This window comes from Phacochoerus africanus, chromosome 14 (assembly GCF_016906955.1).
Source record: "Phacochoerus africanus isolate WHEZ1 chromosome 14, ROS_Pafr_v1, whole genome shotgun sequence".
NCBI lineage: Eukaryota > Metazoa > Chordata > Mammalia > Artiodactyla > Suidae > Phacochoerus > Phacochoerus africanus.
In genome coordinates, this window is record NC_062557.1 from 25220576 (window position 1) to 25290145 (window position 69570).

General features: G+C 45.9%; 2 protein-coding genes and 1 non-coding gene across 4 annotated transcripts; all 3 read left to right on the plus strand.

The window, feature by feature from the left end:
• Window positions 1-3423: 3423 nt before the first annotated feature.
• CALCOCO2 (calcium binding and coiled-coil domain 2) lies at window positions 3424-33078 on the plus strand. The gene is made up of 13 exons (XM_047757357.1): window positions 3424-3494; window positions 12075-12265; window positions 17817-17919; window positions 18275-18408; window positions 19720-19845; window positions 20768-20856; window positions 22046-22115; window positions 23608-23730; window positions 24026-24112; window positions 28309-28404; window positions 30083-30218; window positions 31502-31530; window positions 32016-33078. Exons 2-13 carry the CDS (start codon window positions 12086-12088, stop codon window positions 32187-32189), a joined length of 1347 nt encoding a protein of 448 aa, XP_047613313.1. The 5' UTR covers window positions 3424-3494; window positions 12075-12085; the 3' UTR covers window positions 32190-33078.
• A 30667-nt stretch (window positions 33079-63745) lies between these two features.
• LOC125115357 (small nucleolar RNA U89) lies at window positions 63746-63980 on the plus strand. Its single transcript, XR_007132068.1, has one exon. It is a non-coding gene; the product is annotated as a small nucleolar RNA U89 (small nucleolar RNA).
• A 2449-nt stretch (window positions 63981-66429) lies between these two features.
• On the plus strand, window positions 66430-69141 carry ATP5MC1 (ATP synthase membrane subunit c locus 1). Of its 2 annotated transcripts, none has more exons than XM_047758443.1 (5): window positions 66430-66563; window positions 67066-67113; window positions 68030-68107; window positions 68452-68630; window positions 68923-69141. In XM_047758443.1, exons 2-5 carry the CDS (start codon window positions 67075-67077, stop codon window positions 69035-69037), a joined length of 411 nt encoding a protein of 136 aa, XP_047614399.1. In that variant the 5' UTR covers window positions 66430-66563; window positions 67066-67074; the 3' UTR covers window positions 69038-69141. The 2 variants fall into 2 exon arrangements, with proteins under 2 accessions (XP_047614399.1, XP_047614400.1); XM_047758444.1 differs by having other exon boundaries at window positions 66431-66493.
• Window positions 69142-69570: the final 429 nt, after the last annotated feature.

Sequence of the window (69570 nt, forward strand, 5' to 3'; positions counted from 1 at the left end):
GCGCAGCAGAAATGAAACCAACTAGGAACCATGAGGTTGAGGGTTCTATCCCTGGCCTCTCTTAGTGGGTTAAGGATTCAGCGTTGTCATGAGCTGTGGTGTAGATCGTAGACGCGGCTTGGATCTGGTATTGCTGTGGCTCTGGTGCAGGCTGACAGCAACAGCTCCCATTAGACCCCTAGCCTGGGAAGTTCCATATGCCGTGGGTGGGGCCCTCAAAAAGACAAAAAGACAAAATATTAAAAGATAAAAGTAAAAATAAAAATCCAATTCCCAATTGTAATGGGCACATTTCAAGGGTTCAGGTGTCAAGTGTGGTTAGTGGCTACTGCGTCAGGCAGTTCAGATAGTGAACGTTTCGTTTCTGACTTTCTAGAGCATTCTGCAAGACCGCACTGCGGTAGAGGACCACATCCTCCCTCCCTCTCAAATTTCTCTCCCATTCCTTTTTCTGCTCGCCATGCTTATTATTCAGCTATATCAAGGGTCTAACAAAGACTCTCTCTATGACCAAACTCTACTTAGGCTCCTCTGATCTCTTTTCTTAACTAGGCCTCAACCTTGGCCTTCTGGATCCATCCTTGCCAAGTCCAGTTTTAACAAAAATCTGAAGTCAGTTTAGAGAGACTCCCACAGCCTTGCTATCTGAGCCATCCCTAGCCTGCTCACAGCAAGAATTCTATTAAATCAATTTAGCAAGAATTCCCCCTACCCTTGATGTCTCTTCTTAGTAATTTTCCATCTACTGACCCCCGCACTCTGTTTAATGGCTATAAATTCCTACTTGTCCTTAATGGTGTTTGGAATTGAACACACCTCTCTCCCCTGTTGTAATGTTCCTGTTGCAATCGTCCTAAATAAAGGCTTACTGTCTTAACAGACTTCAGACTAATGTGAGGTTTTTTTTGTCTTTTTGCCATTGCTTGGGCTGCTTCCGCAGCATATGGAGGTTCCCAGGCTAGGGGTCTAATCGGAGCTGTAGCCACAGCAACGTGGCATCCGAGCCTTGTCTGCAACCTACACCACAGCTCACAGCAATGCCGGATCCTTAACCCACTGAGCAAGGCCAGGGATTGAACCCGCCTCCTCATGGATACTAGTGGAGTTCATTAACTGCTGAGCCATGATGGGAACTCCAGAATAATGTATTCTTTAACACCTCTTCTTCTTGCCCCTAGGAAAAATTCATTTTGTTCTGTCTTAACACCATGTCAGAGTTCCCTTGTGGCTCCACTGGTTAAGGATCTGGTGTTGTCACTGCTGTGGATCTTTGTCACTGCTTCCTCGTCCCATGGGCACAGCCAAAAACAAAAACAAAAACAAAAAAAACCCCACAAACAAACAAAAAACAACAAAACAACACCATATCAATTCCTCTTCTAAAGCCAATGTCATGTGCTATCGCATTCATTTATGTGTTTGTCTTCCCTTATGGATTACTGAACTCTCATGGAAAGTATCATGAGTATAGTGCTCAAAAGGCACTTTTACATCAGAATACTGGGTTCAGAGCCTTCTAATGGCACTTGCTAGCTGTGTGAGCTTGGACAAGTGACATTATGTCTCCAAGCCTTAATTTTCTCATCTATAAAACTGAGAAAATAAAAATGCTTCTCTTGTAAAGATTCAATGAGAAAACTCACTGTGTTAGGCAAAAAGTAACTAGCCCATCTTCCAGTCTTTGCCTCCGTACCTAGAAGTTAAAGCTAGAAATGGAAGATTTTCTTTGTAGATCTGAATAGAAATTCCCATTTCTTCAATATTGTTATATAGTGTTGTACTTGTAGCATTTCCTTGACACTTCTATTGGAAATAAGTCAGACTAATCTTTTTTTTTTTTATTTCATGCTGTCAAATTTAGCTCTCCAAACTATCAACAAAACACCCTGCTAATAAGACAAAATTGAGTTTATTCTTAGTGCAGTAAGGAAGAATACTACCTTGGCAGGGGACCAAGAGGTAGTAGGATAAAGTAGTGGTATATTTATTGAAAATATGAAGATTAATTGGGGGCATGGGGATCTTTCAATGAGGGGGTTAGAACTGGGCAAGGGTCATGATATTTAGGATCGGAGATCATAGCAAAGCAAGGATTCGGAGACCAGGCATTGTAAGAATCTTGGAGTGTACGGAAATGTCAAGTGATGGTTTCTATTGAAGCGCTGATGGTTCTTTTAGGAAGTTCTTAAAATGAACAATGGATTTATTAGCATTTTTAACTTCCAGGCAAGTGTGTTAATAGCTGTCGTTCATGTAGACAGTAAGGTGTGTGTGGAGGAGGTGTCAGTTCTCGGTGCTTTTAAAAAAGCTGATGAGTAAAATGAATGGAAACATATTCAGGATTCTGAAGTTACTTATCCCTGCAGACAGAGTTTAAAAATGGAAGAGTACTATTTTGGTAGCTTAGAGGATGACTTGAACTTTCAACAGAAACCCCACTCCCACCCAGGTTTACTCCCGAATTCCCAGCATCCTTTCAGTTGGGTGTCACCAGTCTTGTGAGAAGGCAGAATTAGGAATGCTCCTCCTCCTGCCTGGAACCTCAAGTGGCTTTAGGGCATAAGTTCGCTGGTTAGATGGCATGGAAGCGTTTCCTTCCTGATTAACAGTTGCTGCTCCTTGGAGAAAGGGGCACTTCTGAATTTAACTTTCCATAGACAGCATGTGCAGTGTTAAAAAATAATTATTCTGACAATAATACAGTAAGAGACTTTATTCAGGATTACTGCAATAGGGACATTACAGTAGGGGAGAGAGACTGCACTCAACTCCAAATACAATAAGGATAAGTGGATGGAAAATCACTAAGAAGCGACATCAAGGATGGCGGATTGTTGCTAAACTGACTTACAGAATTACAGTGCTGAAGGCAGGCCAGGGTTTGATGAGCTATCAAGAGTGGGGAATTTTCTCTAAACTGACTTAGCAGGATTCTTGCTGAGTTTCTTCTTACTCCAATGAGGAAGAGTGAACACTAAAGAATAACTTCTTTTTACATGTATAATGATGAAACACGAACCTGGGCACCCAGGGGAACTATTGGGTCTCCTTGGGGGCAAGTGGGAGGCATGATTAAATGCCAAAGGGATTCTCATCTGTAAGATTCTTGATGAAGTTTTACGTGAAAACAGGAGAAAAATGAAGATGACCTCCCAAAGGTCCTTCAAACGTTTGGAGCTTTCTTGTTCAGGACTGAAAGAAATAAAAGTTAAAAAAAAAAAAAAAGAGGTAAGTAAACAGCTCGTTCTAGGGGCAGAAAGAGGCTCCCTGCGATGCGATCGCTGCTCTGGACTGGGGAAAACGTTAAGAACAGTGGAGCAGCCCGGGGGCCCAGCCAACGGAGCACTACAAGTCCCCAAAGGCACCGCGGTGGGGGCGGAGCTTCCTGGCCGTTATGACGTAGTGGGCGTGGACAGCTCCTCGCGGTTTTTAGCCCCGCCCCTGTCCCCTTCCCCGCCCTGTTGCTGTTGCGCCGCCGCTGGTTGCTTCCCCCGGTGAGTCCCTGGAGTGAAGGAGGGCAATCAGGGACGGTTGGGGCCTCGCGTTCTCCGACTTTACACTTCCAGCCCTGAGAAAAAGGCCCTGGGCGGGTAGAGGTGCTGCCGGTTTCGGTTTTCACCTCCTTCCATCTTTCTAGGGTGACTGTAAGTGGGAGTGGCGTCATGGAGTCCTTGGAGCCCCTCCGTCGCCTTGGAGGGTTGAAGGCAGTTTATCTCCCAAGGAGGGCAAGGTTTCAGGGTCCGGGGCGGGGTGGGCGGCTCATGAGACCGAAGGAACCTTCGGACCGGAGCGACGGTCTTGACGTCATGATCTCTCTCGCTAGCCGAGGTCGTGCTGGTTCCTTAACCGCATGCTTGACGTCATCGCCTTCTGCTTCGTCGCCGAGGCGGGATCCTGCCCGGTCACTCGAGGCAATTTACTTTCTCTTGGGACCTCATTTTCGCTGTCCTGATCCCTGAAGTCCCCCTTTCCTTCAGTTGAGGCCATCTGTAATTGGAGGAGACGTTCTAGACAGCCGAGAAGAAAGAGCAGCTGGCGTGCGACGACCTGCTTCTTTACCATGGAGTTCCTTTCCCATACTTCCTCCCCGCCGCCACCGTCCCCCCCAGTTTAATTTGGGGGCTCATTATGATTTCATATTAAATTCAGGGCATATTAACTTTTTTCCATCACTTTGATTCTTTGCTCCTGATGTAAGCCAACAAGTGGCCATGGTTGGAGCTGAGTAGAATAGTACAAATGCTACATATTATAACATCCCCACTATTGCAAAAACTGCTAAAAACAAAAGACTTAATACAGTAGGTCTTTGTAGATTATGTAGAACACATGATTAAGGAGTATCCAATGAAACACTTTCACAGGTAGTTTCAGAGGGCCTCTACCTGAAACTACCTCTTTGCAGACATGATGGCTGTGGAGCACAAAGGACCCTGAGAGGTAGTCAGTGGGGGTTATGTAGCACTAACAAGTGGTCTTGTCTTTGGAGTCAAATAGTACCAATAGTTAAAATTTTCTACTGTGCTTTTTATAAATGTGCTACCATGCTTCCCCATTTTCTTAGATGAAAAGACAAGCTCTTTCACTTCCTTGGGATCATCATTATATGTAGCTGGAAAGCTTCTTAGAGCTTTTCTAGCCTGATCCATGCATTTTGCTGATGAGGCCTAAAAGGAGGTAGTGTGACTTGGCCAGGATCTCAGAGCTAGTTAGTGGCAGAACTAAGACAGGAACCCAGGTCCCCTGGCTCCTAGCTTAATCCCCTTTCCACTACACTTCAAGCACTGTCACTACCCATGTCACTTCAAGGATTAGCATACTCACTCTTCTCACAGAAAAAAATCTAATAAAATCTCAGTAAAGTGGAATAAAATGGAGATTTAGTACACAGCTTTGAGATCTTCACAGTTACTTCTGGTTACCCAGCACTATTTTTTCATTCTTCCCTAGACCTCTTGGCACAGTGGTGTTGTGATTTGTGGTATGAAAGCTGCTTAGAAGAAGCTGGGCAACTAATCCAAACAGTTGTCAATGAATTAGATACTAAAAATCTCCTGGGGCTATAAAATTTATGTAAGGCCCTCAGAAAGATTTTAGGTAAGGAACTAGAATGAACTTTGAAGATTTGGAGTAGAGCCAGTGGCTCTAATGATTTGAGGACCAGTGTGACTGTGTGTCTTTGCTTTTGCTCCCCATCTCATGGGTGTATATCGACATATCCATACTATCTATTGTCAGTGTTGGAGTTCCCATCATAGCTCAGCAGTTAACGAATCTGACTAGCATCCATGAGGGTGCAGGTTCGATCCCTGGCCTTGCTCGGTGTGTTAAAGATCTGGCGTTGCTGTGGCTGTGGTGTAGGCCGACAGCTACAGCTCTGATTCAGCCCCTTGCCTGGGAACCTCCATATGCCATGGGTTCGGCCCTAAAAAAAAAAAAATTGTCAGTGTTCTCTGAAGGGTAGTTCTGTGGAAGCATCTCTTCCAGGGCCAAGGGGAGCAGGATTCAAATCAGTTCACCCATTTTGCTAACTGCTAATAGTTTTAGAAAGTTAAGTAAGCAAAGATGAAGGAATTGGGTTGCATGTGGATTTTGTTTTTACTTATATTTGTTTTTACTGTTCCCAGATGAAGAATTGATTTGCACTTCTCTTTTGGCTTTGGAAGCATTTAATTTCCTTCTGCGAACTAATCCAAAGAGCCATATAATCCAGACGATCTATAGTCTTTATTTCTCTTGGAACATACCCACTGGTATAAAACACTAATGTTAAGATGTTGGGCATTCTTTATGGTAAAATTTTATGGTTTTTACTAAGTTTATTTCTTCTTTGTGGTTCAGCAGACATGAGGAAAAATCTTTAGGAAAATTGGTGAATTGATTTGGTCGAGTCTTTGCATTGTTAAGACTCTGAGCCAGGAAGCTTAACATTTTTTCAGTTTCTCTGCTAAAAAGCACATCAGTGTGGTTTACAGATTGATTCAAAAAGAGCAGGAATAGAATCGGCTTTTTGTTCCTTTTCTTCGGGAGAACATGAGAGAATCTATGCCCTCGTGGAACAGGCCTGGGAGTTGTATATTAGACTTGAAAAGCTCATTAGATGAAAATGTGTCGTTTTTCCTAGAAGCCAGGAGCCAGTTCAATGGGCTTATTTTAAAATACGTTGCTTATTATTGCCTGCCTCCTCACTGAGGATCCTAATCATTTTGGAGACTGAGCTGAAAAAAAGTTAACAACTATGTCAGAGTCTAAGTAAAGCACCTCTAAGGGTTTGTGAACTCTTTGCATTAGTTTCCCACACTTAATAGTTTGTCTTTAAAAATCCTTCCTTGTGGAGTTCCCATCGTGGCTCAGTGGTTAACGAATCCTACTAGGAACCATGAGGTTGTGGGTTCGTTCCCTGATCTTGCTCAGTGGGTTAAGGATCTGGCGTTGCCATGAGCTCTGGTGTAGGTCACAGACGTGGCTTGGATCCCGTGTTGCTGTGGCTCTGGCGTAGGCTGCCAGCTGCAGCTCCAATGAGACCCCTAGCCTGGGAACCTCCATATGCCACAGGAGCAGCCCTAGAAGATGCAAAAAGACATAAATAAATAAATAAATAAATAAATAAATAAATAAAAATTAAAAAATAAAAATCTTTACTTGTTTTCCCTGGTCACTCTCTATGTGACCAGTCTTTGATTTGAGGGTAGGACTGAGGAATTAGGTGGACTGCCATCCCATGATTTCTAGGGAGCCTAATTCATTCCACTGCTTTTTCATGACCCGGTGACTGTCTAGGTCTCTAAATGTAACTTTTGCTCTTTTTGTATTTCCTCTCTCTTTCTTGCCTCTATGGTTATTGCCAGAATTAGAAGTGAAGGGTAAAGTTCCAGTTGTGAGGATATGGGTTTGATCCTTGGCCTCGCTCATTGGGTTAGGGATCTGGCATTGCTGCAAGCTGCCACATAGGATGCAGATGCGGCTGGGATCTGGCATTGCCGGAGCTGTGGCATAGGCCAGCAGCTAGCCCAGGAATTTCCATATGCTGTAGGTACAGCCTTAAAAAAAAAGAAGAATTGAATGGTAGACAGGATCTTTAGTGGGAAGAGTGGTTAGAGGGGGAAGCTGATCTTCAATCATTCTAATTTTCCTTCCCCATCCTTCCCACTCCCCCTCCACAGTCATTTCTGGACTGCTTTATCAGACAGATAATTTCCCAAGGCTTTGGTGGAGCCTGTTTCTCCCAGGGAATTTTATTATCCCTGGGAGGGAGGACAAGGACCTTAAACATTAAGAGATACCTTCCTTCAAGGAAAAACTAAATGAGGTGTCTCTTCACTGACCTGGTTCAGATTACCATGGTTATGCCGTAGGCTTACCCATGGCTTTTTCTGTCCTCGACTTTACTCAGAAGCAGAGAAGAGAAACCACTGCTGTTCTCCACTCTGACTGCCTCCTCAAACTCTTCCCCAGTTTTGGCAGAGGAGGAGTTATTTCAAGAATGACTGAGTTTTGAATACCCAGAGTGCCACTGGGTGCCCCCTAAGTCCTTCCGGCAAGGGGACGAGATGTCTGAATGGGAAACTTTACGGAGTCTTACATTTTTTTTTTTTAACTTTTTTCTTTTTTATCTTTTTAGGGCCACACCCACAACATATGGAAGTTCCCAGGCCAGCGGTCTAATCAGAGCTACATCTGCCAGCCTACACCACAGCCACAGCCATAGCAATGTGGGATCGAGCTGCATCTGCGACCTACACCACAGCTCACAGCAACACCGGATCCTTAACCCACTGAGCAAGGCCAGGGATCGAACCCGCCTTCCCATGGATGCTAGTCGGGTACGCTAACTGCTGAGCCGTGACAGGAACTCCTCTTACATTTTTTATTTTATTAAAGTATAGTTGATTTGTCTCTTACATGTTTGATAAGCAAGGAACCAAGACTTGATTTTTCCAGATGATTAAGTTTTCAGATTAATGAATTGAGATAGATTCCATTGGCTGTACACCCAAGCCTCTGAGCGTAAGCTCCTTTGTGCCATTTTTGTATGTATATGCCGTCCTTTCTTCAGTGTCCTGTTCAGGAGCTAACTTATGGACTGATTGTTTTTCTGATAAAGAAAGAGGGGCTAAGAGTTCCCACTGTAGCTCAGTGGTTAACAAACCCAACTAGCATCCATGAGGATGCGAGTTCGATCCCTGGCCTCGCCAGTGGGTTAAGGATCCAGCATTGCTGTGTGCTGTGGTGTAGGTCACAGACACAGCTCAGATCTGGCGTTGCTGTGGCTGTGGTGTAGGCCGGCGGCTTCAGTTCCTATTGGACCCCTAGCCTGGGAACCTTCATATGCCGCAGGTGCGGCCCTAAAAAGACAAAAGACAAAAAAAAAGAAAGAAAGAAAGAGGGGCTACACCAAGCTCCCCTACCCTTGGCTGGTCTTGCCTTTCAGAGTAGCATACATCTGCAAAATAGTTTGCCGGAGTTTGAGTGTGTGGAAGGTGGGTAATGGAGTGTGAATTGTATGGGTCCTTAAGGAAATCAGATCTGTGCCTTTTGTTTTTTGGCACCATGCCACTGGAACCAGCTATGCCAGCTGAGCCAGCCATACCAAAAATTGACCTAGCACTTGGAGCTTATCATCTCCTTACTCTATTTTAGAAAAAAGAAAGCTGAGAAACCGCAGCTTCTCAAAAGTATCCACCACGTAACGAATGGGGCCAAAAATAAGAATTAGCCCTACTGTCCTTCACGCCATGGGTTTACCTACAAAGCCTCTTCATTTCACTTTTTGATGAAGGACACGCTGCATATCGTATTCAGTTACTCAGTGAATACTTAATTAGTGATTATTCTAGGCTGAGCATATTGTGTTTATAGGGGTACTATGAAGGAAAAGAACAGGGAGCAGAGTACTTCGGTTAATTGAGAGGCAGGCCCTGAGTCACTCTGAGTGTTATCACCATCCATAGTCAAAGGACAGATGAGGTCAGTTTACACACTCAGATGAATGGTGCTCCAGGCTTAGGACAGAGGGGCTGTGCTGGCCTCAGTGTGACTGCAGACCGTGAGGAAAGATGGGTCTGCAAACTGAGAAACCTCCCTGCCCATCCTCCCACGGCATCCAGCAGATCGGCTGGCAACAGCGTATCCTGAGGAACAAGTCCTGGCCTAGACCGGAATATGATCCCTTCCTTTCTTAGAAAAAGTGATCTGAGGTTTGAGGTTGAGGATGTGGCCAAACTGTGTCACAAACCAGAAAGCCAATCCATTTCTTAGTTCCGTCGCTCAATCCCAAGAACACATATTTCAGTGCCTCAAAGTTCCCTGTGAAAACACTGACCTCTGGGGAGCTGGAAGAAGAGGGCTGGTTGCTCAGAGTTCAAAATAAAGCCAGGAAATAAGATGGGTGGGGCAGAGCTAGAAGAGCTACTGTGTTCTTTGGTTATTGAACTTTTGATTTTTTTAAGGTGTGTGTGTGTGTGTGTGTGTTTACAATCTCAAAGCATGTTCCAGCAGCTGAATTTGCAAGGTACCAGGTAGTGTTTGCATAGGTGCAGTTCTTCATCCGTTGCGTGGAACTGCAATATTGTTTACATTTCCCAGTAAAAACTCTGGGTTGAGAAAGATGGACTTACTAAATGTTAGGGGGTGAAGTGGGGGTGGAGCATGTAGAAGAGAGGGCATGTCACGCTTGAGGGGCAGGAAGTATCAAGTCCCAACAATTCAAAAGATTTTGTTTTTTGTATGTACTATTTTTACCTCCCAGGTATCTTGATCACATTTTATCTGTACTGTGACCTAGAAAGCTGATATAGAGCTTACTATCCCCGTTTCAGAGATAAGGGTCCAAACATGCTTGCTGGGGAGTTCCCTTTGTGGCTCAGCAGTTAACAATCTCAACTAGGATCCATGAGGATTCGGGTTCGATCCCTGGCCTTGCTCAGTGGGTTGAGGATCCGGCGTTGAGCTGTGGTGTAGGTCGCAGAAGCAGCTCAGATTCTGCATTGCTGTGGCTGTGGTGTTAGTCCAGCAGCTGTAGCTCCGATTTGACCCCTAGCCTGGAAACCTCCCTATGCCAAGGGTGTAGCCCTAAAAAAAGGGAAAAAAGCCAACTTGCTTGCTGTCCTCCAAACATGGGCTACGTTTTCCTGTTTCTATGCTGTTATGCATGCTGTTTAATTCATCTGGAATTTCCTCACCCCCAAACCCATATGTCAAAATCCTAATCTTCCTTGAGGGTTTATCAAGGATCTTACTCACTCCTGGAAGCTTTCCATTTTCCTAATCAGTTGCATCTCTCCCTCTCTTGAACCCAAGAGCATTTAGCACTCATTCTATCCATTTGACAGTCAGATTCTCATCTAACCTCCATATTGGATCCTTTTTGAGAGCAAAGATTGTGCCACAAAAGGAAAAAAAATTAATAATCGGTAACATCTGTTAAACTCTTTCTTTATGCAGACTTTGTGCAAGTAGTTTATTTAGGTTCTCAGCAAGCCTTTGGCAGGTCGGGATTTAAGGACCTGAGGATGTACATTGCAGGCATACCTCAATGTGCTTCCAGACCTTGCATTTTTTACCAGTTGAAAGTTTGTAGCAACCTTACCTTGAGCAAGTCAATTGGAGCCATTTTTCTAACTACCTTTGCTCACTTCATGTCTCTGTATCACATTTTGGAATTCTAACAAAATTTCAGACTTTTTAAATTTTTTTTGTCTTTTTGTCTTTTCATCCTTTTAGGGCCAAACCCGCAGCATATGGAGATTCCCAAGCTAGGGGTCTAATCAGAGCTGTAGCCGCCGGCCTACACCACAGCCACAGCAAGACCAGATCCGAGCCTCGTCTGCGACCTACACCACGGCTCACACCACCGCCGGATCCTTAACCCACTGAATGAGGCCAGGGATCGAACCCACAACCTCATGGTTCCTAGTTGGGTTCGTTAACCTCTGAGCCACAACGGGAATGCCTGTTTTTATATTTTTTTATGGTGATCTGTGATCAGTGATCTTTGATGTTACTGTTGTCATTTTTGACACTTTTAGCAATACATTTTTTTAGACATAATTCTATTATACACTTAATGTAAATATAACTGTTATATACACTGGGAAATCGTGTGACTCGCCTTATTGAGGTATGCACTTTATGGAGGTGGTCTGGAACCAAACCCGCAATATCTCTGAGTTATGCTTAAATTTCAGTTAATGCTCACAAAAAAATGAATGAGGTAGTTGTTACTAGCCCCACTTTACAGATGAGAAAACATGCACAGAGCCCAGTTAAGTAAATCACCCAAGGACGTATGATTAATTGGTGGTGAAGCTGGAACGTGAACTCCAACCTTATGATTTCAAAACCTATGCTTATCACCACTGCATGTCAGATAATCTCCTCTTGCCCTGTCTTTCATTCTTTTTTTTTTTTTTGCTTTTTAGGGTCGCACCACAGCATATGGAGGTTCCCAGGCTAGGGGTCCAATCGGAGCTACAGCTGCCAGCCACAGCCACAGCCACAGCCTTGCTGATCTGAGCCATGTCTGCAACCTACAACCACAGCTCACGGCAACGATGGATCCTTAATCCACTGAGCAAGGCCAGGGATGGAACCTGCCTCCTCTTGGATGCTACTCAGATTCATTTTCGCTGAGCCACGTCTTTTCACTGTATTGCGCCTTGATATATGGAAGGACCGGATAATTATAAGATAAAAGGAATAGAGCAGAGAAGCTGAAATCTAGAGAAACTAAGTCACAGGGCTTGTTGGGATAAAAGAAATCTAGAATCTAGGTCTTCAGTTCTCAGCTGAGGAGCACACTAGCTATTAGGAGAGAAAAAGGTGGGGCTGGGGGGATGGCGGTGCCTGTGGCGAGGAGGTCAAAGAGTCTCAGAAAATCCTCTTAGCAGAGGAAGTTATGAATGCAGAGTGGCTCAAAGTGAAACAGAAAGCAAGTTGTGTGATTGCAGTACTTGTCAGGCTTTGCTCTTCCTGACTTGCCCCGAACGGAATGTTCCCTGGGTGAGAGCCCAGAAATTCCCAGCATTTCAGACAACCCGCATGGAGCCTCATTCTATCTCGTGTCTCATCCTCAGGACCCCCCACCATGGAAGAGACAATAGGAGAGCCTCCCACCTCAGCTGTCTTGCTGGACCACTGTCACTTCTCTCAGGTCATCTTTAACAGTGTGGAGAAGTTCTACGTCCCTGGAGGGGACGTCACATGCTATTACACCCTCACGCAGCATTTCATTCCGCGTCGAAAGGACTGGATTGGCATCTTTAGAGTAAGTGGTTAACTTAGTACCAAGTGACTGGGAACTAGAGGTGAATCTTCATCATCTGAGTATGTGACCGTCTCTGTCTGTATGATAAGCATTTTGCATATATGCCTAGCCCATATTAAAATCCTCAGCTGGAGTTCCCATCATGACACAGTGGGAAACAAATTCGACCAGGAACCAGGAGGTTGTGGGGTTCGATCCCCGGCCTCACTTAGTGGGTTAAGGATCTGGTGTTGCTGTGGCTGTGGTGTAGGGCAGCAGCTGTAGCTCTGATTGGACCCCTAGCCTGGGAACCTCCATATGCTGCGGGTGCAGCCCTAAAAAGCAAATAAATAAATAAATAAATAAAATCCTAAACTAAGCTCCCTAGCTCCTCCCCCTACAGACACATATGCCGTGGGGCTCAAATTTTATTTTCAGTCTTATCTTAATCTATAAGATAGCAAATCATACCATCCCCAAGTTTTATTACACTTTCAAAGACCAAATGTAAATGTTTTTCAAATTATCCTATTTTGAAATACTCATCTATGACTTGACTGGGGTGGGTGGCCCCTTACATAATTTCCGTGAATTTTAATGTTACTTTCTTAGGAGAGTGTTTTTATTTAAAAATGAGTGTTACCAATCAGGAAAGGAGGTTGAAAAGTTGCCTTATTCAATGTCCTGCATCCAAAGAAATTTGTTCCCGAGTAAGCGTGTCTTGCTTCTCTGTGAAGATTTCTAAGAACAGAAAGTTTATGAGCTCCCTCAGTGGCCTCTTCCAGTGTCTGATCACTCTGCCAGTTCAAGTACAGAAGTGTACTTTTTGAAAAAATTATAGTCAACACTCTCTACCTTCCCTGCTTTCCCCATCTGTGTCCCTCTCTGTCACTGACATCGTGAGCACGCGCACACACACACACACACACACACACACACACACACACACCCCCCATAATGACAAATCTTCCTATTTCCAGAGACAGGAGATAAAGGTCAAATTTAAGTAATTTACACTGCTGAGTCCCAGCATCAGTGACCTTTGTTCTGACACCTCAGTATGTCAAGTGCTTGTTTGCCAACACCACTTGTCCTGAAATCAGACATTCTTCTTGCCTGCACTGTGATGGCACTGGTGCTAATTCACATCCTTCACTGAATTCCTTTTCCTGATTGTTTGCAATGGCAAGCTAAGTGATAGAGGATGGAAGCTGGAGGCGACAAGGCTGGTGTGTAGAGATGGTGGACAACCAGAGGGACCCTGACAGGTATCATGACAGCTCCTGAGACTGCAGGACTGAACCGTTAGACTGAAGGTGTTCTAACACAAAACACTGACACGCCAGAAGTGTTTTCCATTTTGGAAAGAAGATAGTGATTTTTTTTTTCTTCCCCATATGTAGCAAGGCTGTCCAGTAGAACTTTCTATGAACAACACTGTCCAGTAGAACTTTCTGTGATGGAGCTATCCTTTCACTGTCCAGCGTAGTAGCCTCTAGCCACATGTGACTAATGGCACTTAAAATGTAGTTGGTGTGTTGTGGCTTAAGGGTTCCAGGGAGTAACATCCCCACGGGCCTTGTTTACTATAGGGATTGCACCTACACCCAGATGGACATTAATCCCTAGCCTCCTGTGACTCCGTTTACGGGAAGAAAAGGACAAAGAAACGGTGAGACTTACGGGACATTTCCACTCCTAAGACCCTATTGGACAAGGACTGATAGAGGTAATTGAACAAGGCCAGTGAGAGAAAAACCACATCTTTCTGGACCCCACATTGGTGCCCCTCCCCATCTTTAAGGAATAAAAACCACTATAGGACAATAGAGAAGGGGGACTCTTCTCCCCCCTCCCAACAACCCTGGGAGCTATCTGCTTTCCTTTTTTTTTTTAATTTAATTTAATTTTTTGTCTTTTTGTCTTCTTAAGGCCACACCCACAGCATATGGAGGTTCTCAGGCTAGGGGTCTAATTGGAGCTGTTGCCGCTGGCCTATGCCACAGCCATAGCAACTCCAGATCCAAGCCACGTCTGCGACCTACACCACAGCTCATGGCAACGCCAGATCATTAACCCATTGAGCAAGGCCAGGGATCGAACCCACAACTCATGGTTCCTAGTCGGATTAGTTTCTGCTGCGCCATGACGGGAACTCCTCTGCTTTCCTTTCCTTGATAAAGACATTGCTTGCTTGCAAAACAAACAAACAAACAAACAAAAATGTAGTTAGTATGACTGAATAACTGGATTTTAAATTTAATTTATTATTATTTTTTTTATTGTCTTACCCTTGGCATATGGACGTTCCCGGGCTGGAGTTGAATCAGAGCTGCAGCTGCCAGCCTGCACCACAGCCACAGCAACATGGGATCTGAGCCACATCTGCAACCTATACCACAGCTCCCGGCAACGCTGGATCCTTAACCCATTGAGCAAGGCCAGGCATCCTCATGGATGCTAGTTGGATTTGTCTCTGCTGCACCACAATGGGAACTCCCATAAATTTTATTTAATTTTAATTTAGGGAGCCTTTTGTGGCTAGTGGCTAGCATACTGGTCAATGCAGGTATAAATAGTAAAAAAAAAAAAAAAAGAATGATTCAAAATTACTCATAGGTTTGGAAATATAATCTGTAACTTTTTTTGGCAACACAATTATATTTCCATTTTGCTCAGACTCTAATCCTCAAGCATTTAGCAACTTCCAGTGAGGACTTCATTCTAAACTAAATGAAAATCTTATGCTTTTTAAAAACAAATTGTTTTGGAGTTCCCTGGTGGTGCAGCAAGTTAAGGATCCGACATTGTCACTGCTGTGGCTCTGGCTACTGCTGTGGTGGGGGTTCCATCCTTTACCCAGGAACTTCCATGTGCTTCTGAATAAATAATGAAAACAAATCTTTAAAAGCATTTTAAAAATACATCTATATTTTTATACTTCATGCATTTCAGAGGTATTGCCATACCACAATAAGGAAATTGTGGTTAATCCAAAGAATGGCCTCTGATGTTCATTGTCCAGAAAGCTATTGATTTGAACACCTACCCCAAAGCCTGAAAGAAAATTTGAAGATTGATAGAAACACAGACCTTTTGAGAACAGAACGATGTGTTAGGTCTTTGTGTGTGTGTTTATGATTTAATCCTCACCGCACAGTAGCCCCCTGAGGTAGTAGTATTAGGGCTTGTTCTCTGATTAACAAAATGAATATACTCAAGATAGTGACTTACTCAAGATCTCCCAGCGGTGAAGCAAGTTTGTTTGATCTCAAATCTCTGCTTTTCTTCCCCTATCCTATGGAATTCCTCTGATGAACAAAAGGTGGTAAACTAGAGGATTAAGGACCAACTGTAAAATTTTGTCCTTCTGGAGTTCCTGTCGTGGCTCAGCGGTTAATGAACCCAACTAGTATCCATGATGACGCAGGTTCGATCCCTGGCCTCGCTCAGTGGGTTCAGGATCCCTCATTGCCGTGAGCTGTGGTGTAGGTCACGGATGCGGTTCAAATCTCCCATTGCTGCAGCCGCAGCTCCGATTGGACCCCTAGCCTGGGAACCTCCATATGCCGTGGGTGTGGCCCTAAAAAGACAAAAAAAAAAAAAAGAATTAAAAAATAAAAACAACCCTTTGTCCTTCTGACCTCACTTCTGAAGCGCTCCCAGTGTTCTCTCAGTGTAGCCTTACTCATACGCCTCCACTCCTCATCTGCCCTGACGCCACTGGTTCCTGGCACCAAGTAGGCACTACGAGATGTTTCTCAGGCACAGTCTTCTCCACATAGTGAAAGCTGCTACCGGGATGACAAAGCCTCAAGTGATCGGGAGTCAGCTTTTCTTCCTTCAGTGTGTAGTCCTGTGCTCCATACTCCCCCAGGCACTTCCGCCGTATTTCAAGGTTCCAGGGAGGGGAAATGTCACACCACGAGAGGCAGGCTGGGCCTGGGACTCCTCAGATGGAGGAGCCAAGGACAGAGGTTGCGGGTGGTCAGAAGTTGCTCCCTTGTTCCCGGCAGCAGCACTTCTCAGGCCTTCCCAGATATTTTGGTCACAGTGCATTAAGAAACTCCAGGATGTGAATGAAGACTTCATAAAATGCCTGCTTCCTGAACCTCCACAGGCTGCTGTGGCTCCGAGATGCTGACAGCAATGGGGTGTGTATTAATGAGACACTAAAACATGCCCTAGAATGTTCTGAGGCGCCTTCAGCATAGCCTTTTCAACCCTGCTCTGATTCCTTGCTCTCTAAAACTGGCATTTATTTTTAGTTCTTTCCTTTCCCACTGGGCTCAGGCAAGGGTCAAAATCTGGCAATAAATGTAATTTTGCTTCTTAGTTGCTGAGTATTCTCTCCTTGAAGACACAGTTGGCTCCCTGTCTATTCTCCAGTGTGCTCTTTTCGTCCAGATACGGTTTGAGCCATCCTTGACCCCCGCCTCACATTTAACGAGACTGTTTTCCGCTCAGCCAGCTCTCTGCTTTGAGGCGTATTTACAGTATCCTTACATCTTCGGACTGACTGCATTCCATGCCTAGAAGAGGCCTTTCTGACTACCAGACTCTGGTGGTTTTCTTTATCACCGCCAAGCCCTCATGAAACATGCGCTAAGAAAAACGCTGAAGGAAGAAAAACGCTATCGGCTGGACTCACTCACCTGGGGCCTCATAATCTAAGCGCGTTCTTACCCATCCAACCCAGACACACACGTTATTGTACAAACGCATTTTTTAAATGCAGTGGTATAACCAGTTCGGTGACAGGACAGAATCGGACACAGGAGAGGACAAAGCAACAGAGAGGGCAGATCAGTGGTGCTTTCTGATTAAGTTCCCAAAGAAAAGAAAAGAAAAGAAAGGAGTTCCCATCAGCTCAGTGGTAATGAACCTGACTAGTATCCATGAGGACGCAGGTTTGATCCCCGGCCTCACTCTGTGGGTTAAGGATCTGGCATTACCGTGAGCTGTGATGTAGGCCGACAGCTGTGGCTCTGATTTGACTCCTAGCCTGGGAACTTCCGTATGTCACAGGTTCGGCCCTAAAAAGCCAAACAAAACAAAACAAAACAAAAAAAACCCAAGAACATCATCATAAGAAGATATCGAGATCAAGGTTCACAGTCCCACAACTTTTTTCCCAGGCACTCTCAGTTCTGTGTCTGACTTAGAGATGACATTTTTGGAATTCTTGAGCTGGGCATTGAGTGGCCAGTTTTTGTTTCCTTCTAAGACAAGTAATTTGGACTCTGTGTGTACATACCAATTTTCAGTTGTATACATAGTTATCGTAAGTCGGAAAACAAGATTTGGGAGTTCCCTGGTGGCCTAGTGGATTAAGGACCTGGCATGGTCACTGCTGTGGCGAGGGTTCAGTCCCTGGCCCAGGAACTTCTACATGTCGTGGGTGGGAAAAACAAATCAAAACAGATTTGATCCATGGTTGGTAGATCTTATAATGAACTTCTTGCACTTGCAACCTAACAAATAAAAAATGTAATTTAAGAAGACAGAGCCCAAATAAGGATGGTCCCCAGAGCACTTTCAGATGCTGAACAAGAGCCTCTTGTCATTGCAGGTGGGATGGAAGACAACCCGTGAGTATTACACCTTCATGTGGGTTACATTGCCCACTGACCTGAACAGTGAAGCAGCCAAACAGCAGGAAGTCCAGTTCAAAGGTGAGAAAAATACTGGATCAAAAGTCTTGAAGGCGTTCCCGTTGTGACTCAGTGGAAATGAATCTGACTAGCATCCATGAGGATGCAGGTTCAATCCCTGCCCTCGTTCAGTGGCATTGCCATGAGCTGTGTCGTAGGGCAGTAGCTACAGCTCCGATTTGACCCCTAGCCTGGAAACTTCCATATGCTGCAGGTGCAGCCCTAAAAAGCCAAAAAAAAAAAAAAAGTCTGGAAGACAGCAGCCAAGATAACTTAATTCCCTTGAGCTTTCTGAGGTAGATAAGAGACTTTCAGATTTTTATTTTTTTCTAAATAGACTTTTTTTTTTTTTTTAAACACTGTGTTCTGTTTTCAGCTTATTACCTGCCCAAGGATGATGAGTATTACCAGTTCTGCTATGTGGATCAGGATGGTGTGGTCCGGGGAGCAAGTATCCCTTTCCAGTTCCGTCCAGAAAATGAGGAGGACATCCTGGTTGTCACCACTCAGGTCTGTAAACATCTCATCTCAATTGCAGTTCCAGGAGAGGGTGGAATTTTAGTCAGTAAGCCTTTATTGAATGTCTAATAGATACCATTGGGAAATTTTTATACAGTACCCATTCAAACCCACCATTCCTAAGGGAATGCCTTAAGAAAGTTAGCAAGAATTATAACGATAAGTGATTTCTCCTTTTCCTAAAGCTTCTGTAACTCAGTTGGCACTCAGTTATCCCCTTAACTTTTCCGGTTACTTAATTTTTGTCATCTGCACATCTTATCACCTCAGTAAATTTTATAAGCTCCTTTGAGGAGAGACACACCAAAAATTCTTTGTATGTCTTGCAGTTCTGCCCCTAAGCCTGTCATTTGAAAAGTAGATTCAGGAGTTCCCGTTGTGGTGCAGTGGAAATGAATCCAACTAGGAACCATGAGGTTGCGGGTTCAATCCCTGGCCTCGCTCAGTGGGTTAAGGATCCAGTGTTGCCGTGAGCTGTGGTGTAGGTTGCAGATGCGGGCTCGGATCTGGCGTTGCTGTGGCTCTGGCGTAGGCTGGTGGCTACACCTCCGATTAGATCCCTAGCCTGGGAACCTCCACATGCCGCAGGAGCAGCCCTGGAAAAGACAGAAAGACAAAAAAAAAAGACAGAAAGAAAAGTAGATTCATTCACTTACAAGGTTATTTAATTGGACACCTGCTTCCGTCCAGCATTGTGGTAGGCACTCAGGATAAGGTACAGAATCAATTAAAACCCTGTCCTGTCCCAAGTCCAAGCATTTGCAAGCAAAAACTGGAGTTCCTTTCATAGCTCAGCAGAAACAAATCTGACTGGTATCCATGAGGACACAGGTTTGATCCCTGGCCATGATCAGTGGGTTAAGGATATGGCATTGCCATGAGCTGTGGTATAGGTTGCAGACGCAGCTCAGATCTGGTATTGCTCTGGCTGTGGTGTAGGCTGGCAGCTGTAGCTCCGACTGAATCCCTAGCCTGGGAACCTCCATATTGCCGCAGGGGCAACCCTAAAACAAACAAAACAAAACCCCTGCATTCTTCTGTCATTTCTCCCTTTTAACTTTTTGTGGCCTTCACTTTGTTTATCTTTCTTTCTTGGTGATGGCAGGCTCAGTGCTGCAGATGCACAGACATACCTCTTACCCCCTTCCCTGCATACTGAGGGCTGCTTCCCCTTGGGGTACTGAGTGGGACCCAGCTAGAACCTCACCATCCCAGCCCTTGGGACCTTTCTGCTAGAGGGACTTGAATATCCATCAAGCTATAAAGGGCCAAATACGAGTTTATGGAAACACTCCTTTGTAGGGTGAGGTGGAAGAGATTGAGCAGCACAACAAGGAGCTGCGCAAAGAGAACAAGGAGCTGAAGGACAGCTGTGTCAGCCTCCAGAAGCAGAACTCAGACCTGCAGGCCGAGCTCCAAAAGAAGCAGGTACGGCTGCCAGTTAAAGGTGAACTTGGAGAACGGAGATCGGAATTGATGGTGCCTCCTATCCAGCACCGTTGTCTGTTTTTCTTGTGATCTCACTCCTTTATGCTACTATCCAGCACAGGTTTTAGTATTTTAGATACTTCCTTTTTATTGTTTACATATTGAAATGATATTTTAGATATATTAGATTAAATACGTATACTATTAGTAAAATTAATTTCATCTGCTGCTTTTTACTTTTTCTAATGTGACTACTAAAATTTTTTAATTTTTGTGGCTTAGTTTTAAATTTTGCGGCTCTCATGAATTTATTGGACAGCACTTTTCTAGGAGAAAAGCAACTTTATTTTGTCCCCTGCTGTGTCTGCAGTACCATAATGGAATCTGGTGTGAGATAGACACTCATTAAATATTTGTTAAATGAATTAATGGACAAATATAAGCTCCAGTAGAAGGGAAATTAAGGTAGATGTGCTTTTAATGGGGAAAGAGCATGTTAAGAACATTTAGGAGTTCCTCTCGTGGCTAAGTGGTTAACAAATCCGACTAGGAACCATGAAGTTGCAGGTTCGATCCCTGACCTCGCTCAGTGGGTTAAGGATCCCGCATTGCCGTGAGCTGTGGTGAGGTCACAGATGCAGCTCTGATCCGGAGTTGCTGTGGTGTAGGCCGGCAGCTATATAGCTCCTATTCGACCCCTAGTCTGGGAACCTCCATATGCCTCGGGTGTGACCCTAGAAAAGACAAAGAGACCCAAAAAAAAGAACATTTAAATATGGAAATCCTTTTACTTGGCTATTTTGTTCACTGCTGTGTCCTGCTATCCTGACATACAATAAGTGCTCAACAAATATTTGTTGGCTTCCTGAGATGCTAAACACTATCTTAGAAATGTCCATCCCTTTGACGTTTCAACCAACAGGAGGAGCTAGAAACCCTAAAGAGCATCAGTAAGAAGTTGGAAGAGACAATGAAAGAGCAGAAGGACTCTTGGAAGACAGAGCTACTTCAGTAAGTATGATTCTCAGATGGGAAGAACTGCTGTGTTATAAACACCCTTAGGTAGGGTCAGATTTGACTTCTAGGATTTGTTAGAAAACAGTCTTCCTGGAGTTCCTGTCCTGGCTCAGTGGTTAACGAACCTGACTGTATCCACGAGGCTGTGGGTTTGATCCCTGGCCTCACTCATTGGGTTAACGATCTGGCATTGCCATGAGCTGTGGTGTAGGTTGCAGACGAGGCTCAGATCGGGCGTTGCTGCGGCTGTGATGTAGGCCAGCAGCTACAGCTCCGATTCAACCTAGCCTTGGAACCTCCATATGCTGTGGGTGTGCCCCCCCCAAAAAAGAAAAAGAAAACAGTCTTCCCATTATGACAATGATAGGTATGATTCTCCCTCTTTGAATCATGAGCTCTTTGCTTCTAGGGTTAGAGAATTAGTATCAGCATGGTAAGGACCAATGACCTGAATTCAAGTATTAACGTTAAGGTTTTGGTGGCTTTTTTTTTTGGCTTTTTAGGGCCACACCTGCGGCATATGGAGGTTCCCAGGCTAGGGGTCCAATCGGAGCTACAGCTGCTGGCCTATACCACAGCCACAGCAACATCAGATCCAAGCCGTGTCTGCGACCTACACCACAGCTCACAACAATGCCAGACCCTTAACCCACTGAGCAAGGCCAGGGATTGAACCTGGAACCTCGTGGTTCCTAGTTGGATTCGTTTCTGCTGTGCCATGAGGGAAACTCTATTGAACACTTGCAGTTTAAGGTCAGGAAGCCAAAAGAGGATTGAAGAAGAGACTAATGGATTTTAAAATAACGCTCTAGGCTTAGGACCAGGACAGCATTAAATTGTTTAAGGTCTGGAGTTCCTGTCGTGGCTCAAGGGTTAAGGAATCCGACTAGGAACCATGAGGTTGCAGGTTCGATCCCTGGCCTTGCTCAGTGGGTTAAGGTTAAGGATCTGGCGTTGCCATGAGCTGTGGTGTATGTACCAGACGAGGCTCAGATCCTGCATTGCTGTGGCTGTGGTGTAGGCCGGCGGCAACAGCTCCAATTCGACCCCTAGCCTGGCAACCTCCATATGCCGCAGGAACAGCCCAAAAAATGGCGAAAAGAAAAAAAAAATTGTTTAAGGTCTGGGGGAGCTGATTTGATGTTAGCATATTTTTCACTTAGTCATCTGTATACCTCCACAGACTGAAAGAACAAAGCCAGAAGATGTCCTCAGAGAATGAGAGGATGGGAGTCAGAGTGGATCAGCTTCAGGTAAGTAATGCCAAGCCTTTGCCAAGGTATATTTTCTTAGCCTTGCCACCACTCCACTCTGGTGGCCCAGGGAGACTCAGTTCATTGTAGTAAGTGCCTCTCATAGTGGCCCATTCAGAGCATCAGACTATGGTATCAAAGAGTGTTTTCCATTCTTGGCCCCCCACACCCTTTTGCACTTCTCTCTCTCTCTCTCTCTCTTTTTTTTTTTGGCTGTGCTCAAGGCATGTGGGAGTTCCCAGGCCGGGGATCAAACCCGCACCATAGCTGTGACCTGAGTCACAGTAGTGGCAGCACTAAATTTTTAACCCACTGAGCCAAGGGAGAACTCCACTTACCTCTTTCAACTACAAAATCTTTTCAAGCAAAAAGCCTGGAATGGGGAGCTCCCATGGTGGTTCAGTGGATCAAGAATCCAGCTAGTATCCCTGAGGATGATCCTGGCCTTGATCAGTGGGTAGAGGATCTGGCATTGCTGTGAGCTGAGGCATAAGCCACAGAGGTGGCTCAAATTTGGTGTTGCTGTAGCTGTGGCATAGGCTGGCAGCTGCAGCTCCAGTTGGACCCCTAGCCCAGGAACTTCCATATGTTGCAGCTGCAGCCCTAAAAAGAAATTAATTAATTAATTAATTAAAATTAAAACTCTGGAACATAAAGCAGGTAGCAACAGAATTGCTCTCATATTTCGAAGCCATGCCATAAAGAAGGGCTTTAAAGGGTGGTTTATCAAATTTTATTCAGTTGAGTCTTAGGTTGGTTGTTTGTTTTGTTTGCTTTTTAGGGCCACACCTGCTGCATATGGAGGTTGTCAGGCTGTGGGTCCAATGGGAGCTACAGCTGCTGGCCTACACCACAGCCACAGCCACGAGGGATCCAAGCCGCATCTGTGACCTACACCACAGCTCACGGCAACACCAGGTCCTTAACCCACTGAGTGAGGCCAGGGATCGAACCTGAAACCTTATGGTTACTAGTCAGATTCATTTCCAGTGCGCCACAATGGGAACTCCTGAGATTCTCAGGGTATAGGTAGAGCTGAAGAGTGCAGAAGTTCTGAGAGATATTTGCCAGTTGGGAGTTGCTGGGGAACACACCCTTCTCTGTTCTTGTACATTTATTTTTATTTTTATTTTTTATTTTTTATTTTTATTTTATTTTTTGTCTTTTTGCCATTTCTTGAGCCGCTCCCACGGCATATGGAGATTCCCAGGCTAGGGGTCGAATAGGAGCTGTAGCCGCCAGCCTACACCAGAGCCACAGCAATGCGGGATCTGAGACGCATCTGCGACCTACCCCACAGCTCACAGCAACGCCAGATCCTTAGCCCACTGAGCAAGGCCAGGGATCGAACCCACAACCTCATGGTTCCTAGTCGGATTCGTTAACCACTGAGCCACGATGGGAACTCCCTGTTCCTGTACATTTAAAAGCATGGTTCCTATTTAGTTTTCTTTATTTTATGTCTTGGTTATATTCACTGTTTTTGCTTTAGGCCCAGCTATCAACTCAGGAGAAAGAAATGGAGAAGCTTGTTCAGAGAGTTCAAGAGAAGACGGAGCAGGTGGAACAGCTGAAAAAAGAAAATGGGCAGCTCTTTCTCAATTTAACTGAACAGGTAGAGTCATGGAAGAAAATAATATTTTTAGGCATTCATAAAAAATATGTATATGTAGCCATTCTATATTGCACATCTGGATATCGCTGGCTCTGGGAAGGGTCTCAGAGGAAGCTATCTGAAGTGAGGTATTTCATGGTTTTTCCCTAATAAGAGAAGACTTGCTTCTCTCTCTGCATTCCACTTGCTCATTAGCTTACCAGGCCCTTCCCCAGTGCACGTGCACATGTGTGTGTGTGCACGTGTGCATGTGTATGTTTTCCCAGCAGTGGTACTGAAATCTGTTTTCACACAGAGGGCGCACCAGAAGACACTCGAGCAGACAGTGGAGGAGATGAAGCAGCAGAGAGCTACTGCAGCGAAGAAACAACAGGAGTTAACGGCATGTCTGTCTTTGGATGGCTATGTGGGAGGGAGCCTAAAGAAAGGGAGGGATGAGGGATCCTGTCATGGCGCAGCGGAAATGAATCTGACTAGGAACCATGAGGTTGCAGGTTCGATCCCTGGCGTCGACTCAGTGGGTTAAGGATCTGGTGTTGCCATGAGCTGCAGCGTAGGTCACAGACACAACTCAGATCTGATGTGGCTGTGGCTGTGGCATAGGCCAGCAGCTGTAGCTTGGATTGGACCCGTAGCCTGGGAACCTCCATATGCCACAAGTGCAGCCCTAAAAAAAAAAAGGCAAGGAAGGAAGGGATAGGGTCTCTTTCAGGTGACTGAAAGGTTAAATAACACCCATTAGAATAGCACTTACCGCTGGACTTTTTCGTCTCTACTCAAAGGGACAGGGCATCTGCCATTTACAAACTGTGTAGGAGAGATGGGCATTTCTAATGTGTGATGAAAGATACAGGCATATTGGAAGGTAAACTCCATAACAGGTTGTAGGAAATAGAAGGCTTGGGCTAGGAATCACACAGAACAGTTGCTGCCCCCTTCTTAAAGGATTATCGTGGGGGAATTCTCATTGTGACTCAGTGGGTTAAGAACCTGACATATTCTCTGTGAGGATGCAGGTTTGAAACCCTGGCCTCCCTCGGTGGGTTAAGGATCCCATGTTGCCATAGCTGCAGCATAGGTCACAGATGCAACTTGGATCCAGTGCTGCTATGCCTGTGGTTATAGGCCAGCAGCTACAGCTCCGATCAACCCCTGGCCTGGGAACTTCCACGTGCTGGCCGTAAAAAGAGATAAAAAGGATTATTGTGGGTCGGCCAAATTAATTATTATAAAATGAGCTCTGCAATTATAAAACATTACAGTAGTGAAAATAAATTTTGTTATAATTAATATAATGTTAGCAATTATCATCATTTTAAATTATTCTGAGCTATGTAATATAGAAATGAAAGCCTAATTGACTAATAACTTCCTGTAATATGTTGTTGGAAAAGAGGCCTCCTGGTGATGACAGGTGCCTAGAAACCCCATTTTCTGAACTCTTGTAAGGACATGAGCAATCCCAAGGTGTGAAGAATATTTAGCTATTGGGAATGTAACTCATGTCATATATGCATCATTCATTCATTCAATCATTATTCAACCAAGTACTGAGTACGTACTATATTACATAAAATACTGTGTATTTTAGCATGATAGAATAAAGAATAGATCCAACAGTATTTGAAAATCAGCAACTCACAGGTTAAGAATAGCCCACAGAAATGTTTTATTTGGCCTAGATGGTGTTTTTTTTAAACTTGAATTGTTACCAGCACTTAAACATGGAAATATTTCCCACTTAAAAAAAAATTGTAGGGAGTTCCCGTCGTGGCTCAGCAGTTAACAAACCCAGCAATCATCTATGAGGACGAAGTTTCAATCCCTGACTTTGCTCAGTGGATTAAGGATCCAGCGTTGCTGTGAGCTGTGCTGTAGGTCACAGATTTGGCTCAGATCCCACGTTGCTGGGAACCCCTAGCCTGGGAACCTCCATATGCTGGCGGGTGCAGCCCTAAAAAGACAAACAAACAAAAATTGTAGGGAGAGTTCCCGTCCTGGCTCAGGGGTAATGAACCTCACTAGGATTCATGAGGACTCGGGTTCGATCCCTGGCCTCACTCAGTGGGTTCAGGATCCAGTGTTGCGGTGAGCTGTGGTGTTGGTCAAAGATGTGGCTCATATCCTGCATTGCTGTGGCTGTGGCGTAGGCTGGCAGCTACAGCTCCAATTCAACTCCTAGCCTGGGAACTTCCATGTGCCACAGGGATGGCCCTAAAAAAGCAAAAAATGAAATGAAATAAAATAAAATAAGATAAAATAAAAATTGTAGGGAGTTCCCTGGTGGTCTAGTGGTTAGGACTCTGCACTTTCACTGCTGCAGCCCAGGTTCAATCCTGGTCTGGGAAGTGAGATCCCACATCAAGCCACTGTACACTGCGGCCAAAAAAAAAAAAAAAAAAATGTATTTCCAGCTTCTCTAAAAATCAGAGGCTCTGGTAGCATTTGCGCCAACACTCCCACCAGGTAGCAGTATCTAGAGCTCCCTGTGGCTGCTGCACCCTTTAGATGGGCCACGCGTTCTCCATGTGGCTGCTGTTCTCACTGTTTCTTTGCATTCCTCTCGTTCATTCCATTACTCGCCAGGCCCCTGTTGACACTTTTGAGTTTGTGACCTCTGGTGCAGCAAAGAAATTACTGTTTTAAATAATCTACAGCCATGCAAAGGTTTGAACCTCCTTGTGGCAAGTATGGGTTTCCTTGGTTTTCATGGGATACTTTTCAAGACCCAGGGGCTCCTCCAGCTGTCTGATAGTACTCCTTTATTCCTCACGCATCCCAAAGGCCCCTAACTCTGAAGACTATGTATCTTATGCTTCAGGAGCCTAAGAACAAGAAAATCGCAGTGGAGGAGCAGTTAGTACAAGAGGTGGAACGCCTAAAGGCAAAGGTAGAGGCCGGGAAAGCCTGTTTCTTAGAGAAGTACAAAGAGTGTCAACGGCTCCACAAACAGATCAGGCAACTCAGGGCTGCCGCACGGGTAGGTGACAGAGATGCAGGGCCCAGAAGCAAGGGGTGTGAAGGTTTGTGGTTCCTAGATCAAACCCAGAGGATTGTACGCCCTTGTTAAGGGGATTTATCTTTCTGCTATATAGAGGAGGGATGGGAGTTCCCATCGTGTCGAAGTGAAGACCAATCCAACTAGGAACCATGAGGCTGCAGGTTCAAGCCCTGGCCTCAATCAGTGGGTTAAGGACCCAGCATTGCCGTGAGTTGTGGTGTAGGTCGCAGACGCAGCTCGGATTCCAAGTTGCTGTGGCTGTGGCGTAGGCCAGCGGCTATAGCTCCAATTTGACCCCTAACCTGGGAACCTCCATATGCCGAGGGTTTGGTCCTAAAAAGCAAAAAAAAAAAAAAAAAAAAAAAGAGGAGGTATGGAGTATGAGGCCAGGAACCAGCCTGGGGACCCCCAGCTCAGCCATGGGTCTCAGGGAAGGTTTTTGTAAGCCTTGAGCTGGTTTCTGTGCAGACTCAGAGTCCTTTCTTATTTCTGCCTTTTGAGGAAGTGAAGCAGGACCAGAAGAGCCAGCAGGAGCCACTGGGGATGGGGAGCCAGGAGCCTGCAGTCAGCACTGTCATCGGGTAGCCCCCCCCTCGCATTACTACCTCAGGGTCGGCTAGAAGCGCACAGCAGTTTGGGCACCAGCTTCAAATAAAAGACAACCCACAACTAGTAGGATTAGCTTAAGTGTTTTTGTGAGCTATGCGCTTGTGTATGTACGTAGGTAGGAGACGGGGAATTCCTGAAGCATATGCCCATGAGTTTGGGGTCCATGAAACTGCCGGGTGAACCCATCACACCAGAAAAGCCCAGGACCCCCCGGTCCGGGGGCCTCGTAGCCTTGCATAAACGCTTTCCAGAGTGTCTTCTTCCTCAGTGTAACTTGAGTCCAGATGCCTGTCCTCACACCAGCCTACCTCAGTGCTTCACGCTGCACTGAGTGAGATGTTTATTCAAAACAAAGATGAGGGAGTTCCCGTCGTGGCGCAGTGGTTGACGAATCCGACTATGAACCCAGAGGTTGCGGGTTCGATCCCTGGCCTCGTTCAGTGGGTTAAGGACCCAGCATTGCCGTGAGCTGTGGCATAGGTCGCAGACGCCACTCGGATCCCTCGTAGGCTGGCGGCTACAGCTCTGATTAGACCCCTAGCCTGGGAACCTCTATGTGCTGTCGGGACGGCCCTAGAAAAGAAAAAACAAAAAACAAAAGATGATTGTTTCCATGGTCGGGTGGGGTTAAACAAAGCTCCATTTATCCCTAATTCTGCTAGGTCAGTCTTGAGGTTCCCCCCAAGCTAACTTTTTCTCTCTTTGGGCCCTTACTCCCCGCCAAGCCCCAGAGAAACGGCATCCTGATGCCAGCCCAAGCCTTCAGGCATTTCATTTAGTGCCATCTGTGTAAGGCAGCCTCCCCTCCGTGGTACCATTCCTCCCCAGCCCTGTTCCCTCTCCCCTCCCCAACCCACCCCGCCACTCTGGAAAGCCAGGTCCTCTACCATCTCCTTGTTTGAGCCCCCCTGGGATCCAGGCTACAGTGTGTGATCCTAATCCTATTTTTTTTTTCCTTTTTTGGACAGGACCAGAACTTTGACCTGTCGAAAAAACTGAATGAGAACAAGATTATATATAGTACTCTACAGAAAGAGAAAGAGAGAATGGAAAAAGAAAACGATGTAAGTGTGTAGAAGGGGAGAAAACCCCAGGGTTTTCAGGGGAAGGAGCAGAGACGCAGTAATAAGACAAAAAGTTAAAGAAGGGAGCCCTTTCTGGGACGTTGGAGACAGTTGCTTCCTAAACAAAGAGTCCATTTAATCTGGTTTCCTCATCTACCGCAAAACCCACGCTTCGTTCTATAACTGAAGCTTGTTTGGCCTGGCAGTAGGCAGCTTCTAAGGAACAGCCTTTATGCAGGTCTAACTTATTGTTTTTGCTTTTGACTTCACAGCTATTATAAGCGTTGTCTGCTCCTACATCATTTTTATGCTAGCTCAGGGACCTCTTTCCTTCAGCACAACTCTTTTCTTTTTCTCTACTGCCAAACCCGGAGCAGAAGTGGTGGTCTGTACCAGTGCTGGACCCATGGTAGGCCCCAAACGAATACTCTGCCTTCATTCATTCGTCAGTTCATTCATTCATCCACCCAGTAGTTTTCTTCTGCTGAGTGTGAAACACAAGTTATTATTGATCGAGCGAGGATGACGGCAGCAAATAAAAAGGTTGACCTCCGAGTCGTTCTCAGGCCCTTGCTAGCATCAAGGAGTCCGTGTCCATGCATTCCGGCTACTCCTCTGATCTGCATCTCCAGCCGTTGTCCATCTCTGTCCTCTCCATCACCCTTCTGGACTATGCCTCCAAGTGATCATTTCTACTTTGGACTGTATCACGTATGCCAGTGTGTTTCAGTTCTGCAGAGGGACTTCGAGATCTTTTTCTGGCCCTGTCATTCTCATGCTCTTGATTTAGTTAAGTGGACCTTGACCTTGAAATAGTCTGATGACGTGGCAGAGTTGGGGAGGGGCAGAAGAGGGAGAGGAAGAGTACGCACGACTTGCAACAGCCACCAAAAAATCTGCTATTTGGAAGCTTAAGAATTATAATAAAGCCATCTTAAGATGTTAAGAGGAGGGAGTTCCCTGGTGGTCTAGTGATTAGGAGTCAGTGCTTTCACCATTGCAGCCTGGTTTCAGTCCCTGGTCTGGGAACTGAGATCCTACATCAAGTTGCTGCACACCATGACAAACAAAAAGAAAAAGAAAGAAGATGTTAAGGGGAAGTTTACTGATTTCTCTTTCTTCTCAGAACTTTAAATGTTGTCTCTCCCCTCTGTAGCTTGTGCTCTTTCATTCTCTCTCAAATTTCCTCCCTCCCTTGCTTCCTCTCTCTCACTCTCTGTTGGCATATCCATTTGATGGGATACAACATGAAGAAGGGGAATGTTATCAGATGAATATTCACATTGTGTAGGAAATTGTTCTAGGAAGGACACGAATATTCTGCTGTCAATAATGTACAACAGTTTCGATCTTCATATAACTCCTGCCACTCTCACATGTCCACACAACCTTTGTAACCCCCTTCACTTGCTGTGCATTTAAGGATGTTAAGTTCCTTTTTGCATTAATTCTAAACAAAATTCAATGTATATTTAAATTCAGATATTAAGAACGCAGACCTCTGGACTATTGGGGCTGCTGCTTCTCCTTTTGAAGAATTGTGGTTTACCGCTTCTTGGGCTTCTCCAGTGCCACGTTGTGAATTGGGAACTGTCCGTAATGGGCATCCCTGGTCAGTCCTGGTGGCCATTCTTTGTTGTTATCTTTCAACATGTCTCTGTAAATACTCCATCCCTAGCTTTTGAAGAGGGAGAACAGCAGATTGCTGAGTTACATGGGTCTGGATCATGACTCTCTGCCGTATCAAGCACCTACTTCAAATCCAAGAGGTGCAAGACAAAGCCCAGGACTCGTCTATGGAAACCCATATTCTGGTAAGACGACTTTGCCTTTTGAGCTGGACGGCCCCTGCCTGCATCCCTTTCCCCCACTACATTTTTTTTTATCTGAGATGCTAATTAAGACCAGCCTCATTGTTAAGACTTGCTGGGCAGAAGCTGAGTATCCAACAGAAAGATTGCCAGGCAAGAAGTGTTAATTGAGAAATAAATCTGAATCTAGAAGACGCAAATCAGATCATTCGCCTAGAGGCAGCAGACACAAATTGAGTCCCGTGGCTATATTCCAAATATATAAATCAGAGAAATGTCTCTGTGTAGAAGATATACACATCTAAAGCCGAGAAAGCTAATTAAGATTTTGAAATGGAAGCACGAGAGGCAGGCTCTGCTGCCCAGGCTGGGCTGGAAGGCAGCCACCCTGATGGCCTGTGCTCCACAGAGACCTCTGGGTGGTTTGGAGGACAGGAAATGGGGGGTGACAACCAGCATTGTCATTCAAAGACCCAGGGTCAAATGTCCCTGCCAAACAGGGAACTCCCCTCCTTTTTTGTCTCCCAGAGCGGTATGAAACATCATTTGTTTTGGGGGGACGGTTTAAAGCAATCATGTTCTCTTAACAGTCACAATCAGATCTTTGCAACAGGCAGGGGTACAAGTTTATTTTTCCTTAAAAATATTTTTAAAGCCTTTCATTTGAAAAATAACGGTTTGCCTGGATTTGGTCTTAAAAGCTATTCTCAGACTATTTCCTTGTTAAATTGTTACTGTTTTCATTAAAATCTCATTTTCTCCACACTGAAAATAGGTTTATTGTTTTTTTCTGATTACATAAGGGCCACTGAAAATGCCACCTCATTATTTTTTCCTCTTTTCTTTCTATTACTGACCTAGATCCCCTCTATGGAAACAAATGGCATATACGAGAGATTAAAGAATCAGAAGGGGGCATTTCCCTTTGTGGCTCAGTGATTAACAAACCTGACTAGGATCCATGGGGGTGTGGGTTCAATTCCTGGCCTCTTTCAGTGGGTTAAGGATCTGGCGTTGCTGTCATCGGTGGTGTAGGTCAAAGACGCAGCTTGGATCCCACGTCACTGTGGCTGTGGTGTGGGCCAGCAGCTGTAGCTCCAATTCCATCCTTAGCCTGGGAATTTCCATATGCCTCAGGCATGGACCTAAAAAGCAAAAAGAGAAAAAGAAAAAAATCAGAAGGGGAACAATAATTAGGGTCACAGAAAATAGCTGCTAGAACACAATTAGAGAATGCATTCTGTGGATGGTATTTTTTTCATCGAAATCTTTTCTGTTACCCCCAGGTATCCAAGAAAGTTCTGCCCCCAGCCTGGTAAGTATTTGATTCAGGAGATTATTGCCCACGTCAGATCTTTGAGAAAATTGCCCTTCCTGCTCCATCCTGTTCCATCCATTGTGAGAACTCCAGAAGTCAGCTGCATCAGTTGGGTCGGTGCTGAGAGCTGAGTGAGCCTGTGGGGGTGGGGAGAAGAAAGCACAGTCCATCCATCAGCTTTCTGCTCAAGATCTCCACCTGAGAGTTGAGTTTGGTAGCAGGACTGGGGAGGAGATATGAACCAGGAAGGTAGCCAAACAAGGTATGCGCCTTGCAGGCAATACGCTGTCCTTTCAGGCCTGGAGATAGAGGAAGCTCCAGTGAGTATCTCCAAGTATAAATTTGTTGCTTCATCCTCTATTTCTTGATCACCTACCTTCTCCAAGCATTATGCTAGGTGCTGGGGATACAGTAGAAAATCAGACACGGTCTCTGCCGCATGTAGCGTACATTTGGACTGACCTCTCTGCTTTTCCTCCCAGCTCTCCATCAAGAAATGCCCCAACTGCAAATCAGACTTTGGTGATGACATTTTTAATCACACCTTGGAGCAGGATGTGCAGAGCCTTTCTTTGAGTTGTCCATTTTGTGACAAGATCTTCCCAGCAAAAGCGAAGCAGATCTTTGAAGACCACGTGTTCTGCCACACTCTATAAGTGTCCCAGCCTTTAGGATCTATACTGTCCATGGATTGTATAGAGTAGAACCTTTAGCTTCTACTATGAGTTATGACCCAAGATTCTGCCTAACCTGAATTATTAAGGATTTACTTAGTCCTGCTGCCCTGTAGGTGGAATCATGTTGATTAGCTGAAGCATAGTGTTAAGGGCTCTAACCTCCATCCTTGTGGGTTACTACCTTTGAAACCACGAAGCTCACTACCTTTTAAATCACAAAGCTCTGGCTATGTCAGCCTCGCGCCTAAAGTGCCCATTCTCCCGAGGGTCTCCAGGATAAGAGCCCTGGCGTGGAGCTGACTCGGCTCTTCACCCCAGACCTAGCTTGAGTACTAAGTGAGTAGTTTCCCAAGTTGTCCCACTGCCACCCAAGATCAGGCTCTGAGTGTGTTTGGACTCAGTCCTCAGTCCCAATCCTGGGACTGAGGTTGAGAATTTCTTCTCCTCAGGCCTCTTCCTCCAATTGATTGCATTAGACTAACCAAAAATAGCATGGCGGGGAACTCAGATAGCCGGTGTGGGTACCAGAGGTTTCTCATCTTGATTTCACAGCTCTCAGCAGAAGCGTCTTATTTCTGAACCATGGACATGAAATATTATTTCAGTCACAGAAAGTCTTCTTTCTCTCTGGATACCTCTGCTTGGCATTTTCTACTCAAGTATTTCCTGTACACATAACTTTTATTGTAAATCCTTTCTTAATGGTTAGTAGGACTTGTTAGAAACGGTATGGGTTTGTAATTTTCTGAGCAGGTGAGTTTGAATATGGGTAAGTCAGAATAATGGAACTATTAATTGCTTTAATATTAAAAATAAACTAGTCCTTTACTTCAGGGATTTTGGTAATTTAAAATAAACCTTGAGTTTATGGGTTTGTTTGTTTTTTTAATTTTTAAGCTTCTGGGGAAAGTATAGTCGAAAGGATTGTGGGAATGAGAGACCCTACCAGTGATTTCTCTTCCCCTGTCTTAACTAGTCAGCAAGAATGTCCTGGTCGTTATCTTGGGGTGGAAAGAGGGGTGACGATGATGACGAAGAAGTTCCTGGGGCCACAGATCAAACCCACGCCACGGCAGTAACAACTGCTGAGTCCTTAACTGCTAGGCCACCAGGAAACCCCACTTTCTATACATTTCGAAAGGGCACCTTTTGTGAACTAAATTCAGTTCAGTTCCTTCCATCTCATTTCCTAATTGAACTGTAAGAAAGCCATTCCATTTTCTCCACCCCAGTGACTGAACCAATGAAAATGACTCCCAGGTAGTCCAACCAGCTATAAAGTCACAATGAGAGGCTTTTTTTTTTTTTTTTTTTAATCGGAGCTGTAGCCTCCACCCTACGCCAGAGCCACAGCAACGTGGGATCCTAGCTGCACCTGCAACCTGCACCACAGCTCACGGCAATGCCGGATCGTTAACCCACTGAGCAAGGGCAGGGACCGAACCCGCAACCTCATGGTTCCTAGTCGGATTCGTTAACCACTGTGCCACGACGGGAAGTCCCCGCAATGAGAGACTTTTAAAGAAACTTTTGACTGATGAGAAACACGATATCGTGAATATGGTCGAGTCAACTCCAGCTCTCTATTCCTTCTGGGGTTTTCCCTGACGTGACTGGAGTTACGCCCGAGCCCGGCTGTGTTGTCCTATCCCAGCGCCTCACCTTAATTTCCCCTTGGATAAGATGAAGATGAAACTCTCCTCCTCCTCCATTTCACTGAGATGTCTCTTGGACCCAAAAGCCTTTGGCCCTGAAGAATCAGATGTGACATGAAGACAAGCTCTAGACTAGAGATACGATGGGGAGACAGCAAGGCAGTTTTTCTGGCAGATGCCCATCCTCCCTGCAGCATCTCCGTGCTCCCCAGATAGTTCCAGCGAAGAACTGCAGTTTCATTTATTTTGTACTAGTCAGCTCTTAATTAAGCACATGAATGGAAAGGAGCAGTGGTGCACATAATCCGAATCAGTGAATACCATTTTCTGGTGAATTACCCACCCCTTTGCCCCTGCTGCCCCGAGGGTTGCTGCGATTATCAGCAGCAGCAGGAGCCCTTCCACAGGCTTGGTGAAAAAACAGTTGAGGTGTTAATGATCCTTTTTGCTGGATGTAAAACAAAGCATCTTTAACCACTGTTCATTATCCCCAGCTGCTCTTACCAAGGCTTTGAAGGGGAAATTATGCTGCAGGCAGCTACTAGTGGTAAAGGAAACAGTCATTCTTATATAATCTAGTCGTCGCCCCAGCCTTTCCCCTTCGTGCCCGTTGGCACCCACAGATTTTAAAGCCGTAAAATGCCTACCAAAAATATGTTGTGGGAGCCAAAAGTTACCTATATCTGAACTGGATGTTAGAATCTTTGTACTTAGTATGGCAACAAGTTTTCCTTCCTAAGTCATTTCTTCTTTTCTAATATTAAAATGTTTTTGCACTACCTCAGCACCCTTACTCGCTAAGGAGTAGGAAAAAAGTCACCCTGGCACACATGAGGATGAAAGAGTGGTAAAGGAAAGCTGACCCGAAATCAAAGAAGGGGGAGTTGGCAAGATATTGGGTAAACCTCAGGCCCGAAGAACACCTGTAGCTTCAGCCCTTTCCCCCCTCAGCTTGCTGGAAATTGGGGTGAAATGGAACTGCCTAGATGTTTAAATATCCTTCTTCTCCCGTAATTCAAGTGATTTTCTACAATGGCTGCGGATTGCACTGAGCTAAGCATTCTCTAACCTGGTCTCCTAGCAACAAATGTTAATGAGATGATAGGCTGTGGCTAAACGATGCAGTCCATTACCTAGGGAGAAAAGCAAAATGGACTCAACATAGAGATCAAAACGGAAGAGATACGAACATAATTCCCCTGAGTTAACCAACAGTGGGCCACAAGCTCAGGGAAGTTACACTGACCCCAGTGCTCTCCTATAAATATTAAAATAATGTCTTTACATGTATATAGGGCTTTATAGTCTAGAATGTATTTCATATATTCCATGTGTCCTTTCAGTAATCCTTTGAAATGGACAGCTGTTAACTCCCATTTTTATAGATGAATAAGTTGAAATGTAGAAAAATAATTTGCTACAAGTGGAAACGATCCAAATGGCCATCAGCTGGTGAATGGCTAAATACAGTATAGCCACACGATGGGATATTATTTGGCAATAAAAAGGAATGAAGTACTGATAATAAGTCATAACACGGAGGAACATTGAAAACATAGTGAGGAGTTCCTGTTGTGTCTCAGCAGAAACGAGTCTGACTAGCATCCATGAGAAACGTAGGTTCGATCCCTGGACTTGCTTAGTGGGTTAAGGATCCAGCGTTGCCATGAGCTGTGGTGTAGGTCACAGACGCGGCTCAGATCTGGCGTTGCTGTGGCTGTGGTGTAGGCCAGCGGCTTCAGCTCCGATTCCACGCCTAGCCTGGGAACCTCCACATGCCACGGGAGAGGCCCAAGAAATGGCAAAGAGACCAAAAAAAAAAAAAAAAAAGCGTGCTTTGGAAAAGGCTGAGAGAAGTGACAGAACAAAATGGGGAAGGTATCCTGAGGGTCTCTAGAAAGAGGGGTGGAGAGGCAGCTCCAGAATGCAAAGAACTTTTAAGCCAAAGTACGAGCCTTTAAGAAGAAGGCAGTTTCTGTCCTGAAAGACGCGACAATCTAGTGGAATCACATCTAACAAGCGCATGTGAGCTTTGAAGGGAGGGACGGTGGTGGTCCTAAGGATATAGGGGCATGTCAGAGCTCCGGGCTTCAAGACCCCCAGCCCTCCGGGCTGGAGGGAGAGGTGGTGACACAGAGCGGCATCCCCTGCTATCTCCTACCCTGCTCCTCTGCCTCTGCGTCTAAGCTGCTTTTTCACGACAGGCTGACTCCCTGCCTCCCAGCCCACATGATATAATCTGGTTGCTGCCAATAGCTCTGAGGTTTTTGTTTTGTTTTGTTTTGTCTTTTTAGGACCACACTCTGCGGCATATGGAGGTTCCCAGGCTAGAGGTCGAATTGGAGCTGTAGCCACTGGCCTACACCGCAGCTCATGGCAACACCAGATCCTTAACCTACTGAGCGAGGCCAGGAATCAAACTTATGTTCTCTTGGATCCTAGTCAGATTTGTTTCTGCTGAGCCACAACAGGAACTCCAGCTCTGAGTTTTCAAGCTACTCTACTCCAAAAAAAAAAAAAAAAAGGGCATCCTTTTTTTTTTTCCCTGTCTTTTTTTAGGGCCGCACCTGCAGCATATAGAGGTTGCCAAGCTAGGGGTCCAATCGGAGCTGTAGCCACTGGCCACAGCCAGAACCACACCAGATCTGAGTCATATTTGTGACCTACACCACAGCTCACAGCAACACTGATCCGTAACCCACTGAGTGAGGCCAGGGATCAAACCTGCGTCCTCATGGATGATAGTCAGATTCCTTAACCACTTAACCACGATGGGAACTCCAGCTTTGAGTTTTTAAGCTACTCTACTTAAAAAAAAAAAAATTGGTTTTTGAAAGGATGGGAATCTCAGTCCAACCCTAGATTCTCTGAGGGAGGCACTCGCTGGCCCTGCTAGAGTGAAGCAGTGCCCACCCCTGTTCAATGTAGCCAGAGGGCATGGTTACGCTGCACCAACAAGGCTACTGTAAGTCACTTTGAGGATGGGGAGCACTGACTGTGGGAAGAAGAAGATTCCAGAGAGGACAGTGTAAGCTGAGTGTATAACAGAAAATTGCAATAATATATAACAACTGCTGCAAGTGGATTCGAATCCGATGTTAAAAGATGAGTGGCTCTTAGGTGGAGAAAATTGGGGATGATGCCATAAAAAGGCACAGGATAGAATACTACCCAGTGACAAAAAGGAACAAACCTGGGAGTTTGGTTGTGCCTCAGCGGTAACAACCCCCCCCCCCAGTATCCATGAGGGTGCAGGTTCGATCCCTGGCCTTGCTCAGTGGGTTAAGGATCCAGCATTGTACTGTTCCTTACCGCTGCACAGGAATCTATAATTGCCTCAAAACTAAGGTTATTTTCTTAAAAAGCAGGTGTTCCAACGAGCACATCACGATGAGGAAATTGCAACGATTTGTGAGATGAGAGCACACTGTGCATAATGGGACAGACAGAGTGAGAAAACAGGCTGGAAAGAAGGTTAAAAGCAGCCTGGGAGGGTCTGGTATACCAAATGGAGGAAGACTCTTGGTGCCATTAAAAGCAACAGAGAGCTTTTGAGATCTCTGGATAGGGGAGATCTATTTAGAGATCTATAAGAATATCTATCACATTCTAGAATGACCCCTGGGGTTATAGGTAGTGGAAACACTGTAGAGAATGCCCTGAGTGTAAGAATGGTGATCAGGGGAAGCCTGGAGGAAGGGAGACCCCTGCCGTGGTTCAGGAGATTGCAGTGAGGGGAGCGCCCAATGCGGTGCAGTGGGCTAAGAATCTGACTACAGCAGTTCAGGTGGATGTGGAGTTGAGGGTTCCATCCCGGAAAGGGATCCAGCATTGCCACAGCTGTGGCATCGGTCGCAACCATGGCTCAGTTTCAGTCCCTGGCCTGGGGATTTCCATATGCCACGGATCCAGCCATACAAAAAAGAAAGAGAGAGATGGCAGAATGGACCTAGACCAGATAGTGGAGATGAACAAGGGAGGAAAAGCCAGAGCTATTTTGCACTTGAAATCAACAGGATTTTTGTGATCAATTAGACACCAAAGAATGAGGTTATATCAATTTCTGTAATAACACTAACTGGGAATCCTAGAGTAGCAGAAAATTATTCTTTCATCGAGGGGCTCTTAGAAGTTCAAAACTGCAGTTCCCATCTTGGCTCAGTGGAAACCAATCCGACTAGCATCCATGAGGACACAGGTTCAATCCCTGGCCTCACTCAGTGGGTTAAAGATCCAGCAGTGCCATGAGCTGTGGTGTAGGTCACAGGTGCAGCTCGGATCTGGCTGGCGGCTGCAGCTCCAATTAGACCCTTAGCCTGGGAATCTCCATGTGCCGCGTGTGCAGCCCTAAAAAGACAAATAAATAAATAAATTTTTAAAAATGAAAAAAAAAAAGAAGTGCAAAACCAAAGTATTGGCAGGGCCAGCCTCCCTCTCGAGGCTGTAGGGATCAGTTTGTTCTTTGAATAGCTGTTGGCATCCTTGACTTGTGGCATCACACCTGTCTCTGCCGTGGTCACAGTGCCTCCTGAGTGTGTCTGCTCCCTGTGTCTCTTCAGGACACTCTTTATTAGATGTAGGGCCCACTTAGATAATCCAAGATAAGCTCCTGTCAAAATCTTCATCGTATCTTTCATCTTATAAGGCAGTACTCTTTACTCATGTAAGCCAATGATTTTAAGTCGTGGACATCTTTGTTCAACCTGCTACAGGGAGGTAGGAAGAACAGATGGTTCCTAGGATTCTGGCCCAAGCCACCAAGACAGAGGATACAGAAGGAAGAGTTGCTCTCAGGAAGGGAATTTTTTTATTTTATTTTATTCTATTTTTGCTTTTTAGGGCTGCACCCACCGCATAGGGAGATTCCCAGTCTAGAGGTCAAATCAGAGCCACGGCTGCCAGCCTATGCCACAGCCACAGCAATGCAAGATCTGAGCCACACCTACACCACTGCTCATGGTAACACTGGATCCTTAACCCACTGAGCAAGGCCAGGGATCAAACCTGCAACCTCACGGTTACTAGTCGGATTTGTTTCCACCGTGCCACAAAGGGAACTCCGCAGGGAAGGAATTTAAGTTTTAAGTTTGTGGAATCCAAGGGACTTGTAGGAATAGTCAATAGGCGATTGGAGAAGTGTTTCCACAAGAAGACAGGTTGGAGCCGCAGGCTGTTACTGACATAGGGCGGTGGAGCTGCAGCCGTGGGAGTGAGTGGGCCCACCTAGAGGGCCAGTTGAGGACAGACCCTGTAAACACCAACTTTAGGGATTAGGCAGCCATCCAGGAAGGGAAGGAAAGCTGCCGCCTGAAAAGCCAAGCAGGAAGGCAGCTTCAGAAAGCGAGTTTAGGAGTTCCCTAGAGGCCTCGTGGTTAAGGATAAAGCGTTGTCACTGCCGTGGCTCAGGTAGGTCACTGTTAGGGTTTGTGTTCAATCCCTGGCCCAGGAACTTCCAGATGCCACGGGCAAGGCCAAAAAACAAAAAATGCATTCAATAGTGTTAAATATTAGCGGAGTAGGGCTGGAAAGATATCTTTGATTTCAGAAAATTGACATGCAGATACCCTTGTTTTCTCTCTTTTAAAAGTAAATATTTGCTCATTAAAGAACATCTGAAATCCATGAAGTAGAAGCAAACAATCACTATTAACATTTCCATCCAGGAGTTCCCGACGTGGTGCAGTGGTTAACGAATCCAACTAGGAACCATGAGGTTGCGGGTTCGATCCCTGGCCTTGCTCAGTGGGTTAAGGATCCAGCGTTGCCCTGAGCCATGGTGTAGGTTGCAGACACGGCTCGGATCCCGCGTTGCTGTGGCTCTGGCGTAGGCCAGCGGCTACAGCTCCGATTTGACCCCTAGCCTGGGAACCTCCATATGCCGTGGGAGCGGTCCTAGAAATGGCAAAAAGACAAAAAAAAAAAAAAAAAAATTCCATCCAGGGAATTCTCCTTGTGGCTCAGCGGGTTAAGAATCCAAAAAAACTAACTAGTATCCATGAGGATGCAGGTTTAATCCCTGGCCTTGCTCAGTGGGTTAAGGGTCTGGCATTGCCATGAGCTGTGGTGTAGGCCAGAGACATGACTCTGATCTCATGTTGCTGTGGCTGTGGTGTAGACTGGCAGCTGCAGCTCCGATTCAACCCCTAACCTGGTAACTTCCATATGCTGCAGGTGCAGCCCTAAAAAGCAAATAATAATAATAATAAATTAAAATAACTTAAAAACTCCATCCAGTTTCTTCTGTGCACAGGTAAGTTTAAAATAAAAAGTTTAATTATCTATATATGTGTGCATAGCTGCCTGCTTTGACCTTGAATTAAGCATCCTTCTCTAAATCTTCCCCAGAGAATCCGTCCCCAGTAGGGAGACTGAATTCTGGGCCTTGGTGCAGTTCCTTCAGTGCAAGCCTGCGGTGGGGGCACAGGGAGCTCCCGACCCGGGGCATCTTCCTGCACCTCTTTCCACGGAAGCTACTGCACTGGTTGGGCCTGGACAAACATCAGGCCATTTTCCCTGGGTCAACATTTCACATCTGTTGTCAGAGGCTAGTCCATCCCGCAACATCTGCTCCCTGGGATGTTTCGCTCTGCCCTGAGAAGAGTCTCTCTGCAAGCCCCCCAGGGCTGAGGTGCTTTCTCCACCTCACTGATCCCTGCTGTTTGTCCTCTTTAAAACCTCTAGCCTTTGCCTGAGTCAAGAATCTCTCTCAAATTGCAAGGAGAAGCCCCCTCCATCTGGAAGACTTCCCTGATTGCTAACACACAGGTGCCTGGTACAGGCTGGTGGCTTCATGGTGAATTCGATGGTCCCTGCCTACTCTTCGGCCGGCACAGTCTAGTCTCCGCGGGTCCCCTCTGTGCTTTTCTAATGAAATGGTCCCTCTTTCAGGGGTCCGCCAGCATCTGCCAGGGGCCCAGAACGCGTTCAGAACAAATGTCCAGCTTGCCACACTGTGCTTCCTGAACTGCTGCTTCCTGCTGGCGGCCTGTGGGAGTCCTGGGGTCACACCTATATTTGAACAGCATCTCCAAACAGAGAAGAGAAAACTAAGGCCAAAATGTGACAAAATATGCTGCATGGAGTAACTAGAAAGTCTTTCCAGTATTTGTGTTTTGCTTCCCACCTCTGGCTGGAAAAAGTATTTTCCAACTGCATTTCTTTCTTTCTTTTTTTCTTTCTTTTTTTTTTTTTTTAAATCAGCTGCACCAGTGGCATATGAAGTTCCTGGGCTAGGGGTCAAATCAGAGCTGCAGCTGAGGGCTATACCACAGCCACAGAACACAGGGATTCGAACCACATCAGCGACCTACACCGCAGCTTGCAGCAATGCTAACTGCTTAACTCACTGAGCAATGCCAGGGATTGAACCTGCAACCTCATGGGGACAACACTGGGTCCTTAACCCTCTGAGCCACAACGGGAACTCCCAATTGCTTTTCTTTTGGTTGATGCCTGGCTTGTTCCTTTAATTAGCTCCCAAGAACTGGGACGGACTCTTCTCTGTTCTTGCCCCTCGGTGCAAATCTCAGACCTCGGGAGTCATCACTTGCTATATTAAATCCAACACATACTGAGTGTTTACTATCGGGAAGTGCTATTATCATCCTCTTTCAGAGAAGAGGGAGCCAGAGTTCCCATTATGGCGCAGCAGTAGTGAACCTGACTAGTATCCATGAGGATGAAGGTTCGATCCCTCGCCTTGCTCAGTGGGTTAAGGGTCCAGCATTGCCGTGGGCTGTGGAGTAGGTCAAAGACGAGGCTCAAGATCTGGCATTGCTGTGGCTGTGGTGGAGGCCAGCAGCTGCAGCTCCGGTGTGACACCCTAGCCTAGGAAACTCCACATGCCACGGGTGCAGCCCTATAAAGCAAAAAAAAAAAGGAAGAAAGAAAAGGGATCCAAGAACGAGGACTTCATGAGGGCTGCACAGCCACAGGAGGCCACAGCTTTGTAACCCTGAATCCTGCTGGGGGGTGCGGGGGAGGGATGGGTGTGGTGGGTAAGGCCAACTTCCTCTCACCCAGCCATTCTGTCCTCTCCTGCAATAAAGTTCACAATCCAGGAAATTCCCTGCAAGTGACAATGACTCTCAAGCTTTCCCGAAGATAAGAACTGCAGGGCCAAGGTCTGCCTTACCACTTGCCATGCCCTCAGCTGACACTCTTTGTCTGTCAGTAGCCAGGCTTGCCTGCCACTTCAAGTGAGGACAAATCCTCCTAAAGAGGCCCTGGTGACCACCAGGCCCAGATCCAGGCCCATCCCTCATTATCAGGGACCCATCCCTGCCACCCCACCCAACCTTCTTACTTTCCTTTCTAACCCTTCCTCTCTTCCTTCCAGGAGTTTTCACAGCTCGGTTCTCACTCAGCCAAGGAGAAGCAACTCTTTTTTTGTGTGCTTTTTAGGGCTGCACCGGCGGCACATGGAGGTTCCCAGGCTAGGGGTCCAATCGGAGCTACAGCTGCCAGCCTGCACCTCAGCCACAGCCATGCCTGATCTGAGCCGTGTCTGCGACCTACACTACTGCTCATGGCAACGCCTGATCCTTAACTCACTGAGTGAGGCCAGAGATCAAACCCGCAACCTCGTGGTTCCGAGTCGGATTCGTTTCCGCTGTGCCACAACGGGGACTCCGAGAAGCAAATCTTAATGTTAGCAGTAGGGAGATTTAGGTAGGGGCTCAGGAGAAATTTCCTCAGGTCCAGGAAACAGCTTAAGTGGGCATCTTGGCAATGCAGGCGCTCCATCTCCTGGTTGTAAACCCAGATGGTGCCAAACAGAGCCTCTGTTTATCAGTTGTCATGGAGTCAGGAAGCCACACAGACCCGCCCATCACCAGGGCATTTCCAGGCCCTGCCTCCAGAAAAGGCCACCCCTGGGTTGAAATCCACTCTTGGAAAGATACTGAGAAGGAACTTTTACAATTTACAATTCATGGCCTTTGTTGTTAGGAAATTCTTTCCATAGAATTCTAAAATTCAGTCCCTTTTAAAACGTCTAATTCAGGGAGTTCCCTTCGTGGCTCAGTGGTTACCAAACCCGACTAGGATCCATGAGGATGCAGGTTCAATCCCTGGCCTTGCTCAGTGGGTTAAGGATCCAGCATTGTCATGAGCTGTGGAGTAGGTCACAGACAAGGCTCAGATCTGGCCTTGCTGCGGCTGTGGTGTAAGGCCAGTGGCTACAGCTCCAATTTGACCCCTAGCCTGGGAACCTCCATATGCCGTGGGTTCAGTCCTAAAAAGACACACAAATAAATTTTTTAAAAAATTGAATGTCTAATTCATCCTGAACCACAGAACTGTTTTTGTTGTCCCCCATCTGCTATACAATATCTGTTTTTAATTTGAATAAAATAATAGGCATCAAATGTTTGTATGGTAAGCATTGTGTTAAGCACTTTGTGCTTGGTCATTTTAATTCCCACAAGAAGCCACTAGTCATTACTATATGAACAGTTAATGATTAAAGTATCATTAACATAGCCATTCAGCAGATGGGACACCAAGACTTAGGTTGAGTTAATTACCCAACATCATAGAGTAACAGAGAAGGATTGGAATTCAGGGAGTCCAATTTCAGGGCCCATGTGCTTGATTAATTATGAATGCTCTGGAATTCCCATCATGGTGCAGCGGAAACGAATCCGACTAGGAACCATGAGGTTGCGGGTTCGATCCCTGGTCTCACTCAGTGAGTTAAGGATCCAGCGTTGCCATGAGCCGAAGTGCAGGTTGCAGACACGGCTTGGATCTGGCATTGCTGTGGCTCTGGCGTAGGTCACAGCTGTAGCTCCAATTCGACCCCTAGCCTGGGAATCTCCGTGTGCCTCGGGTGCAACCCTAAAAAGACAAAAAAAAAAAAAATTATGAATGCTCTGCTCAATGGTAACAAACCCAACTAGTGTTCATGAGGGTGCAGGTCCGATCCCTGGCCCTGCTCAGGGGGTTAAAGAGCAGCATTGCTGTGAGCTTTGGCATAGGTTGCAGACAAGGCTTGGATCCTGTGTAGCTGTGTCTATGGTGCAGGCCGGCAGTTGCAGCTCCAATTTGACCCCCTAGCCTGGGAACTTCCATATGCCGTGAGTTGGGCCCTAAAAAGAAAAATATATATACATTAATGCTCTGTATCTCCCTACCGTTTTTCTTTGTCCACATAGGAACCTTCCACCCCTGCACACCTGTCTGTATTATTTCCTCTTGTGTCAGGCAACCCAGCCCTGGTCCCAAAGACCCTGAATAGATTCACATTAGGGACCAGAGCCATGGAAGCTTTCCTTCCCGTGGCCTAATTCAATCTCCGATCATGTCTACACCAGTCTTTCTCCCTGTACAGCCCTGTCTTGCTAATATCCTTCTCAACAAAGTGGTTCCTGACTCTACCTGGAGGACTGTGTTAGCCATTCAGGAAAGCTCTCACAGACCAGTGGCCTTGGTCAAAGGGGAAAAGAAACCCCTATTTGCAAAGCAGCCGTATTTGGTCATCAAAAACCACTTCAGGAGTTCCCGTCGTGGCGCAGTGGTTAACGAATCCGACTAGGAACCATGAGGTTGTGGGTTCGGTCCCTGCCCTTGCTCAGTGGGTTAACGATCCGGCGTTGCCGTGAGCTGTGGTGTAGGTTGCAGACGCGGCTCGGATCCCGCGTTGCTGTGGCTCTGGTGTAGCCCGGTGGCTACAGCTCCGATTGGACCCCTAGCCTGGGAACCTCCATATGCCGCGGGAGCGGCCCAAGAAATAGCAAAAAGACAAAAAAAAAACAACAAAAAAAACCCAAAACAAAAACCACTTCAACAAAATGCCTTGGAGTTCCTGTAGTGGCTCAGCAGTAATGAAACTGACTAGTATCCATGAGGACATGGGTTCGACCCCTGGTCTCACTCAGTGGGTTAAGGATCTGCCGTTGTCGTGAGCTACGGTGTAGGTGGCAGATGTGGCTCGAATCCCACGTTGCTGTGGCTGTGGCTCTGGCTGTAGCGTAAGCGGGCAGGTACAGCTCTGATTCAACCCCTAGCCTAAGAACTTCCACATGCCGCAGGTGTGGCCTAAAAAGACCGGGAAAAAAAAAAAAAAGCACCTTAAGGAAAAGAGATTTGGAGAGGCATTATGTTCTCAGTAGTCTTGACAGGAACCCAGCATTGACTTCCTCCTGAGGAAGCAGCGGAGAACACTGGGGAGTTCCCTGTAGCTCAGCTGGTGAGGGATCCAGTGTTGTCACTGCTCTGGTTACTGCTATGGCACAGGTTTGACCCCTGGCCCAGGAACTTCTGCATACACAGGTTCAACCAAAAAGAAAAAACACTGGGAGCATCTCCTGTGGCTGGGTTCTCCTTCCTGTCCCATCTTCCTCACACCCACAGACCATCCGGCCATGCTTCCCTCACGTTCTCTACCCACTGAGCCTGTCACTGTCCCAGGCCCATACCTTGTGCCCCATATTTTTCTTTTTAGGGCCCAACTCACTGCATATGGAAGTTCCCAGGCTAGGGGTCAAATTGGAGCTGCAACTGCCGGCCTGCACCATAGACACAGCTACACGGGATCCAAGCCTGTCACTGTCCCAGCGCCATACCTTGTGCCCCAATTTAGAGTCAGCAGGCTGGTGGGAAATAGCCCAGACTCTGGAACCAGATGGTCTGGCGGCAACCTTAGGCAATTACTTCGTCTCTCTTGGGCTTGGCTTCCCATTTTGTGAATGGCAGTAATAATTAAATCCTCTATATCAGCTAAAGGAATTAAAATGCTCATAGAATTTGGAACAGGGTCTAACGCATTGGTTGTAAGCACTCAATAAATGTTCCACCTTGCCCCTTAATTCATAACCCCTGTAAGATTGGGCAGGCTACTTTGATTTGGGGGGGAGGGTTCTTTTTTTCTTTTTTAGGGCCTCACCTGCAGCATATGGAAGTTCCCAGGCTAGGGGTCCAATTGGAGCTGCAGCGGCTGGCCTACACCGCAGATCACAGCAACACCAGATCCTTAACCCACTGAGTGAGACCAGGGATCAAACCCACACCCTCATGGATCCTAGCCGGATTCATTACCGCTGAGCCACAATGGAAACTCCTAGGCATGCCATTTTGAAAAGTGAATGCAATACCACGTCTCTACCATCTTACTGTGAGATTAAGAAAGATGGTGGTTGGAGTTCCCATCGTGGCTCAGTGGTTAACGAATCTTACTAGGAACCATGAGGTTGTGGGTGCGATCCCTGGCTTCGCTCTGTGGGTTAAGGATCTGGCGTTGCCGTGAGCTGTGCTGTAGATTGCAGACTCGGCTCGGATCCCGCGTTGCTGTGGCTCTGGCATAGGCCGGCGGCTACAGCTCCAATTAGACCCCCAGCCTGGGAACCTTCATATGCCACAGGAGCAGCGCAAGAAATGGCAAAAAGACAAGAAAGAAAGAAAGAAAGAAAGAAAGAAAGAAAGAAAAAAGAAAGAAGAAAGAAAGAAAGGAAGGAAGGAAGGAAGGAAGGAAATGAAGGAAGGAAGGAAAAGAGGAAGGACGGAAGGAAGGAAAGGAAAGGAAAAGAAAGAAGAAAGAAAGAAAGAAAGAAAGAAAAGAAAAGAAAAAATGAATAAGAGTCCTTTTTTTGAGCAGCGATGACCTTGGTGGTTGGTACCTATCACCCTTGGTGGGCTTGGCTCCAGAGCCCTAGCGGGACTCGGGAGCAGGGTGTGGGGGGTGGGGCTGCGCCTCGCTTGTGCACTGGCTAAGGAGCAGCACCCTGAGCCCTCTGGTGGGGAGTCTGGGTTCCACATAACACTGGATTCAGGCTTACTCCCTCCCAGGGCCCTTTCAAGGGCATCAGGGACCCTTGACATTTGGGAGTGCCCACATCATGACAACACCAGTAAGATGCACTCATATCCCACATGGAATGCAATTTATACATCAACTGTGTACACGTGGGGTTGCAGCTAACTGGTTGATATTTTTGCCTTAGAGCCACTCTTTAAAATAGGAATTTTCATTTTGCGATTTTCTTTGTTCATTTTCAAAACCAATAACTTTTTTCCATCCTTTAACCATAGTTCCAGCCCTAAGCCTGTGTCAAAGGGATGAGCTGGCAGTGCTTCTAGTACCTGGTTAGAGTCCCAGGTTTCAGGGCTTGTCAACTCCAGAGCCCATCTGGACCACCCCACCCTATCTATCGATCCACTTATCTGTTATCTATGCATCATCGATATATCATCTATCTATCTATCAATCTATCTATCTATCCATCATCATCTAAGAGGCCTCAGGCAGAATAAAAGCAATTGGGCAGAGGCTAGAGAAGCTGCGTGTGGTGTGAGACTGCCCTCTAGAGGTTGCTCCTGGAAGGTGCAGGTAGGGAGCCTCTTCTATGAGACTGAAATCAACCCCACCACTCACTCACTGGCATATATTCAGTGCTTACTTGTACCAAGCATCCCGCCCCAAATGCTGTCTGGGAACAAACAGTAATACCAAGGAATAAAATTCATCCCTGTCATCTGAGAGGTCCCCAATTTGTGGTGGTGACTACAAACACACAATTACAATTCCGTGCAATGCCTACTGTCATGCGAGCACTAAAGGAATGCGCATAAGTCTGGGACAGTAGGGAAAGGCTGGGGAGGTGACATTTAACCTGGGCCTTGAAAGATGGGGAAGAGTTGGCCAGGCAGCATGAGGGAGGAAAGACATTCTGGGCAGAAGGAACCCCATGAGCAAAGGCGATGCAGTGTTCGAGGTTTGTTGAGGATTAGGAAGAGGGGAGGTGCAGCTGGAGAATGCAGTTTGGAACTGTGCAACAAGATCCTTCTGGAGAGGCAGGTGGGACCAGATGGTGAGGAAGCTCCCATTCAAGAAATAGGGACAGGGAGTTCCCGGCGTGGATCAACAGAAATGAATCTGACTAGCATCCATGAGGATGCAGGTTTGATCCCTGGCTTTGCTCAGTGGGTTAAGGATTCAGTGTTGACATGAGCTGTGGTGTAGGTCACAGATGAGGCCGGGATCTGGCGTTGCTGTGGCTGTGGTGTAGGCCAGAGGTATAGCTCTGAGTTGACCCCTAGCCTGGGAACTTCCCTAAGCTGCAGGTGTGGGCCTGAAAAGACAAAAAAAAGAAAAAGGAAAGAAAAAAAGAAAGGAAGGAAGGAAGGAAGAGAGAGAGAGAGAGAGAAGAGAAGAAAGAAAGAAAGAAAGAAAGAAAGAAAGAAAGAAAGAAAGAAAGAAAGAAAGAAAGAAAGAAAGAAAGAAAGAGAGAGAGAAAGAAAGAAAAAGTGGGTAAGCCATAGAGTTCGGCCAGGTTTTCAACTAAAACGGCATAAAGCGAAGAAGTGATCAGCTTTGGACACATCTTGCTAATGGGATGCACAAAATAAACTGAGAGAGAGATAAAGCGCAGGTGCTTACACAGTTCAAAGCTATGGTGGCTCTGGAGTTCCCATCGTGGTGCGGCAAAAACGAATCTGACTAGGAACCATGAGGTTTCTGGTTCGATCCCTGGCCTCGCTCAATGGGTTAAGGATCCTGTGTTGCTGTGAGCTGTGGTGTAGGCGCCACAGTGCTGTGCCTCTGCTGTAGGCCGGGGCTGCAGCTCTGATTCGACCCCTAGCCTGGGAACCTCCATATGTAGTGAGTGCAGCTCTAAAAAAGCAAAATGGAAAAAAAAAAAAAAGCAAAAAAAAATAGCTGTGGTGGCTTGCTACTGAGATGCTGAATATAGTTCCAGGGGAAGGAGCCTGGTGTGCTACTCTCTCTGCTCTGAGTTCATACGGCTCCTGAAACAGCTCACTGCAAATATAGAGCACTATTTTCATTTTTCAACTTTTTCATTAAAGCAAAAATCCTCTTTGGATTTCTTTTGGTTAGCAAAAACAGGTAGAAATGTAGGTCTCCTGTAAAGGTTTACGGTGTAAAGTGAACATTTGAGAAGCATGAGATATCTGCACACTATTTTGTACCTTCCTTTTTTCACTTAATGATACAATCTGACCATGACTCTATGCCAGTCCTGTTCCTTTTTATAGCTGCATAGTACTCCACCACGTGGATGTACTAGAATTTCTTTAGTCAATCTCCTATGCTTGGGCATTTGTGTCTCCTACTCTATTATTACAAATAATACTGAAAATTCTGGTGTATATGGGTTTTCTTTCATATTGTTGAAGGATTATATTCTGGGTCAATTCTAGAAGTGGGATTGCCAGGTCAAAGGGTCAACGGCTATTTTGTTAGATAGATAGTGCCGGATCTTTCTCCATAGGGGTTACACATTTTGTACTCCCACTAGCTAAAGGAAAACTGTTCACATCATCATAGCTTCTGGGAGTTCCCATAGTGGCTTATAGTGGATTCTGTTTTTTGCATCGAGAGTCCCAGATGACACAGAAGGGAGAACCCAGACTAGGGTTCATATCGCAAAACTTGAGAGATGCTGTGAACGCTAAGGAGTTGGGCCAAGTTCAGGGTGAGGGGAGGGGTGAGAGAAGGAATAGGTGACCACAGAAAGGGAAGCTGGGAGTTCCCTTTGCAGCTCAGTGGTTAACGAACCCGATGAGTATCCCTGAGGACGCGGGTTCCATCCCTGGCCTCACTCAGTGGGTTAAGGATCTGGAGTTGCCCTGTGCTGAGGTGTAGGTTGCAGACACGGCTCGGATCTGGCATTGCTGTAGCTGTGGTGTAGGCTGGCAACCGTAGCTCCAATTGGACCTCCAGCCTGGGAACCTCCATATGCTGCAGGCACGGCCCTAAAAACCAAGAAAAAAAAAAAGAAAGAGAGAAAGGGAAGCTGACAGTCCTTGCTATATGGTAGTAAAATGGTCAGTTAAGCTCTTCCCTGGTTCCTTTTATTTTTTCTTTTGTAGTGTTTTTTTTTTTTGAAGCATATTTAATTACAATGTTGTATCAGTTTCAAGTGTACAGCAAAGTGATTCAGTTACATATTATACATATATAATATATATATATATTCTTTTTCAGATTCTTTTCCATTATGTTATTACAAGATATTGAGTATAGTTCCCTGTGTGCTACAGTGGCCTCATTGTTCACCTTTTTTTTTCTTTTTTTTTTTTTTTGCCTTTTCTAGGGCTGCTCCCGTGGCATATGGAGGTTCCCAGGCTAGGGGTCGAATCGGAGCTGTAGCTGCCAGCTTGTGCCACAGCCACAGCAATGCGGGATCCGAGCTGGGTCTGCGACCTACACTCCAGCTTACGGCAACGCCGGATCCTTCACCCACTGAGCAAGGGCAGGGATTGAACCCGCAACCTCATGGTTCCTAGTCGGATTCGTTAACCACTGCGCCATGACGGGAACTCCTGTTCACCTACTTTATACAGAGTAGTGTGTATATGTTAATCCCAAACTCCTAAGATATCCCCCCAACCCTTCCCTGGTGTCCTTTTGTGTTCAGTCCTTATGCCACTGAGTTTAAGGCTTCAGATGACTTTATAGCAAAACCAAATGTGTTGGCCATCGCTTGTGGACTTCGGCAAGGTGCAGAGACAAGCTGTTATCCAGCAATGGCCCAGTTGACAAAAGACAGTGAAAGCCAGGGCGACTTGAGATGATTGCACTCAAGATCAAGAATTAGCCTTGAATCCCGCTGAAATGCTGTGTCAGAGTCTCTGATTCTCGGAGTTCCCGTCGTGGCTCAGTGGTTAACGAATCCGACTAGGAACCATGAGGTTGTGGGTTTGATCCCTGGCCTCGCTCTGTGGGTTAAGGGTCCGGCGTTGCCGTGAGCTGTGGTGTAGGTTGCAGATGCGGCTCGGATCCGCATTGCTGTGGCTCTGGTGTAGGCCGGCGACACCAGCTCCGATTAGACCCCCAGCCTGGGAACCTCCATATGCCAAGGGAGCAGCCCTAGAAAAGGCGCAAAAAAAAAAAAAAAAAAAAAAGATTCTCTGATTCTCTATATTCTCCACCTCCAGGAATGAAGTTAGAGCATTGTTTAGAAAACTGTAAGATCTTAGCTGGTGGAATGAAGGTGTTGATTGACTCATTCAACGGGTATTTGTTGAGCACCCAACTCGGGGCCAGGTACTGTTCTAAGCACAGTGAACAAAATAGGCAAAGATACCTGCCCTCGAGGAGCTCATGTGGGAGGGAGAAAAATGATATATACTAACTATAACAAGTCTAAAGTTCCCACTGTGGCACAGCGGGAACAAATCCAACCAGTATCCATGAGGAAGTGGGTTTGATCTCCCTGGCCTCAATCAGTGGGTCAGGAATCTGGCTCTTGGAGTGAGCTGTGGTGTAGGTCACAGATGCAGCTCGGTTCCCACGTTGCTGTGGCTGTGGCTGTGGCTGGCAGCTGCAGCTCTAATTCGACCCCCAGCCTGGGAATTTCCATATGCCCTCAGTGCAGCTCTAAAAAAAAAAAAAAAGCCAAAAAAAAATGTTTGTTTCAATGTTAGAAGGTGAGAGTACTACGGGAGAAATAATACAGCAGGGTAAGAAATCTGGAGAGCCTAGGGAAGTGGTGGTTGCAGTTTTAAATAGTGTTCAGGGCAAGCCTCGTTGAAAAGCAAGATTTGAGTGGAGACATGAAAGAAACTAGGGGAGTTCCCATCGTCGCTCAGCAGTTAATGAACCCGACTAGCATTCATGAGGATGAGGGTTCGATCCCTGGCTTCTTGCAGTTGGTTAAGGATCCTGCATGGCTGTGGCTGTGGTGTAGGCTGGCAGCTACAGCTCCTATTGGACCCCTAGCCTGGGAACCTCCATATGCCACGGGAGCGGCCCTAAAATACAAAAAAAAAAAAAAAAGCCTAAGAACTAATGGGACTGGAGCAGGGCGTGGGGTGGGGAGAGTTGTAGGACAGGTCAGACAGGCAATGGGGGACCGAGTGAGATGGTGGTTAAGGACTTTGGCTTTTACCGAAAGCAACGGGAAGCCATTGCAGGATTTTGAGCAAAGGAGGGACATACAGGACTTATATCTTAAAAGGATCTCTCTGGCTGCTGGGTTAGTTGAAGATAGATGATAAAAGCAGGGCAGGAGTTCTCTTGTGGTGCAGCAGATTAAGAATCCAGCTTTGCCACTGCGCCAGCTCCAGATCTCTGCTGTGGCACGGGTTCAATCCCTGGCCCTGGATCTTCCACATGCCATGGGTGTGGCTAAAAGAAAAAAAAGAAAAAAAAACAAAAATAAAAAACAGAGCATGTGTTAGGAGGTCTGCTGTAACCCACATGGGAGAATGAAAAGGGTGAGCCATAGCCCTGGAGACGTGAAGAAGTCGTCAGATCCTGGATGGATTTTGAAAGCAAAGCCAGCATGGTTTCCTGGGGTTGAATAGGGTGCAAGAGAAAACAGCTTCGTCAAGGGGAAAAAAAAAAAAAAAAACCAAAGTGATAAAACAAACCTCAGATCTCTCCAAACCATCTTCCTTTGAGCCCCCTCTGCTGGACAAATGTGGAATTGCCTCCCGTGTGAAAAGACCTTCCCGATGGTGGTGGAATGCAAGGTTGCAAGGTTCACCTTCCAAGGCAGAATAGAGGAGAAAGGCTCCCCCTCAGACACCTCCACCCCCATCACTCACCATCCATACCCTGAGGCTGAAGCCCTTAACTGGAGAGGAACTGGTATAAGTGAGCAGAACCACCTAGGGTAACCCAGCTCTGAACCTTTTCCAGGCCTTGAAATTATCAAAGAAAGATTACTAGTTTGGACTTTTTAGCAGAGACTTCTCAAATGAAATGCTGAGGTCACCAAAACTTTATGGGAACCAGAAAAAAGAAAAATGTGATGCTGGAATTCCCACAGTGGCATAGTGGGTTAAGAATCTGACTGCTGCAAGTTCCCATCATGGCTCAGGGGAAACCAATCTGACTAGTATCCATGGGGATGCAGGTTCGATCCCTGGCCTTGCTCAGTGGGTTAAGGATCCAGCGTTGCTGTGACCTGTGGTGTAGGTTGCAGACATGGCTTGGATCTGGCATTCCTGTGGCTGTGGCGTAGGCTAGTAGCTACAGTTCCAATTTGGCCTCTAGCCTGGGAACCTCCATATGCAGTGTTGCGACCCTAAAAAGACCAAAAAAAAAAAAAAGATTGTACTATTTGACCTTTTTCTAAAAATCCTAGGAGAGATTGGACTTTTCCAGTGGAAGAATTTGATGCAAAGATCCTTAGACTGAATGTTAAATTATAGACAAAATGGAATGCAATCAACTTTTTGCTCAAAAGGTCTTGGTCCTGCTTCTGCATAAATGACCCAAGTGTTCATGAATCTGTCCTGATCCTTGCACCATCCAAGACCTTTGCTATATAGAAAGAAACGCAAGTGAGCTGTATCTATCCAAGGTGGGGCTGTGTCGATTGTTTAGTCCATAAATAACAGGAATGACGTGGAGCCACATGGAACTAAGATTGAGTCTGAACCAGAGGATTAGATAGACATCACTGGGAGATAGGAATAGGTGCCTCATGATGTCGCCTCTGGCTACTAGTTGAATATGGATGGTTTTAACTTTAGGAAGAAGGTGAGGGGTGGTTGTCCTCGAAGGGGCTGGGTCATGCTTAGAGGGTCATCTTGGGCTGTATTGGGAGGAAGGCGTGGGGCAGGAGACTAGAACGTAGTGGTGACCTTTTGAGGTACCTGCCTGGCTAAGGAGTCTTCACTTCCCCTTCTCCAGATACCGCCCCTCAGTTCTTATTTGTTTGCTTTGGTTTTTTTTTTTTTTTTTTTTTTTTTTTTTTTTGCTTTTTAGAACTATACCTGCAGCCTATGGAAGATCCCAGGCTAGGGGTCCAATTGGAGCTGCAGCTGCCAACCTACACCACAGCCACAGCAATGCGGGATCCAAGCCCCGCCTGCAATCTTCATCACAGCTCACGGCAACACCGGATCCTTCACCCACTGAGCGAGGCCAGAGATTGAACCCACATCCTCATGGATCCTAGTTGGGTTCCTAACGGGCTGAGCTACAACAGGAACTCCCTGCCCCTCAGGTCTTAGAATGGACTCCAGCAGTTTCATTCAAAAGGGTGTGTTCGTGTCTGAACACGTTTTGATTTCTTATTTAATTACATTGTGGTCAGAGAATGTGGTCTGTGTAATATTGATTCTTCGGGTGATTCTTTTATTGAAGCTTGTTTTGTTACTTAATAACTGTACCGTGTATGCTTGAAAAGAATGTGCACTTTCTGAGTGCTAAGGGCAGAGTTCTATATAAGTTCACTAAATGAAGGAAGTTAATTGTGTCTTTCAAATCTTCTGTATTCTGGTTCATTATTGGTCTGCAGATCCATCAGTTACCAACAGAGATGTATTCTCTCTCACCATGGTGGTGCATTTCTGAATTTCCCCTTATAATTCTGTCACTGTTCACTTTATAGGCATGTTATTAGATACATACATTTTAGAATTGAATTTTTTATCCTCTTTTCGGTAATAATGCCTTTTGCTTTAAACGATATTTTGTCTGGCATTAACTTATAGTTATCTAAGGCCAGCTCCTCTTAGCTGTTTAAGAGCATTGCTTCAGGGAGTTCCCGTCGTGGTGCAGCAGAAACCAATCCAACTAGGAACCATGAGGATGTGGGTTCGATCCCTGGCCTCTCTCAGTGGGTGAAGGATCTGGCGTTGCTGTGAGCTGTGGGGTAGGTCGAAGATGAGGCTTGGATCTGGCGTTGCTATGGCTGTGGTGTAGGCCTGCAGCTACAGCTCTGATTGACTCCTAGCCTGGGAGCCTCCATATGCTGAGGTTGCGGCCCTCAAAAGACAGAAAAATTTTAAAAGGTGCGGGTATTGCTTTGGAAAACCTCCATTCTCTCCCTTTTAACATCAGGTTTTTCCATCTTTATTGCTTCATTCCAATCAGCATAAAATCATGCCGCTATTTTTCTATTTTATTTATTTATTTTTGGTTGCACCAGAGCCATACAGAAGTTCTGGGACCAGAGACCAAACCTGGACCACAGCAGTGACAATGCTGGATCCTTAACAATTAGGCCACCAGGAAACTCCTATTTTTTCTAATTTTCTTTTTTTTTTTTTTTGCCTTTTCTAGGGCCTATTTTTTTCTATTTTAAAGAAAATTCGGGGGTTTCTGTTGTGGCACAGTGGTTAACGAATCCGACTAGGAACCATGAGGTCGCAGGTTCGATCCCTGGCCTTGCTCAGTGGGTTAAGGATCCGGCGTTGCCGTGAGCTGTGGTGTAGGTTGCAGACACGGCTCGGATCTGGCGTTGCTGTGGCTCTGGTGTAGCTCGGCAGCTATAGCTCCAATTGGACCCCTAGCCTGGGAACCTCCATATGCCTCGGGAGCGGCCCTAGAAAAGGCAAAAAGACAAAAAAAAGACAAAAAAAAAGAAAATTCAAGCAATATGGATGGATTTAGAGATTATCATACTACGTAAAACAAAGACAAATATCATATGATATCATTCATGTGGAATCTAATTTGATACAAAAGAACTTATTTGTAAAACAGAAATAAACTCACAGATTTCTAAATCAAACTTTCAGTTACCAAAAGGGAAACCGTGGCGGGGAGGGATAAATTAGAGGGATGGAATTAACATGTTCATCCTGCTGTATATAAAGTAGATAACTAACAAGGACCTGCTGTATGGCAGAGGGAAATCTACTCAATATTGCGTAAGAACCTATATGGAAAAAAGAATGGATATATAAATCTAGATAGCTAGCTAGCTACATAGATAGCTCTATACAGATGTAGCTATATATAGATCTCTCTCTCTCTCTCTCTCTCTCTATATATATATATATATATGATTCATTTTCCTGTCACCTGAAACTAATAAAACATTCTAAGTCAACTACGTTCCAAAAAAAAAATTTTTTTTTTTTTTTTTGCTTTTTAGGGCCACACTTGCGGCATATGGAGATTCCCAGGCTAGGGGTCTATTTGCAGGTGACATGATGTTGTATCTCCTTCCTTTCTGATGCGGAGGTCTTTTATTTCCTTTTCATGTCTAATTTCTGTACATTGGTTAGACTTTCCAATACAATGCTGAACAGAAGCAGTAAAAGCAGAAATCTTTGTCTTGTTCCTGATCTCAGAGGGAAAGCATCCAGTCTTGAGCTAGTGAGGATAATGTCAGCAGAGTTCCCGTTATGGCGCAGCGGAAACAAATCCGACTAGGAACCATGGGGTTGTGGGTTTGATCCTTGGCCTCGCTCAATGGGTTAAGGCTCTGGTGTTGCTGTGAGCTGTGGTGTAGGTTGCAGACGTGGCTTGGATCCTGCATGGCTGTGGTTGTGGCGTACACCAGAGGCTTCAGCTCCAATTAGACCCCCAGCCTGGGAAAATCCATATGCTGCAGGTGCAGCCCTAAACAAACAAACAAAGGATGATGTTAGCTGGGAGGGTTTTTGGGTTTGCGTGTATATGTTTGGTTCTCTGGGGGTTTTGTGTGTGTGTGTGTGTGTGTGTGTGTGTGTGTGTGTGTGTGTGTTTTGTCTTTTTGCCTTTTTCTGGGGTCGCTCCTGTGGCATATGAGGGTTCCCAGGCTAGGGGTCTAATCGGAGCATAGCCGCCGGCCGTCTGTCCCTACAGCAAACAGAAGTTCCTGGGCCATTGATGGAACCCATGCCACAGCAGTGACAATGCCATCTCCTTAAGGCCACCAGAGAACTCCTTTATCAAGTTGAGGAAGTTCCCTTCTATTCCCAGTTTACTAAATATGTTTTATCATGAAAGGATGTTGGATTTTGTCAAATGCTTTTTCTGCATCTACTGAGTGGTCACCTGTGGGCTTTGTTCTTTATTCTATTACTATGATGTATTGCATTAATTGGTTTTGTATATTAAACCAATCTTACAGTCCTGGAATAAATCCCATTTAGTCATGGCATATAATCCTTTCCATATGTTGCCACATTTAGTTTGATAGTATTTTGTTGAAGCCCTTGCATGCTCGTTCATAAAAGATATCAGGCTGGGAGTCCTCGTTGTGGCTCAGTGGGTTAAGAACCTGATTAACATCCATGAGGATTTGGGTTCCACCCATGGCCCCGATCAGTGAGTGAAGGATCCGGCGTTGCCATGAGCTGTGGTATAGGTCGCAGATGTGGCTTGGGATCCCAAGTGGCTGTGGCTGTGGCGTAGGCTGACAGCTGCAGCTCTGATTTGACCCCTAGCCTGGGAATTTCTATATGCCTCAAGTGCAGCCCTAAAAAAAAAAAAAAGATACTGGTTTATAGTTTTCTTTTTTTCCTTTTTTTTTCCCCAAGCACAGTTTTAGCTTTATCCTATAAAGTTTGGTACATTGAGTTTTCTTCTTCTTTCATCTCGAAGTATTTTCTAATTTTCATTGTGGTTTCTTCTTCGACCCACTGATTATTTAGGAACATATTTTCTAATTTCTACATATTTAAACATTTATTTTTTGTGTCATAGCTATTTCTGATATGTCATCATAATTCTCTTGTTTCTTCTACTGCATTTCTAAAAGTTATTTTCTTCATGGTCGTCCTGGGGATTACAATTAACATCTTAACTTAAAATAATGTCGTTCAGGAGTTCCCGTCGTGGCTCAGAGGTTAGCGAACCCAACCAGTATCCATGAGGATGCGGGTTCGATCCCTGGCCTTGCTCAGTGGGTTAAGGATCCGGCGTAGCTGTGAGCTGTGGTGTAGGTCACAGCTGCCGCTCGGATCCTGTGTAGGCTGGCAGCTACAGCTCTGATTTGACCCCTAGCCTGGGAGCCTCCATAAGACCAAAATAATAATAACAATAATAATAATAATACAGTTCAGATTAATACTAACAATGTCAATAGTATATAAAAACTTTACTCCAATATAGCTTAATTCCCTCCACTCTCCTTTGTACTATTATTGTCATACAAGTTACTTTTTTAGATATTATAAACCTCATTAACACAGCTTGTAATTACTGCATTAAGTAATCGTCTTTTTGGGGGGCTGTACCTGTGACATGTGGAAGTTCCCAGGCCAGGGATCGAATCCAAGATGAATCTTCAACCTACACCACAGCTGCAGGAGCACTGGATCCTTAACCCACTGCACCAGACCAGAGATTGAACCAGCAATGCCACAGAGACAAGCCTGAGGAGTTCCCGCTGTGGTGCAACAGGATCGGTGGCATTATGGAAGTCTTGGGACGCAGGCTCAATACCTGGCCCAACACAGTGAGGGTGGCTGTAGCTCTGGTGCAATTGCAGCTCAGATAGGATCCCTGGCCCAGGAAGTCCATTTGCTGAAGGGCAGCCAAAAATAATAATAATTTAAAAAACAATAAATATGGGAAACGAATCAAACTGAATAACACAATTTTTTTTTCCGCCTTTTAGGGCCATACTGGAGCTATAGGCGCCAACCTAGACCACAGCCACAGCAACACCAGATCCAAGCCATGTCTGCAACCTACACTACAGCTTGCAGCAATGCGGGATCCTTAACTCACTGAGCAAGGCCAGGGATCAAACCTGTGTCCTCATGGATGGATACTAGTCAGATTCATTTCTGCTGAGCCACGATGTGAACTGCAGTAACACAATCTTTCATTATTATCTTTCCTGTGGATAGTTCATTAAAACTCACGTAGACCCTGAGGACACCTGTTGAAACACCAAGTTCCCTTTGCCTGAAAGAACTAAAACAACATCCAACAGTTTCTAAATTGCAACTAAGACGTCCTGTGGTTTGGGACACTTTGAATTTTTCAGAGAAATTACAAAAACATTGAAATCTTTATTCTTGCATGTTTGCTATTGTCCTTACTGTTTTTTGTTCTGCATAAGGTCCAGACTTTTAATCATTGCTCTTTATTGCCTCTTTTATAGTTAACCTCTGAATATTGTGTTATCTGAAATTCTTGCTGTTTGTTAGGTTTGCTGATCCTTGCTCATTGTGAATAGTTTCTTTATAGGGATCACTTTTCAGTTACTGTGGGACTCTTGCATGGGTCCAGAGGAGTTTTACATTGTTTCATTACAGGGACATCCCAGTCTAGAACCACTTTTATTTTATTTATTTGTTTATTTATTTTTTGCCTTTTCTAGGGCCGCATCCCACAGCACATGGAGGTTCCCAGGCTAGGGGTCCAATCGGTGCTGTAGCCGCTGGCCTATGCCAGAGCAACTCAGAATCCGAGCCGAGTCTGGGACCTACACCACAGTTCATGGCAACACCAGATCCTTAACCCACTGAGCAAGGGCAGGGATCGAACCTGCAACCCCATGGTTCCCAGTCGGATTCGCTAATCACTGTGCCACAATGAGAACACCTAGAACCACTTTTAATGTCAATTCCTTAGCTTGGACATTCTTGGACTCAGGGTATAGATTTGAACTCAAAACCAACATAGGAGTTCCCAGGTGGCTCAGCGTTGTCACTATTGTGGCATGGGTTCAATCCCTGGGCTGGGGATTTCGGCCTGTAGTCATAAATTATTGGGAAAGTTGTTTGGCTTTTTTCCCATCCAGAGCCAAAAACAGGCAGACAAGCTTCCTTGTTACCTCCCCATGGATAGGAGTCCACATCTTTTTTCTTTTTTTCCCCCCTTTTTTTGGCTGCCGTGTGCCATGTGGAATCTCAGTTCCCAGACCAGGGATTGAACCTGGGCCACAGTGGTGAAAGTGCTAAATCCTAACCACTAGACCACCAGGGAACTCTCAGTAGTCCACATTTGAAGACAACTTCAAAGGGTGTGGCCTTTTGAGGATCTTAGGTTTATCTGGAAATTTCAATTCTAATGCCTTGCTTTAAATAGACTTTAAACCCTTCTGTCCCCACGGGGGATGAAAACTCAAGCCACTTAATTTCTGTGACTGATACCCCTTTCTCTATCCCACTATATCCTGAGCATGATGGCTTCACTTTCATATTAGATGTTTACTGGATTCCTGTCGTGGTGCAGTGGAAACAAATCTGATTAGGGACCGTGAGGTTGCAGATTTGATCCCTGGCCTCGCTCAGTGGGTTAAAGGATCCAGCGTTGCCATGAGTTGTGGTGTAGGTCGCAGACATGGCTCTGATCCTGTGTTGCTGTGGCTGTGGGGTAGGCTGGCAGCTGTAGCTCTGATTAGACCCCTCGCCTGGGAACCTCCATATGCCATGGGTGAGGCCCTAAAAAGCAAAAAAAAAAAAAAAAAAATTGCATGTTTACTGCTCTAATTTTATGTTCTCTCTTTGTTTTGGGGTCACTAAAGGCTCTCCCTACTTTCTTGTGAGCTCAGCTATGCATTTAAAAGCTAGTGTTTATCACTATGAATTGTCTCTCCTTAACCTCCCCCTAAAAAATTTTCCTACGGAGTTCCTGTTGTGGCACAGCAGAAACAAATCAAACCAGGAACCATGAGGTTGCGGGTTTGATCCCTGGCCTCGCTCAGTGGGTTAAGGATCCGCATTGCTGTGAGCTGTGGTGCAGGTGGCAGAGGCGGCTAGGATCTGACGTTGCTGTGCTGTGGCTCAGGCCGGCAGCTCCAGCTCCGATGGGACCCCTAGCCTGGGAACCTCCATATGCCGTGGGTGTGGCCCTAAAAAAAAAAAAAAAGCAGAACTTTCCTTTCATGTTTGTTACTATTGTTATTACAGAATATATCATCTGGGTCATTTGAAAGAGGAGGTATTTCTTCAGATTGTGGGAAACTGACAATTTGGATATAATACAGAATACATTTTCTTTTAGATGTCAAAAACAAGGCTATGCATTTTAAAATATACATGTTATACTGTATGTAACATTTTTAGGTGAGGTGGCAAGACGATTTTCAGGATACTTAGTCTGGCCATATTGCCAGAAATGGAACGTGGCTGTCATATTTTTGCTGTCCCCCGGCCATAACTGATTGGTCTAAGACTGATTACACCAGCTCCCCTGGGTTTCTATACATGTTCACTCTGCCTGGGATATCTTTATCCATTCTCACACTCTCTCTCTCAATATCTAGCCAACATATGTTTATCCTCAAAAACTCAGCCCAGAATTTTTTTTTCCACAAAGTTCTTCCTTGGATTTCTCCAGATGGAGTTAATCCCTGCCTTCTTTGTATTTTGTACGTAGTTTTCTTATGATGCTCATTACGATAAGAGTTTTCAGCATTTATTTACCTATTTATTTTCTTATTAATTCTGAGTTTCCTTAGTGTGGAAGCTGGTTTGATTCATCTACGTACTCCCAGCACCAAGGGCAGTGCTTGGAGCTGTTAAGTGCTCAGAAATATTTGTTGAACGGAATTCCTGAAGGAAGCGTGAGGCACTGAGCTTGAAGAAAAAGAGAAGCTCTGAGATAAGACTCTGGGTGGAAGAGGTGGGTTTTGAAGAGTCAGAGATGCCTTTGGAAAGAGGGACCTTATCCCTAAGTTTGTTCCTTGCTACCTTCATCAAAAGCTTTTATGCCTATTCAGGAATCCTCTCAGCGTTCCCACAGAAGTTTCTGGGCTTCCTCCAAGCCAGCTGGTACCACTACCAAGATGTCAGGTCTGGATTTGAGGTTCCCTAACGACCTTCCACTTTTCACAGCCTCTCCTGGTTTACCAGGGCTTTTTACTTCAATAATTAAAGGAGCACCTCTACACGTACTATTCATTCATGACAATTCTGTTGGAAAAGATGTATCTCCCTTTTATAGATGACAACAGAGCCTCAGAGAGGCTAAGAACCTTGCCCAAATCACACAGCAGTGACAGTGCCAGGATTTGAATTCTGATTATTTAACTCTGAAATGCACATTCTAGGGAGTTCCTATTGTGGCACAGCGGAAACGAATCCGACTAGGAACCATGAGGTTGCAGGTTCGATTCCTGGTCTTGCTCAGTGGGTTAAGGATCCAGTGTTGACGTGAGCTGTGGTGTAGGTTGCAGACGCAGCTTAGATCTGGCATTGCTGTGGCTGTGGTGTAGGCCGGCAGCTGTAGCTCCGATTCAACACCTAGCCTGGGACCCTCCACATGTGTTGGGTGCAGCCCTAAAAAGCAAACAAAATAAAAATTAAAAAAAAATAAAATTCACATTCTAAACATGGCACTGACTGCAAGCTGTGTATAGAGCTATAGGACAAACCTGTATGTGAAAAGAAAAATGAATACCTGTAGACAAAGTTAGAGATTTCCACATGAAAATAAACTTGTCCTAGAGGAGTAACAGAAGGGAATATCCACCAAACACCAATCTATCCCTGGCAATTATTTAATTTCATATTTCTATCAGGTAAGTAGCATTAACTGTTTTACAAGTTTCCCAGTTTTACGGAGGCTCAAGAGCTAATAGTTAAATGCTTTGGACCCAGACCCACCTAGGTTCAAATATTGACTTTACCTCTTACCAAATATGCCAAACTGGAAAAAAAAAATAAGTTCTGTAATATGGGGTAATCTGTCTTCTTTTTTGTCTTTTTATGGCATATGGAAGTTCCGAGGTAAAGGGTGGAATTGGAGTGCTCGTTTCAGCAGCATATATACTAAAAAAATAAAAAAAATAAAAAAAATAAAGGGTGGAATTGGAGCTGTAGCTGCTGGCCTACAGCACAGCAACACAGGATCCAAGCTGTATCTACAACCTACACAACAGCTCACGGCAACACCTGATCCTTAACCCACTGAGCAAGGCCAGGGATCAAACCTGAGTCCTCCTGGATACCAGTTGGGTTTGTTACTGCTGAGCCACGACAGTAACTCCCAATGTCTTTTTCCTCTTCTTCTTCTTTTTTTTTTTTTTTTTGGTTTTTAGGGCTGCACCCGGGGCATATGGAAGTTCTCAGACTAGGGGTCAAATTGGAGCCACAGCTGCCAGACTACACCACAGCCACAGCAACGCAGGATCCAAGCCGAGTCTGTGACCTACACAACAGCTCACAGCAATGCCGGATTCCTGACCCACTGAGAGGCCAGGGATCGAACCTGTATCCTCATGTATACTAACTAGTCAGATTTGTTTCTACTGCACCACAAAGGGAACTCCTCTTTTTCTTCTTTTTAAGGCCGCACCTATGGCATATGTGCCAGGAGTCAAATCAGAGCCACAGGTGCCAGCCTATACCACAGCCACAGCAACACTGAATCTGAGGCGCACCTGCAACCTAGGCTGTAGCTTTCAGCAATGCAGAACCCGTAACTTGCTGATCAAGGCCAGGGATCGAACCTGCATCCTCATGGACACTATGTTGGGTTCTTAACCCCCTGAGCCACAGTGGCAACTCCATCATGGGGTAATTTTCAAAATGAGGAGAATACCACTCAAAGGGAGTTCCTGCTGTGGCACAGTGGGTTAAGAATCCAGCTTCAGTGGCTAGGGTCACTATAGAGGCTCCAGATGGATCCCCAGCCCCAGCACAGTGGGTTAAAAGAATCCGGTGTTGCCTCAGCTGCAGCAGCTCAGATTCAACCCCTGGCCTGAGAACTTCCATATGCCAGGGTGTGGCTATAAAAAAAAAAAAATACCACTTAAAAGGGTGTCATAAGGATTAAATAGTATAAAGGTGAATGCTCCTAACCCAACACTTGCCATGTGGTGAGGTCTCAGTAAATGGTAGTTTATTACACTAGAGCCCGAAGAGATTTGGTAATTTGCTCAGAGATACACATATCTAGTTATACAGTAGAGCCATGAAAGGAACTCAAGTCTGTATGGATTTCAAAACCCCACACTCTTTCTGTTATACCGTTGCTGCAGGCTATCCTAAGTCTCAAACTAAAACTATTTTTTTCTGGGAATTCCCCTCATGGCTGGGCGGTAATGAACCCGACTCGTATCCATCAACACAGGTTCAATCCCTGGCCTCACTCAGTGGGTTAAGGATCCCTGTCCTTGCGCAGTGCATGGCTGTGGCTGTGGGGAGGGCCAGCATCTGCAGCTTACTTCGACCCCTAGCCTGGGAACTTCCATATGCCAAGGGTGCAGCCCTAAAGAGACAAAAATAAATAAATAAACCTTATTTCACCATCCAGAACTAGGTCTCATTTTATTTTTTTAAATCTTTTTGCCATATTTTTTCACAGGGCTATACAGTGCTGCATTTAAATCTTGCACATTTGTCTTACATCATGAAACTGTTCTTGATACAAAACATCAAACCAGAAACTTGGTTTTCCTGGCCTTACCTCAGTTTCTGCTGCTGCCTCCTGTTCCTGGCAACTGCCTGCAGGAAGGATCCATAGGTAAGGCATACAGTAGGGCTAGGCACAAGCCATCCTGATGCGACTTTGGTTCTGAGAGCCCAGAGGAGGACTTGGGTGAGGGGAGTAGCAAGGATGGGATTGAGACTTGGTCTTCTGTGAACCCACCCTGCTCACCTCAGAGTAGCACCAAGCAGGAACCATGGCTACAACAAAGCTATGCAACATCTGGGCAGCTCAGAATATCCCCAAGATTATCCTCACATCACAGAATCATATCTAACTCACCGCTAACGATCTTTTTCTTATTGTTAAATCTTCCTCATTTTTTTTTTCTTAATTTTTTACTTTTTTTAGGGCCTCACCGGAGGCATGTGCAAGTTCCCAGGCTAGGGGTGAATCGGAGCTGCAGCTGCCAGCCTACGCCACAGCCACAGCATCTCAGGATCCAAGCCTCGTCCGCAACCTACACCATAGCTCATGGCAATGCCGGATTCGCAACCCACTGAGCGAGGCCAGGGATTGAACCCGAGTCCTCATGGATACTAGTCAGATTCTTACTGCTGAGCCATAACGGGAACACCCATCCTAGGAATTCTTTTCTTTTTCTTTTCTTTTTTTTTGCTTTTTATGGCCACACGCAAGGCCTATGGAGGTTCCCAGGCTAGGGGTCCAATCAGAGCTACAGCTGCCGGCCATAGTCACAGCCACAGGAACGCAGGATCCGAGCCACATCTTCAACCTACACCACAGCTCACAGCAACACCAGATCCTTAACCCACTGAGCGAGGCCCAGGATCAAACTTGCAACCTCATGGTTCCTAGTCGGATTCGTTTCTGCTGGGCCACTATGGGAACTCCCCTACCTGTTTCCAATTTCTATAAATGCTGATGTATATCCTTCGAAGAGATTATTTTCATTTCTGATTTTTTTTTTCTTCAAGATAGATTTCTGTGAGTGATATTCCTGGATCAAAGAGGACAGAGAGGTAGTTCCCATCATGGTGGGATTAGAGCCCTAGCCTGGGAACAGAGAGTTTAAATTCCTTTAAACTGTGTCAAAAAGGATGTTTGTTTGTTTTGTCTGTTTACGGCTGCACCTGTGGTGTACGGAGGTTTCCAAGCTAGAGGTCTACACAACAACCATAGCAACTCCGAGCCTCATCTGCCAATCTACACCACAGCTCATGGCAATGCCGATCCTTATCCCGCTAAGCGAGGCTAGGGATCGAACTCATGTCCTCATGGATGCTAGTCAGGTTTGTTAACTGCTGAGCCACGACGGGAACTCAAAGAGGATGTCTTTTAACAATCAACACAACATCATAGATCAACTATACTTCAATACAATTTAATTTTTTTAAAAAACCACAAAAAACAAAGCCTTTCAACAAACATTGCCAAATTGCTTTCAAGAAAGGTTCTAGGGTGGTTCCTGTTGTGGCACTGCAGATTAAGAGCCCAACACAGTGTTGGTGAGGGTCCAGGGTTGCCACAAACTGCACCCGGTAGCAGATGCAGCCCGGATCTGGGGTTGCTTGTGGGTGCTGTGGGCCTGTAGCTGCAGTTCCAATTCAACCCTTTGCCCAAGATCTTCCATATGCAACAGGTATGGCCAAAAAAAAAAAAAAAAAAAAAGGAAAAGAAAAGAAAGGTTCTAGGCGGTGGCAATGTCACTGCTGAGGCTCAGGCTGAATTCCTGGCCTGGTAATTTCTGCAAGCCTGCAGCCCCCTGCCTGCCTCCCCCCAAAAAAGTGCCTGGCTCACATTAATTTTAAAAAACTCTACTCTTTTGGTAAGAAATGCTGCATTTAAAGTTATGTTTCTTTGGCTAGCTTAGTTGCACATTCTTTCCCTCAATTTACATTTTTTTAGTTCCAACTCTTTCCTCCTATCTCTATCAGGGTGTTAAGGCTTTTACCCTTAGATTGCTTTTGCAATACAAATATACTTAAAAACAACAACCCAGTGGTTGCTACTGCATGACTGCTCAACACTGGCAAAAGCCCACAAAGGCGAGCTCGAACGTTAGCAAAGAACCTAGGCGACAGCTGGCCCTTATGTTTCATGGCGGAAACATGCCTTTGCGAAAATTACAGCAAAGGCGTTGGCTCTCCCAGTCTGGGGAGGAACGTCTCGCGGGATCTCAGTCGCCCTTGGAACCTCTGACGCGACTACAAGACCCAATATGCAACGCGCCTCCAGGCCCTAGCTCTCGAATGAAGGCTAAGGTCCAAGGTCATGTGTCTGTCTGCGTAAGGCGTCCGGTCATCTCTCCCACGCCTTTTTCTGCAGCTTTCCACCTTGGCCGCCATTTTGTGCGGGAGGCAATGGAACCTGAGTCCAGCGACTCTATGGTCCGCAATTCAGAGATCGTCCAATCGGAAGCCAGACCTTGAAGGAAAACCCCGCCTTTACCCACAGGGAGGCGGGAACTGCCACGAAGCTCCTGTGGAGAGAGAGGAAGGCGCTACAGGAAACCAATGAGAAGGGAGGAATCTAACATGTTAGCCAATGAGGGTGCGAGGGGATTGCGGCCAATGAGAGTAGGGGGACCCCCGGACACGTGGGTGGGGGCGCTGAGCGCTGAGTCCTAGAGCTAAAGCCGGGAGGTGAGTCAGTCACCTTGAGCCGGGCGAGCGCTGTGTTCCAAGCCGGGGCAGCGGGGCAGTGAGAGTGCAGGTGACTTGGGGCCGAAAGCCAGCACTTGGCAGGGATGTGGCCGGGTTGTTTGGAGGGGCATTTGCCCCTAGGGCCGGGAAAGGCGACGAGCCTCTATAGCCTTAACAATTAATGTTAATTACCAACCGTAATGGGTAACTGCCCTGGTTCAAGCGGACTGTGGACAGCTGTGTAAAATTAGGCAGACTGAACGGCATCTGCCCAGCTTATACGTACGGTCTTCCCCGGAGACCATCCTCTTGGGATAGCATTTCCCTCCTGGGCCGGGCCTCCTTCCTGTACTTCCGATTTCCATGACCTTCCTTTGCAGACCTGTCGCGCTGAAAGTGGTGGACCGGGAATTCGCCCAGTCCTTCTGACCTCTAATGTTCTCCTCAGCTGGTGCACTATTCGAGGAAGAGCGTGGTCCAGGGAGGACGGGCGGGGTGAAGGGGACGACCGAAGGTCGCCACTATAAGCAAACCACCAGGGTGCCAGTGGATTTTTTCTTTTTTCTCTGCAGACGGAAAAAATGCAGACCACCGGGGCGCTACTCATTTCTCCTGCTCTGGTAAGCTTGTGGCTCCGGGGTGCCCTGTAGCGCCAGGTAGAGCCATCAGCGTTTAATGAATGAACTGAGAGGAGCTTGGCATCCTGCTGTTGTTGCCCCTTTAGGGAAGCTGCAGGATGTGATGCAGTTAACCTTTGATTATTTGGGCCTGTAAACCAAATTGTCTTGGCTTTGGAATGTGGTCAGAATCTGGATCTGACCTTTTTACTCCTTGTCTGACTTATAGCTAGACAGCCCACTGAAGCAGTGAGTCTCAGCTTTGGCTGTACATTGGAATGAGGTAGCTTTTAAATAGTCTAACGCCCAGACTACCCCCCATGGGGTGGAATCTATACATTTGTTTTGTTCTGTTTTTTAGAACTCCCGAGATGATTTGAATGTTAAGCCAAGTTTGAGAACTGCTACGTTGTATTTGTTGAAATATTTTAAGAAAACTGTTGCAGGAGTCTTTGCTTAGGTGACTGTTTCAGGAGCCTTACCAGGCTCACTGGCCCACTCCATTCAGGGTGTGTAACCGTGATTGCATTTTTAGCAAAGTAAGATTTTCCTCTTTTGATTCATTTGGTGATCTGGGTACAAACCCTTCCTGTGCTTGGTTTGATACTAGTGTGGCGTGTTTTGTGTGTGTTTGTTTTTGGGTTTTTTTTTTTGTCCCTTCTGAGATATTGATTAAGTGCTGTGCCCACAGAAGTGAACCTCCTTACCTGGGAAGGTAAATGGGAAGGTTGCCACTGCTGACGACACCCTGGTCTCAGGACAGCCCTCTCAGGTTGAGAGAGGAATACATTAATTGGCCTTGATATATATTGAACTTGTTTTGTAATATTTGTAGTTATTTGACAGAAGCTCAGCAATTAGGGTTTTTTGTTTTATTTTCTTGCCTGATTTGGAGGAATGTGTCTTTCTGATTTTATAGCTCCGCTCTTGTACCAGGGGTCTTATCAGGCCTGTGTCTGCCTCCTTCCTGAGTAGGCCAGAAATCCCATCTGAACAGGTAAAGGAGAATGGGCCCTCTTGAGAAGTTCCCCAGAGTGGGTTCCATTAAGTTAGTTGAATTGCCTTTAGGCCAAAGCGAGAGGGGAGTCATAGAATCTGTGGTATCTGAATAGTTCTAAGTACCCCAAGGGGAATATGGTGGGTTTCCCTAACCCACAGGATTTCCCTTGTCCTGTCTGGAAGTGGACCCGAAGAGTAACTCCCAAACTCTGCATTCTGAGCATTCTCTACTTGCTCAGCAGTTTGCCAACAAGTTCAGAGCTCTCGTGGGCGGGGTGAGGGGTGGAGACAGCCATCTGTCCTCAAGCCTTACCCTCTCCCTTTCTCTCCCCGTCCTGTTAGCCTCCCTGCAGCAGTGTCCCACTCCAGGTGGCCAGGCGGGAGTTCCAGACCAGTGTTGTCTCCCGGGACATTGACACAGCGGCCAAGTTTATTGGTGCTGGGGCCGCCACAGTTGGTGTGGCTGGTTCCGGGGCTGGCATTGGAACAGTGTTTGGCAGCTTGATCATTGGCTATGCCAGGTAAGTTTCGGGGCGGTCTGGAGCATCTCCTCCTATAAATTTCTACCCTATTTGGAGGCAGCCTCAGCACGAGATCGTAGCTTCGAGTTGATTTCCTCTACCTCCTGTTTTCTCAGAATTTAAATTCGTTGCCAACCCAGCTCCCTTAAACTTACCGTGTTGGTACTCTGCTTGCCCGTCCGATCCCCAGGATACTTGCAAGCCAGGCCCCCTCCCAGTTTCCACACTCCCCATTCACCTAAGCACCACCCCTTTCTTTCCCTGGGCTGGCATCGGTCTCTGTCCCCGGCAGGAACCCATCTCTGAAGCAGCAGCTCTTCTCCTATGCCATTCTGGGCTTTGCCCTGTCTGAGGCCATGGGGCTCTTCTGTTTGATGGTCGCCTTCCTTATCCTCTTCGCCATGTGAGGCTTCGTGGAGGTCACCTACCCGTCCCTGCTGCTTCGACTCCAAGGCCATGCCCGGTGCTGGAGTGTGCTGAGCTTGACCATTAAACACAACGTTTCTCTAAACCCGTCTGCCTGCGCCTCTGTCCTTTGCCCTGGGGGAGAGCCTTCCTGGAAAGGAGGGACGAAGGAAGTGGGCTTGGGCCACCCTGGGTGATGAGGAACTCTTCAGTGCTGAGAAGGAGCACTCTCACGGCCATAAGAACATCTGCAGGGAGCGTGGGTTTGTCTCATGATAATGGGTGCTTCTTCCCTCTTCACATTTAGTGTAATAATATGTAGCGGTTTTGGGGGCCTCGATTTGCAGCAAGCTCTGTGCCAAGTGCTCTATGTTTGTCATCTCCTCAACTCTGTATAAATGCAGTGATTTTTGCAAAAGAGGGCGCCCAGGCGCTTAGGGAAGCAAAATAACTTGTCCAGCCTCACAGAGCAGCTGGTAAGTGGCAGACCTGGGGACTCCGCCCTCAGGCCAGCCTAAACCTTTTACTTGCCGTG

Excerpts from the sequence above, each read along its gene's own strand:
- CALCOCO2 (XM_047757357.1), top strand. The coding sequence starts at position 12,086 with ATGGAAGAGACAATAGGAGAGCCTCCCACCTCAGCTGTCTTGCTGGAC. Across the intron at positions 18,409-19,719 it reads TCCTGGTTGTCACCACTCAG|GGTGAGGTGGAAGAGATTGA; the intron begins GTCTGTAAACAT and ends ACTCCTTTGTAG. Across the intron at positions 23,731-24,025 it reads TTCTCAATTTAACTGAACAG|AGGGCGCACCAGAAGACACT; the intron begins GTAGAGTCATGG and ends GTTTTCACACAG.
- ATP5MC1 (XM_047758443.1), top strand. The coding sequence starts at position 67,075 with ATGCAGACCACCGGGGCGCTACTCATTTCTCCTGCTCTG. Across the intron at positions 67,114-68,029 it reads TACTCATTTCTCCTGCTCTG|CTCCGCTCTTGTACCAGGGG; the intron begins GTAAGCTTGTGG and ends CTGATTTTATAG. Across the intron at positions 68,631-68,922 it reads TTGATCATTGGCTATGCCAG|GAACCCATCTCTGAAGCAGC; the intron begins GTAAGTTTCGGG and ends TGTCCCCGGCAG.